This window comes from Lipophrys pholis (assembly GCF_963383615.2).
Source record: "Lipophrys pholis genome assembly, chromosome: 15".
Lineage (NCBI taxonomy): Eukaryota > Metazoa > Chordata > Actinopteri > Blenniiformes > Blenniidae > Lipophrys > Lipophrys pholis.
In genome coordinates, this window is record NC_137642.1 from 5,018,539 (window position 1) to 5,080,027 (window position 61,489).

Below are 61,489 nucleotides of genomic sequence, written 5' to 3' on the forward strand. Positions count from 1 at the left end.
TCCTTCAACCATGACTTAAACTTTAAATACCAAGCCACAGCTCTCTTGAGCCTCCACCAGTCTGAGAAGAATGAGATCAGCTGGTCTGTGGGTGCAGGAGTGTCCACTTTGATAGAATTAGTAACTACCTCTCTCCTGATCTCTTTATCTTCCACATCCAGTGAAATGTCCAATGTAGTGTTGGGCCACTTTTCCTCCTCCAACCACAAATATTCTGGTCCTTCCAACCATCTTTTGTTTTTCAACAATTCTGAGACCTTCAGCCCTCTGGACACATGATCAGCTGGGTTTTCCTTTGTCCTGACATGTCTCCATTGCACAGGCTCAGACAAATCTCTTATAGTGGCAACTCGATTTGCTACGAATGTGTGAAAACGCCGGTCTTCATTGTTCACGTATTTCAACACAGACGTGCTATCAGTCCAAAATACCGATTTCTGGAGGGCCATTCTCAGCTCTGCTTTAATCATAGCATCCATTTTTACAGCAAGGACAGCTGCAGATAACTCAAGTCTGGGAATGGTCACAGCCTTTAAAGGTGTTACTCTGCCTTTGCCAAGAAGAAATGCAACGTGTATTTCATTCTCCTCATTCATCAACCGAATGTACGAGACTGTTCCATAGCCAATTTCGCTGGCATCTGAGAAATGGTGTAGTTGGGCTTGCTTTATTGCTCCAAAGTCACATGGCTTAATACACCGATCCACACCGAATGCAGCCAACTGGTTCAGTTCTTCCAACCACCTTTTCCATTGCTGTAAAATGTCCTGTGGCAAGGGGTCATCCCAATTACAGCCTCTTTTGCACAGCTCCTGCTGCATTATTTTGCCCTGAAGTGTAACAGGCGCCAAGAATCCCAGCGGGTCGTACACAGAACTGTTGACTGACAGCATTCCACGCCTGGTCAGAGCCCGATGTTTCATTTCCAATCCAAATTTGAAAACATCGGTCTCCACACACCACTGAAGACCAAGCGCTCTTTCCACAGGAAGCTTATCAATATCCAAATCCAACGGTTTCAAATCTTTGGCTCTCATCTCTTCAGGGATGGCTTGCAACACAACACGACTGTTGCTTATCCATTTTTCCAAGGCAAAGCCTCCCTTTCCACACAGAGTAATGAGCCCATTTATCAGTTGGATAGCTTCCTTATCTGTGGCTGAGCTCTTCAAGCAGTCATCAACATAGAAGTTCTGTTGGATTGTTTCTACAACACTGGCTGGAAACTCTGGCTGATTGTCTTGGGCAGTTCTTTTTAGAGCGTAGGCTGCACAGCTTGGTGACGAGACAGCTCCAAATAGATGTACCATCATCCTATAAGGCACTGGTTTTTGTGTCGTGTCTCCACCGGGCCACCACAAAAAGCGTAGGAAGTCCCGATCCTCTTCCGGCACACACACTTGATGGAACATAGCCCGAATGTCTCCCATGAAGGCAATTGGCTGTTGTCTGAACCTCATCAGGACACCCAGCAATGTGCTTGTGAGATTGGGACCTTGTAGTAACTCTGTGTTGAGGGACACACCTTTGAATGTGGCACCACAGTCGTACACAACCCGTAGTGTTCCCTTTCTTGGATGCCGCACTCCATGATGGGGAATATACCAAATTCTTCCATTGTCAAAGTCTCTTTGAACTTCAGGCACTTGTTCAGCATAACTGCAAGCAGTTATGTTGTTCATATATTTAACATACTCCTGATGGAAGTGCTGGTTCAATTGGAATCTTTTCTTCAGACCTTGTAACCTCTGTTGGGCCACAGCAAAATTATTCGGCAAGTGAACATCTCTGTTCCTAAATGGTAGGTTTACCGAATACTTTCCACCTTGTAATTTTGTAGAGGTTTCCATGATTTTGAGAAACTTTTTGTCTTCCATAGACATTTCCTGTTTGTCACCTTTCTCACAGAAATCATGGTTGTACTGATTCGTCAGCAATTCTTCCAAGTTGCTTATTGAAATTCTATTCACTGTGATATTTGGAGCTTCTAGCTCACTATTACCATCCAGCGGCCCGTTAACCACCCAGCCAAGCACGGTTCTGACTGCATATGGGCCATTTCCTTGGCTATTGATGACTTCCCACGGTTCCAGCAGCCTGGGTGCATTGGTACCAATCAACAGGTCAACATTGGCATGAATAGATGGCATGTGAACCTTTGACAGATAAGGCCATTTCAACAGATCTTGAGCTCTTACCATGTCGTCTGTAGTGACTGGCATTTCCTTTTGAGTATAAACTTCAGGGAGAGAATAGAACTGCGAGCTCTCCAAACCGGCCACTTCAAGACTGAACAAGGAATATGCTGAGCTCATCTTTGTTTGACCCATTGTTCGCAGCAGGACTTGGGTTCTTTTTCCAGGGAGGCTTAGGCGATGCATCAGCTGTTCAGAGCAAAATGTTCCTGTGCTGCCCGGATCCAAAAATGCATATGTTTGAATAACAGCATCACCCTTGGCAGCTTTGATCTTAACAGGAAGCACTGACAGCAATGTGCGACCTTCGCCGGCCCCTGTATGTCCACAAGTGGTGTGAGAGATAGAAATGGGTTTTGGTGTTTCTAATACACGTTCTGGAGAAGTCTTCTTTCCATTTATATACAACACAGTTGGATGGCTTTGTTTACAAATGTTGCATTTCAATCTTGCTTCGCAGTCACGGCTGATATGACCTCGACGTAGGCAACCAAAACACACTCCTCTCTTCTTCAATAAAAACACTTTGTCCATGTGTCTCTTTTCCTGGAATTGCTTGCAATTGTCCAGTGAGTGTTCCAATGAACAGCAAACACAGTTATCATTTGTTTTCTCCTTTGGTGAGAGTGACTGCTTATCTTCTTTGTGTGCACTTATAGCAGTAACTGTGCTAGCCACCACATTTCCTCTTGTTTTGTTACTGGACTGTAACTTAGGGCGACTTAATGATGTTGTGTTAGAACTGTAGTCTTGCAGATCTCCAAAGAAAGGGTCCGAAAGGATCCTTACATGACGCTCCAAAAACTCCACCATGTCATTGAATCCAGCTCTATACCCAGTAGACTCCATTATGTCATGAGCCTTGCTGCGCCAGCGCTCTCTCAGCTTATATGGCAGCTTCGCCAAGATTGCCCGTATGTTAACTGGCATGTCCAGCTCCTGTACATACTCCAGCTCATCCATGATGTTACAGCAACCTCGTAGGAATAGAGCGAAGCTCTGAAGTGCCTTGGTATCATCTGCTCTAATTGTTTGCCATGACAGAGCCTTGCTGATGTATGCAGTTGCAATTGTGTAAGGATTTCCAAAATGATTTTGCATTAGAGTTTTTGCAACAGCATAGCCACAATCTGCAGTCATATGTTGACAACTTCGCACCAGTTCACGAGGTTGGCCTCGGGTGAATTGCTCCAAGTAATACAAATTGTCCCCTGCAGTTGCTTTGCTTTCCACTCCTTGCTCAAATGCCTTTATGAAAGTCCTGTAGTGCAGAGGATCACCATCGAAGATGGGAATGTCTCTTGGTGGGAGTGTCATTGACCGCTGCTGATTCATGAGAGCTGCTGTGATTTCAGTTTGTGTTCTCATGATCGTCAAAATTTCTTCAGGCATCCGTTGGCTCGTCAGTGACTGAGACTTCATTTCATCTTCTGCAGCTTGTTCTTTTGTTTCCATCCTTTTACCATTGTGTTCCAAGCGTTGTTTTGTTTTACATTTGTTTCCATCTTGTTCCACCAGAGGGTGCTGTTCACTTGTGTTCCAATTGTTTCCACTGTTTTCCACTCGATGTTGTCTTTTACTTGCTGCATTCCATTGCTTTGGTCTCACATCCACAGGTTTATTTTCCAACTGTAACATTTTTATAACAAGTTCCTCCTCTTGTTGTGCTGTTTGTTTGTCATTGCAATGAGGAAGTATGAACTCTTGGGCAGTGGGGTTTAAAGCTTGTCCATCCTTTGCTCCAATTTTATTGCAGGTACTCTTTGTTTTTGAGTTTGCTTGTGACTGGCACTCTTCATTTGCATCATAAATTTTCATTATTGCTTCTGATGCAGCCAGCTCTGCTTCCAAGTCAAGCATTTCTCTTCTTCTTCTTAGTTTTGCTTCCTCTTGTTCAATAGCATGTCGCTTTTTTAGGACCTTGACACGAGCCAAAACTGCAGCTCTTTCTGCTGCTTGCCTTTAGTTTAGCAGATGAAGCACTGGACCTGTTGCTTTTCCGGCTGCTTCTACTGCTTACATTTGACACACTGTCTTCTGCAGAGAGTTCAGTTTCACCATTTTCATTTCGCTGTGTGTTTGAATTCATTTGTGTTTCTTTTTCAGTTTGAGAAAGCCATTCATTGACACATGAAAAACACTCATTGTTTGGGATCATTTTTGCTCTAAACCATATTTCATGTTTTTCACCATCTTCAACAGACAATAAACCCTTCAAAGAATCATGAACCCTTTTAGAATCATCACACATCATTTTCAGTTCATCAAGAGCATCCATCACCTTTGTTTTATCACCATTTGACATAAACTCATTCAATTCCCTTCTAATGTTACAGGCTTTATTTAGTTTAGATTTTCTAGTATTTTGTAATTTATCAAGTTTTTCAGAAAAAGCCTTTTCTGTTAATTTAACAGTACGTTTTTCAGTTACCACATTATTAGTATTTTGTTCATTTTCAATGTCCGTGTCCGTCGTCAACGCGCACGCTCCCTCCATTGTAGCGACGTGGCGAAAAGTTCAGTTCAGGTGAGCGCACCGAAAGTAGGTCAACGAGTCACGTGACTCAACGCGATGACGTAATGCTCCGTTTTGATTTTACCGCGCGGGATATAATCACCAATGCATTGGGTTTTTGTGTGCACACACTTTGGCCATCGATGGTGTAGCGCTACACATACCTCTCGTTGGGCGCCTTTTATTCATAAATCCAAGCGATCGTCTACGCAGCTCCGTGATCCAACAGCTCCCGGCACTAGCCCCGTCGTTAGCAACCACACGGCTAACTACGGTGCGATCCGTTATCCCGGGCTGCTCGTCCACACATCAGCTCCCACGATCGTTCCACGACGTCTCCCCAAGGTAGGTCTTGCTTCTGGCTCTTCAATCGGGCAGGTTTTTGACAATAAACCAGCCACCCAATACTGGGCTGGTGAGCTGTTGCCTCGGTAGGTGGGTCTGACGCGCTAGGCGGCTATTGTTTACCTTTTTTGCTTTGTGTCCATCAATTGAGTCCAACGCTCCGGTAAGATATAAACAATCTCTTTATTTCAGTTAAGTTCTTAAGTTCAATTGTCCAGAGCACAAACCACAAGCATTTTCCGTTAAACTCCGCCAGAGCGGTCAAAAACCTGTGTGCCCTTCCGGGGTCAACACCTGTCTCCTCCTTCATTGCCCCAATCTAAATGCGCATGACGTCAGTGACACACCCACACAGGTCAAACATTTGTACACAATCCTAAATCACATTTGGCTCCTACAATTTCTGTTAATACATTTCAAATTGATTTTTGAGCCATATTCGCCTCCATATGTTGATACCTGCTGATGGACGTTTTTCTTTGTTTCAGGTAACGAGACCAGTTTTTCTTCACGAAGGAGACTTGGATTTCTTCCTTCACACCCGGGATTCAGAAGGTCACAGAATAACGGTTCCTGTCAGATTATCTCACCATGGCCACCACAACATGCATCACAATGAAAACCACCAACAGGAAGTACAACCTCCATCCTCCTCACTGGTATGATCATTTTGGAAGACTGTAGTCTTATTTCCTTATTAGAAGCTTTTGCAGGTCCCATCATATAGAGGCCGCATGTTGAGACGTGTTTTTCCTAAACAGGATCAACTCTCTGCATGTATGTGCAAAAACCACTGGCTCCATTTCAATAATCTCTCATACCCATGTTATCTTAAAAATAATCTAACTTGAAGATTTATAACAAGTCTCACTTGAAAGCATTACTATGATTTTCTTAAATTGTCCTTTTATACAGCATCTTACCGATGGTTTTCCTATTTACTAACCCACAGGAAGCCACGGTGCCTGTTCTGCTTTTCCCCAAGTCTGGCGAGGGTCTGAAGAGGAGGAAGAGGGACTGGGTGATTCCAGAACTCACTGTTGTTGAAAATGACAGAGGACCTTATCCCCTGAAAGTTTCTCAGGTACGTTCCTCATGACTACGTGTAGGTTTTCATCAGTGCAGCCTTTCTCCTGCACACAGAAATGAGCTGTTTATTTTAGACTGATTTAAACATTTGGGGATTTTTAGGTCAGAAAAAAGTTCAACTGACTATCTGCCATTAATACTGGATAAACACTTGACCAAAATCCCACATATGTAATGTCAAATATCTTAAACTGTCTGTAAATGGGAACGAAATTCTCCCTGAAAGGTTTTACATCCTTTTCCCACATTTGATGCACTACTCAGTCCTCGTGTCTGATAAAGTGGTTTTTCCAAAAGATTAGCCTTTCTTTTGGGAACATTGAACCCATTTTTGAAAAATACTAACATCCTGTAACTTGCATTAGTTTCACTGGCAAAATGTATTTCATCAAATGTGTAAATGGGAAAATCACAAGGAAAGTCCTCTCCACTTTAAAATGTCCATTATGGAAATGCTCCACAAACAACACACATCTCATTGTCTAAACTTAAAATAGACTGTCAATGATAGTTTTGAAATTACAGGTAAAACTGTGGGATTTAGATAAAATCGCTGATTAAAAGGTTTTAAACTCTCAGACAAAATCTAAATAATTCCACACATACATATACTGATACATATATCCTGCAGGCTTTCTTCACCATGTTACAGCTTCATATTAAAAGTGCCTTCAGTATCGAAAAGCATTCTGATCACCATTGTTTCTTTTTAGCTTTAGTTTTCTGAGTAGAAGGCGCTAAGCTTTTTTTAATTCTACCTAGAGATGCACCAATACCACTTTTTAAGGCCGAGTATGAGTACTGACCTTTACAATGAGCATACAATGACAAGTGAACAAAGGATGAGGCACATAGATACTTCAGATACGTGAAGAAGTTGCAGACACAGTTGAGCTACACCTGCTGAGAGTCAATAACTAACGAAACATCAACACTGAAATGACGCCTCTTTCCCATCGGTGTGAGGTAGGCAAACGTTTTATCAGAAGTAGTTGTCTTTTCTGCAGAAACATCGTTCTCTAGCTGTGCGACCAGAGAGCAGGGACCGTCTGCAAATTACACACTGCATCAAAAGCAAATAGTATCTGGACAGCGCTTTTAAACTGCATAAGCAGCCCCAAAGTGCTTTATACTGTTAATCACTAGGGCTCTGCAGTCAGACGTCACAGTTTTAAAATGTCAGCTCACCGAGGAGAACGGCGCTGACAGCGACATCAAAACAGTGAACAACAGCAGCTCCTCCGCCATAGCAGGTGATTCACCTTCGTGAAACTGCGTCCTACTCCGCGCTAAACTCCCTGAAAATAGTCCCAATCATTTGTGTTGGGTTAGAGCTGCAATCATTTCTGTTTGTGCTGCGTTGCTAAACAATTTCCCTACTACCGGAATAGTATTGATATCAGCAGATAACCAAATTCAGGTATCGGAACGGAAGTGAAAAAATATGGATCGGTACATCCCTATTAATCACATTCACTCACCAAGGCTGCAGCCATGCAAGGCGCTGTCACTCCAATTGGAGCAATGTTGGGTTCAGTGTCTTGCTCGAGGACACTTTGGCCTGAGGACAGGTGGAGATGGGAATCAAACCTACAACATTCCCATTGGGCTACAACCGAGCCATGCCACCCCATAACCAGTGCTGCCGAAGACCGATACCACAAAAATACCAAATAACGTGACTGGTATTCACTGCAGCGTCACCAAAATCACTGCAGCTTCACTGGATCACATGACAACACTTGATTTGATGGTGACATGTAGTATCTGTCTTCACTGTTGTTGTGGTTTTGTCATTTGCAGATGGTCCCTGTACTTTTGTGTTGCTGAGAATGAAATTATTCTTGTAAATACTGTAAATCCACACCTTGATGACTGTATGGAGGTGTATCATACATTGTATATGTATTTTCACTTTATGTCATTTCCTGTCAGTGAGAGAAGGAGTTTGTTTAGAAGCTCACATTTGTATGATGTTGCTCTTTGTTGTATCGCCTAAATGTTTGTGGCTCTTGGTCTCTGACTGGTTGACCACCTCTGAGTGTACCTGCTGGCGACATTGCTGATGCATGGTGTCACATATTACTTGCCAGGTTGTATCGGGTGTCTGTTACAAGTCAGTGCAGTATCAGACCAATACTAGTGTCGGTATCGGTGCATCCCTAATTTTAAGATGAATTTGGCCACCAGGTGGCAGAAGCTGCTTGAAATACAGCAAAGCTGTATGACTTGTTCACTTGCAGTGTTGTAATGGTCATTGTTGCTATGTGATCGGTTCCTCTCACATCCAGATCCGCTCCAATGAAGATAAATTAAAGAAGATCTATTACAGCATCACTGGTCCAGGAGCCGACCAGCCTCCTGTTAATCTATTCAACATGGACAGAGCCACTGGCATTCTGTATCTGACTCAGCCGCTTGACAGAGAAAAGCAGGACAAGTATTTGGTGAGTAGAACTGAACCCAGATTCTGAAGTTTTACTCACTAATGTGGAAACGTGTGTGTCCTTCTTCAGAAGTCTTCCTCCTGCTCTTGTTGAAATGGTACAACTGTGTCTGTGTGCAGTTTAAAGCCCACGCTGTGGCTGAAGGTTCAGGAAATGCTGAGGATCCCATGGACATCGTTGTCAATGTCATCGACCAGAATGACAACAAACCAGTTTTTTCTCAAGAAACCTTTGTGGGAGAAGTCGCAGAGGCCTCAAAAATAGGTACTGTCGATGGATTAAAGGAAATAAGAACCATTTACAAATGACACTGTGCAATGTGTCGTTCTAACGTATCTGAGAACTCTTACCTTGGAAAACAACCAGTGGTTTATTTTAACAAAATAAATGTCTATTTATCTGGACTTCATTCTGACTGTTAATGCATCAGTCATAATTCTTTGTAATTAAGTCTCTGACAAAATATGAATTACAGAATTTGTCAAATTGATGGAATGAAACACTGAGGAGATAATCAGAGGTGTTTATTTATTCAATCTGAGTCCAAGGCTGAACACAAATCTAGACCATCCTTCAGGAAATTATCTTTAATCGTGATACTTTTTCTTTGTGGTCAGGACCAACAGTCTGCTGCCTGTTGCTGGTTAATGTGCAGGATTTTCTCCTCTTTGATTCTCAGCTCGCAGTTTTCACTATGTACTCATGAATGCAGTGTGTGTGGACTTAGTTCACTCTGTATTACTGATTGTACACATTCATTATCATCCTAATGGAAGATGTGCAAGTTTTGACACAGTCTCACCTAAAAAGACCTTTTGTATCCCCAATAATTCTTTTAAAAAAACCTTTCCATGGTTCTAAGCCCATAAGTGATACGTGCTGGTGGAATCGCCATCAACACTGCGGGGAGCTGTATTTAGCAGTTTAACTTTGGGAGTAAATCCTCTTTTTACTGCAGTAGTTCTTTGCTCCTAACTGCCTCCTGAATGTGTTTTCTCCAGGTTTTGAGGTGATTCGGGTCGAGGCTACGGATATTGACCAGATAAATACAGACAACTCAGACATACGATACCGCATCCTGAGCCAAGATCCAGAGGAACCCAGTAAGATCATGTTTGTCATCAACCCAATTAATGGTGTCATCCGAGTCAATGCGGGCGGTCTGGACAGAGAGGTGAGTGATTTCAACAGGGTTTACATCTGACTGCACCTGTTTGGACAGTATCCGTTCTCTGATCACAACTTGCATTGTTAAACACTTGAAGTGAAAACACGAGTTCATTTATCTTAATTGCTTTAGCAAGTAGTTTAATGAATGTTGTCCTTCATCTGAGTCTGACAATCATCCTGCTCGTTTTCACCCGGTGACGCGTCTCCTCCTGCAGAAATACCCGCAGTACACTCTGGTGGTACAAGCAGCAGACATGGTCGGAGAAGGCTTGACCGGACAAGCTAAAGTAATCCTCAAGGTGACGGACAGCAATGACAATGCCCCCGAATTCACTCAGCCCTCCGTAAGTACAACAATGTCTCCCGTCAGTCAGCTCACACCTTCCACTGTCCTTCAGCATCGTGTCAACCTCCTCATAGTTTGCTGCTTTGCATCACAAAGAAAATTTAAACCGTCTGAACACAAATCTGGAGCATCCCTTAGGAAACGATCTTTAATCGTGATGCATGAATAACTTTCACGTGATTATCTAAGGTGACAAACATTGAAATGCATAGAGGAATTAAAATTACACTTCAGTTGCAAGGTTTGGCTTTTTGTGAGCGAGTCCTGTTCAAACCAAGTCTTCATTCATAATACTAAAGTTCATGTGGAAATATGAGAATGAGGAACGATGAGTACTTCTTTTGGTCATTAAAACTACATCAATTGTGAAATAAAGATGAAAAACACTCATGTGAGGAATTGGGGCGTTAAATTGTTAAAAACCAATAATTGTTGTTGATTGTGAAAAGTGATGTCAGAGTGTAGCACACGTGTCACATGTTCAGTCGTGGTTGTTAACATGTCCGTTTGGAAGAAATGTGAAGAAACAAAGAGGTTACCAAATATGGTCACTTGCCCCATGAAGGGTAAAACCAACATCCTTTTTGTCTTTCTTCCTCTTTTTTAAACTCTATACCCATGTCTGGCTTTTCCTCCAGTATACTGCGTCAGTTGCAGAAAATAAAATGGGTGCTCAGGTGGCTACGATGTCGGTAACGGATGGTGACGAGCCACACTCCCCAGCGTGGAACGCCAAGTTTACAATTGTGGATGGTGATCCTGGTGGACTTTTCACTGTGAAAACAGCCAGCAACAAACAAGAGGGCATCATTTCAACTGCCAAGGTAAGAGGACCAACCTCCAAACAAACATGTGCAGAACAAATCATTTCTGAACATTCGAGCATCAAAACTTAGAAATCTTGTGTTCGCTTCCCTTCCAACCAAACAGGGTCTGGACTTCGAGAGGGTCAGCAAGCACACTCTGTTGGTTGCAGTGGAGAATGAAGTTCCTTTTGCAACGCCGCTGGCCACCGCTACAGCCACGGTGGTCGTCACTGTGCTGGACGTCAATGAACCTCCAATCTTTGATCCGGTGAAGAAGGTCCTGTCCAAACGGGAGGACCTCGCTGTCGACAGTGAGGTGGTGCAGTACACCGCCTCCGACCCAGACACTGAGCGCAAGCAGAAAGTCATGTAAGACCAGACTGAACCAACACTTGATCACCTGAAACACTCCCTTTGTATCTTCATCAGCACAAACTGCTCCTACTCAACTGTAAAAGAGAGAATGTTGAGTTAAGTTACTGTAGTGAGCCACATTGACACTCCTGACGTCTCGGTACAATAGTGCTGCCACTAACACTCAATCATCTAAAACACTGACTTAAAGAAAAGAGAAATCAAGTGGTTGCTATTTCATTTGTGTTTCTTTTGAATACAACTCAAGGGTCAAAACATTCAATCTCAGCTGTACCACGACAAATGTAAACAATGAAATGAATTCAATATGACCGAATAACATGGAGTGAAAAAAATACAAAGTTTACAAAATATAGATGCTGTTTATCAATAAAAACAAGATGTATATCAATACATTTCTTAAAACATCACAGCTGAACAGTCTACGTAGCCTGCTCATCATCCTAAAGGCTCCTCCACGCTTTCCGCATGTGCCCAGTCCTCGTGACGTCACAATCGTCATCCACCCTGTGCGCTAGGCTCCAACCCTCTGCGGTCGACAGCACAACCTGTGTGCGCAGACTGCCCATGCACCAGAGCTACTGGACGCTTGTGTGAGGAGATCCTCCATCTGAACAATCACAATTTAAAGCAAATAAGAGCCAGAGGCTCAAAACTCCTGAAGTGAAACATAAACTACTTCAGGAAAGGTGGGAAACGCCGGGCAGCAGAAGTGGAGATACTTTCAGGATCGTTATGTTACGTTGTGGAACGTTAAGGAAGTGAACCCAGAGTGTAGTATGGATGTAATCATGTAGCACCCGCGGTCTAGTATCGTCTGCGGACACGGAGTGTGGAGGGGCCCTAGGACAGCCATTCTTCTGAAGACTGAATAAAAAGTACAGACTATCTTGCCGTCTCCTCAACAATCAGTCGGAAACCTGGTGAACCGTTTGAGACAGGAGGACAAAAATAAATGATAGAGTAAATAAATATTGGTGGCAGCTCTGCAGTGCAGTACAACCTGAGCTCAGTGTGAACTTGTAGTTACTCTCCACTGTAAGTTTATCTTTCTACTCGGCATGTGCTGTAATGGTGCTGTGAGGAATTAAAATGTGTTTTTACATTTAAAGAAGAAACTCTGGAGAGAATAACTAGACCATGATAAAGCTGTTGAATAAAGTTCTATCACGTCTCAGTTCCTTGATAAGGCGCACAGCCTTTCAGCACCAAACCAGCAACAGCAATGTACTGAACTGTTTCCTGAAAATTACGTAAAAACTCTAAAGACATTACAGCTCATTTGTGTTCAGGGCTTGATACTGAAGTAATCTGCTGTAACTTGTCCTACGTTTAAACTCCTGAGTCCATAATTTCCATCTGTCTTTTGGTTGCTCAGGTACAAGGTAATCAGTGACCCTGCAGGCTGGCTGAACGTGGCCAAGGACACGGGCCTGATCACAGTGAAGAACAACATGGACAGAGAGTCTCACTTTGTCAAGGACAACAAATACTCTGCACTCATTGGTGCATATGACAACGGTAGGTGGATGGTTGGCAATGTTTTATTAGTATGTGGGATGTTAAAGGTTTTAAACCTATTTTGATGAGCCTGTCGGGTATATTAAAGACAAAGATCTCTCAAATGGAAAAATCCACTGATTTCCTGTCTCTATTTTTGGATGGTGATTTCTGGGACCTCAAGAAAAATTAGATGATTTATCTTAAATAGGCTATGATGAATATCTACTCTTTCTTTATGTTTAAAGCTTAATTTTACTTGTTCGAAGCTCAGTTTTATGCTCTGGATCCCTTTGTTAGGTTCACACTCACGTTTCTGTTGAATAAGAATATCAGACCAGAGATCATTCAGCTCCACCAGCTGAGGTCCAGTGTTGCAGTGACTGACTTTTATTTTTGTCTGAATGTCTTTCTCCTCACCAGACGAAGTCCCAGCCACAGGAACAGGCACACTGGTTATTCAGCTGGAGGATGTCAATGACAATGCCCCCACCATCGAGGAGCGCTCTGTCAAGGTTTGCCTTTATTCCGCATCAGCTACACTGCTGACATGTTCAGAGCACTGCGAATGATGCACGTCGAAAGACAATATACCGTATTTTCACGACCAAAAGGCGCACCGTACTAAAAGGCGCAGTCTCAGTTATGTGTGCCATTACTGCATTTAACACACACATAAGGCGCACCTGCTCATAGGGCGCGGGTTCCATGCCCACACTTCCCCCTTTAACGTTCTCATGGTGTCCGCATTACAACAACACACACACACAAGCATACAAGTGTGCGTATTTAAAAATAGAGCGGGAGCAAAACTGAGTTTGGTTGTGCTTTATTTAAGTATTGATTACAAAGTACTAACATTTTTTTTACCTGTAATCGTCATCAATCAAACCCATCGAACTCCTCATCCTCTGTTTCTGAATTGAACAGCTGCGCTAAATCTCCATCAAACATACCAGGTTCATTTTCTTCACTGTCAGAGTCACTTTCCGTGCCGTGCGGCTCCTTGGAAATGATGCCGGCTTTTGCGAAAGCTCGAACAACAGTGCCAGCAGACACGCTAGCCTAAGCATCTACAATCCATTTGCAAATTGTGGCGTAACTCGCCCGGCGCTGCCTTCCACTCTTAGTGAAACTGTGGTCTCCATCGGTCATCCATCGCTCCCACGCCGCTCGCAGCCTTACTTTGAACGGCCGGTTCACACCGATGTCCAGCGGTTGGAGTTCCTTTGTCAGGCCTCCCGGAATGACCGCAAGCTCAGAGTTCATTTGCTTCACTTGTTTTTTCACATCGGCTGTGAGATGGGCACGTATAGAGTCACAGATCAACAGCGATGGTGATGCGTGGAAAAAACCACCTGTTCTCCTTACATACACCTCCCTCAGCCACTCTTTCATCATTTCCTCATCCATCCAGCCCTTTTGATTTGCCTTAATGATGACTCCTGATGGAAACTTCTCTTTAGGCAAAGTCTTTCTCTTAAAAATCACCATAGGCGGCAGTTTCTGTCCATTAGCATGGCAGCTAAGCACAACAGTAAAAGAAGACATTTCGTGCCCCGTTGTGCGTATCACTACCGTGCTGGTCCCCTTCTTCTCCACAGTGTGACTCACCGGGATGTCGAAAGTTAGCGGCACCTCGTCCATGTTAGTGATGTGGCTGGGCTGGATGTGTTTGTCGGCGATGTGTTTGCTGCAGTAGGAGTGGAAGATGGCCAGCTTTTCATTATAATCCGCTGGAAGTTGCTGCGCTACCGTAGTTCTGGCCCGGATGGAAAAATGGCACCGTTTCATGAAACGAAAGCACCAAGACGGACCTCCTTGGAAATGTTCAATTTTCATTTCTTCTGCTAGCGTTACTGCTTTTAGTCGAATGGTGACCGTCGAAACGCTTCTCCCACTCGTTCTTTGTGCGATGATCCACTGCTCGAGTCTTTCCTCCAACTCGGGCCACCTCGCCTTATGTCCACGGAAACTCAGCTGCGTCTTCTTCACCTGTCGGAGCTCGTTTTCCAGCTTCCTCCACTTGCGAACCATCGATTCATTAATCTTAAATTCTCTCGCGGCTGCTCGATTTCCATGTTCCTCCGCGTAGCTGATGGCCTTCAGTTTAAACTGTGCTTCATAAGCGTGTCTCTTCGCCATTTTCAGGGTTGTTAAAACAACGATGTTCTGCATAACGCTCATACCCGTTCATTTGTATACAATCCACGCCCACACTTCCCCCTTTAACGTTCTCATGGTGTTCTCTACTACGTCCGCTTTACAACAACAACACACACATAGGGCGCACTGCACCATAGGGCGCGCCGCACATTTTGAAGAAAATCTAAGACTTTTATGTGCGCCTTATAGTCGTGAAAATACGGTAGACACGAACAAAGATTTGACAAACTCATTGTAAAACATTTGCACTTTCAGCATGAGATCAAACAAAAAGTGAAATGATGTCAAACTACAATGGGGCAAAGCTTTAGTTGGACCTTGTGTTTTCTCAGGTGTGTAACAAAGAGTCGGCCCCTCGCCTGCTGTCAGTGACCGATAAAGACGGGCCCGGCTTTGCAGCGCCATACAGAGTCTCTTTACAGGGCTCGTCGAAGAGCAACTGGACCGCGAGGATGAATGACACAAGTACGTACATGGATATAATCCAGCAATAAAAATAAAGTGCTGCTGTTTAGAAAAATTAGTTTAAGCAGGTATCGAGTGAAGCTACTCAATAAAACGATGCTCAAGAGAAACTCATACAGCGGTGCGATGCAGTGAGATTGAAACACTTTGGTGCTGCAGGTTTCCCAGATAGCTCAGCCCTCATTGTCTGTGGTGTTGCAGGGATTAGCACTCAGCTCACATGGAAACAGCCCAGCTCCATCCTGGCTCAGAATATTCTGTTTCTTTCTCTGCGTCCATGGGTTTTCTCTTGACACTGCAGTTTACTGCCACAGACCAAATACTTTGAGCGACTTGTGTGCAAGGAAGAGATGCTGCAGTTGATGAAGAGTCGTGGATCTGTTTCCTTTTGTACAACAATATGAAGGCATTCGATTGGTCGAGGAGTGAGAATGTCAAGCTGTAGCTGTGAAAAAGTTCTGAGGTATATTTCTCTCTTTTTGTCTTGACAGAAACGGGCATCATTCTGAATTTGGCCACGGAGCTGGAGAGTGGAGAGTACACTGTGGTCCTCAGAGTTGCAGACAACCAGGGTCTGGAGCAGGACAGCACCGTCCAGGCCACAGTGTGTGACTGCTCGGGGGGGGTTTGCATACCCAAAAAAAGAGATTCTAAACCTCCGTCCGTAATCCTGGGAACACTTGGAGGCATCCTGTTACTGCTCAGTAAGTTAGATATTTGGCTTCAGCTGTTCAAAAGAGCCTGGAATATGAAGAAGGTCTTTACTTTGTGTACCTCCCTCGGTGTGATGATTGATGACAGCACTATTGTCCTTTATGTTACTGCTCAGGGTTTAATGAACTCCCAAAACTCCAAACCCCAAAACGTGAGAACTGTTACACAACAAATGCATGAACAATTAAACACAAATGACTAAACAACATACAAATTGCACCTAAATACAAGTCTCTTACTAATAATGCCGATGAAATATCATTTTAACCCTAAATTATGCTATTCTAACACTGATATACAATAAAATGGCTCGTAAACTGTGATAAACTGTTATTTACAGAATGAGTTGGCTGTCGAACTACATCCGCTACAAGCCCTTTAACTTTAACTGTAACTAAAATTAAATCCCTTAATTTATATACACATGAAATGAAGCCTTTTACAATTGTATTTATGTCAGATATATTTAAATTTATGCCTTTACAAGCACTTGTAGCCACATTAGCACCGTTAGCATGAGCGACGTCTGTATGTCAGGCTTAACTATAACTTCAATAAAAACAAACAACAAGAACAGCAAAATACTATCCCCATTGGCTGCATTACACAAACACAGGAGGCAAGTCTTATCTTAGGTTGGTGTTAAGCTTCCATAAAACTCTTATAAATGAAAAAAAAAACTTATCAACACTTCAGTCCACCTTTTAAATGTGGCCCCCCGGAAATGACTGCTGACATTTACTTTCGCCTGGGATAGTACTGTCTTTGGAACCAAAGTTTAATGGTGTGAAAAAATTAATAATGCACTATGAACTTGATGCAACAGTATGGTATAGAGCCCCGAAGTGGCTATAGAGAAAAAAAATAATGTGTGGGAACAAGATAAATCGTTCTCTCAAGTTAATCATGCGAGGGAACTGGATAATTTAATCCATGGCCACGAGATAGTAATTTGTGGCCACCAGATAGAGACTCATTCCCTCAAGTTCTTAATATTTGTCTCTCTGTGGCCACTCAGGGGCTCCGTGTGATGCAGTTACACTTTGAACTCCATAATGCTTCAGTTGCTGGGTTGAAGTCATGTGACAGCTTCTGGTTAAAGGGAGGATCAGGACACAGAACAGAACAGTGTGAGAGCTTCAGTCATAATAAACTATGATGAAGCAGTGCAGCTCCTGTTCTCACTACCATGATCCAAAGTGTCAACGTTCAGTGAGGTGACCAGTCTCTCTGTAACACCTCTCCCGGGTTGTGTTGACTTTGTCCTCTTTGTTCAGTGCTGGTGTTGCTGCTGCTGCTGTTTGCACGGCGGCGGGGAGGAGAGAAGAAGGAGCTCCTTCTACCAGGAGAGGAAACCAGAGACAACATCTACTACTACGATGAAGAGGGAGGCGGAGAGGACGATCAGGTACACACACACACACACACACACACACACACACACACACACACACACACACACACACACACACACACACACACACACACACACACACACACAGACAGAGTACGACGCGTGTGTTCATGTCTGTCCTAATATATAATGTGTATTAATCCTAGCTGAGTTTTAAAATACTAATGTAACCTCGCATCTGAAGCCCAGTAACATAACTGAATTGTCAAGTCAGTCATTTACATTTGCAGCTGGTCCAGCGAGTGTTTGGTGATTAAAAACATTTTCTTTGACCCTCCTTCAGGACTACGACCTCGGTGTTCTCCACCGTGGTCTGGACAACCGGCCCGAGGTGTTCAGGAACGACATGCCTCCAAACTTCACTCCAGGTCCACAGTACCGTCCCCGCCCCGCCAACCCCGAGGAGATCGGCAACTTTATTGACGATGTGAGTGCAATTGTCCAGAGTTCATCCAGACAGGATGTGACAGGACTGTGATGGTGATTCATCACTGACAGGCGATTTGACAGGATGAAGAAACAAAGGAACTTTAACTCGCGTCTTTTTTTTTTTTTTATGATTTAAATTTTTTTATTTTTCCACAAACAAAACACAATTATATATACATATCAATGCTTGTATAAAACTCTTCAAACACCCCCCCCCCCCCCCCCCCTCCCACCCAACAGAACAAACAGAGGGAGACCATTGACTCATTCTGTATGGCTTTGGTACTAAGAGAAAAACTAAACAAAACCGGAGAAAAAACAAAAAAAAAGAAGAAACTGAGGTTCTGTTTTATAGGTGTGGACATACCTTCGTCCCTTCCTCATGCAGTCATCATTGCAATGTATCTGCCCCATTTCTGTTTATATTTGTGCACCTTATTTGTGATCCTGTAAGACATGTTTTCATATGCAGCAACCTTTGACAGTTCAGCAGTCCATTCATCAAATGGGGGAGTTCCTGGGGATTTCCAGTGTCTGAGCAGAATTTGTTTTCCAATCATGATCACAGTCTGTGTCCAGTCCTTCAGTGCATTAGGCAAGTTCAGCAAAACCTTTGAGTGTCCAAGAACATACAATGGTGAACAGAAATCCAAGTGTACACCTGATACATTTTGTATAAAATTATGTATTCTCATCCAGAACAGTTGAATTTGTGGACAAGACCACAGCACTTGTATCAAAGAACCATCACAGTGTTTACATTTCCAACATAATGTTGAATCTAGCAACCCCATTCTAAATAATCTACTTGGTGTCCAATAAAAGCGGTGTAATATTTTAAACTGCATTAGTCTCACTCTTAGGTCTCTGGATAAAGTACGACCATTGGCACATATTTTTGCCCACTCCTGGTCATCAAAAGAAATCCCTAAATCTTTTTCCCATACCCATTTCAGAGAGGCCATGTTTTTATTCTCACCGAGGCTGAACAACAACTTGTAATATTTTGAAGCCTCCCGCCCCCCACCAAATATCTTAAAAATTGCCTTTACTGGATCTGCAGTCTGTGGGGCCTGATAGTGTGAACTAAACACTCCTTTCAGAGCATGACGAATCTGAAAGTACTTCCACATGTGGTTCCTGCCCAGCCCATATTGTTGTGATAGATCCTCGAATGATTTAATTATATTCCCACTGTACAGGTCCCCCATAGTGCCAATCCCTTTATCCAACCATTCGGTCCATAAGAAGGAAACTTTATTAATACAAACTTTTGGATTCAGCCAAATACTCAATGTGCAATTTAAGTAAGGGTCAACATCTATAATCTTTAGAATTTTTTTCCACATCTCCTGAAGATGTGATATAATAGGGTGGAATTTGTCACCCTTCCTAATTTTGCTTGACAGACAGTTTATTAGTGGTAAAGGTGCTGCTGCAGATTGCTCATGGAGTGCCAGGGTGGGGCCCTTTCTGGAGGCAATGCCCAATGTGCAAGGTGTCTCAAGCTGTATGCATAGTAATAAAAGAGTAGTCTTGGAAGTCCCAGGCCCCCTCTTTCTACAGGCTGTTGAAGTTTCCCAAGATGCATTCGTGGGCGCTTACCATTCCAGAGAAAATCTTTACAAATAATATCAAATTTTTTGAAATAACTTAGAGGGATCTGTAGGGGGAGAGAATGTAGCAGATAGTTGAGTTTTGGAATTGAATTCATTTTAAGTGCATTAACCTTACCCCAGAGAGACAAGGACAATGATGACCAACGTTTCACATCGACAGAGATTTTTTGCATCAGTGGGTCAAAGTTCACTTTAATAAGGTCATCCAGATGAGGGGGAAACAGAATGCCAAGATATTGTAAACCCCGCCTAGGCCAGGAGAAATTACCCTCCTGAGACAATGCTGTGGGACAAAACTTTGTCAGTGGCAGGGCCTCTGATTTTGCCCAGTTAACTTTATACCCTGAAAATTTGGAGAATGAGTTAATTATATTAAGCACTGAAGGAATAGATACCCGATGATCCGATACAAAGAGCAAAATATGGTCCGCGTATAACATCAATTTATGAATAGATCCCTCGATGTCAATTCCGCAAAAGTTCTCATCCTGTCGGATCGCTGCTGCTAGTGGTTCTAATACTAAGCAAAACAAACCCGGACTGAGTGGTGAGCCTTGTCGGGTTCCCCTGCTCAGTCTAAAGTAAGGAGAAATATATCCATTTGTTTGAACTGCGGCCTCTGGTAGATAGTATAATAATTGTATCCACCTGATAAATATCTTGCCAAATCCCAAAATTTCCAGTAATTTAAACATATATCCCCACTCGACCCGATCAAAAGCTTTTTCAGCATCAAGCGAAATAGCAGCCATTGGAGAGTCCAAGTCTGAAACTGCCCACATAACATCAATAAACTTTCTTATATTGTCTGATGAGTTTCGTTTATTAATGAACCCCACCTGGTCTCTATGTATTAGAGAGGTGATAACTTTGTCTAATCGATTGGCTAAAATTTTTGACAATATCTTGGCGTCCAGAGATATCAGAGAAATAGGCCGATAATTTTTGCACTCATTTGGGTCTTTTTTTTTTTCACAATAAGTGTAATCAGAGCTTGAGATAGCGTTTGAGGTAGTTCCCCTCTCTCAAATGATTCCATGTACATATCATATAATAGAGGAGTCAACTCGGTCACATAACATTTAAAAAATTCTGCCGTATACCCATCAGGGCCTGGAGCTTTATCATTTGGTAAGCCTTTAATAACCAGCACAATTTCCTCCTGAGTTATTGCTGTATCAAGATCTTTCTTTTGTTCTTCGGATAATTTTGGTAGGTCTAATTTCTCAAAAAATTCTTTCATGTTCTCATCCTCATTACTACAGTCCGACGTATACAGCTCCCTATAGAAATCGTTAAACGTATTATTGATATCAATAGATTTAGTGAGGAGGTCTCCTCCTGGGTCTTGGATTGCAGGGATCAGTGAAGATAGTTCCCTCTGTTTTAAGCCATGAGCTAACAATTTCCCCATTTTGTCCCCAGATTCAAAGTTTTTTTGTCTCATCCTAAAAAGAGAAAACTCTACTTTCTGAGACAGGATACAGTTGTATTCATATTTTAGTTTAGTTAATTCTCTGAGACCATTAGTATTGAAGCACCTTTTCAAATCAGTTTCCAATTTCTTAATTTTGCTCTCAAGTTCCGTCTGCTTTATAATATTTTTCTTTTTCTTATGTGACGCATATTGTATGACAAACCCTCTTACCACTGCCTTGAGAGCCTCCCAAGCTACTCCAGTGGAGGGCGCAGTGGTAACATTTTCGGCAATGTAATAGTTAATATGACCCCTCAACGCCTCCCTGAATTCAACTTCTTGCGGTAAAGAAGAATTGAACCTCCATCTTGGCATTCGAATCTTCTCAATAACAGGAAGCAACTCGAGCACCACTGGGACACGATCTGATATCAAGATACTCCCAACTGAGCATGTAATGACCGACTTCAAAAGAGATTTGGAAATCAGATAGAAATCTATACGAGAGAAGGTCTTATGAGGAGCAGAGAAGAATGTGTAATCTCTGTTGGTTGGGTTTAAAGTTCTCCACACATCAATTAATCCCAAATTCTCACACATACCTTTGACTCTCTGTGCAGCTTTCTTGCTCCTACACCTCACTAAGCTACTTCGGTCCAGAATTGGATCCATCACTAAGTTAAAATCTCCTCCAATTACAATTTGATAATTTCCCATTTGTTGAATTTTAGCCTCCAACTCTCCAAAGAAATCTGTCTCATCCCCATTTGGAGCATAAATATTAACTAATGTAACCAGTTGAGACTGTATTTCCACCAAAATTATAATTGCCCTACCTTCTGTATCCTTAAATACCTTAATACATTTAAACTGCAGTTTTTTATTAATTAGTTAATTTATTAATTATAACTCCCCTACTCTGACCCGAGCCCCCACTACTATACACATGACCAACCCAATCTCTGCATAATTTATCTGTCTCTGACCCGGATAAATGTGTTTCCTGCATAAATACTATATCATACTGTTTGGACTTCAGTACCGACCTAATTTTCTTCCGCTTATTTAAATGCCCGAGTCCCTTCACATTCCAGGAGGTGAAATGCACGTTATTTATTCTAGATGACATATAGACAGATTACAAAAGAAAAGAACCAGGTACACATACACAAAGCCATATTTCCTATCCTATTTCAAAACTGTAACATTGGTCTCCCCCTCTAACCCCCTCCCCCCAACTAAAAAAACAAGGCGCATTAACCTGAACTCTGCGCCAAGTACGAACACCACAGCACACCTGTCGGACCGTGATCCGTCGATTGAGTGACTCACCCATCACCCCCACCAGCATATACTTTGGAACAGTCCACAACCAACCAAATTTAGCAATTATTATCTATGAAACTCTGGCTGTAACGGCCAGCGCTATTAACCATGTAATTTCTGCACAGTTAGACTCACGTGAAGTTCAAATGTCACTGAGCTTCCATTTTTTCAATGAAGCCCATCGCTCGTTTTGGGTCTTTAAAGCTTTTGTGGCCCCCGCTGCACTCGATCCGCAGGGTGGCGGGGAACAGCAACGCAAACTTTACGTTTCGAGTGTGAAGGATCGTCTTGCACTCCCTAAATTGCTCCCGTTTCGCCTAAGTGGCTCTCGCAAAATCAGGAAAAATCCTGATCCGCTTGCCTTCCCACCGCAGCTCTCCTTTACTCCGTGCCGCTCGGAGAACCAGCTCCCTGTCCCCCGACCTCAAGAACCGGACCAGGATTGTGCGCGGTCTCTCCCCGGGGCTTGGTCGCGGTGCGGGGGCTCGATGGGCCCATTCAATCTCCGGTGGCTTCACGGTGTTTTCCCAGCCGAGAACCGATTGTAAAAGCCTGCCAGCAAACTCCGTCAGGTCTCCACCTTTGCTGCCTTCTGGTATTCCCACAAACCGGAAGATTATTACGCCTGCTGCGGTTTTCTAAATCCTCGAGTTTGTCGCGAAGATCGTCCAACTCAGCCCTGGTAGCCACTGGGTTAGCTTCCAAGGATGCTTTCATCGTCTTGTCCACGTCCTCCAGCCACTCCACCCTCTTCTCGACGTCGGTCACTCGGGTAATAAGTGAAGACAACTTCCCTTCCACCGACATCGTGGTGCGTCGGATGTCATCCAGGCTGGCCAGGTCAGTTGAGATCTTCTGCAGCGCAGTGAAAATATTTGCGATGTCTTGAGCAAATTGCTGCGGCTCGGGACACGTGGCCCCGACATCGTCGCCATCTTGGGATGTTGTTTGAGCCCGCAAATGCTTTTTAATATCGCCACTGGTCGCGCTCTTCTTTGATTTCGACATCCTCGTGCAGTTATGCAGTCTTCTGGCCCGCTACATCCGTTGGTTCGTGGTCGTGGACAAAATTTTCAGGATAAATTAAACAATGCTTGACGGAGCGTTTTACCTAGGCAGCCATCTTGCCAACTGCGTCACGTGACTCCTAACTCGCATCTTTTAAAAACAGGCTCGTCGCATCACGTTGTTTTCCTAAATAATTTGATTGTTTCAAAACCCAAAAATAGTATTTCAATAAATCCAGAAGCAGAATAAGTCTATCAACTGACACCATGTGTCATTTGCTCTTCTTTCAGAACCTGAAAGCAGCGGACAACGACCCGACAGCGCCCCCTTATGACTCCCTGCTGGTGTTTGACTTCGAGGGCGGCGGCTCCGACGCAGGAAGCCTCTCGTCTCTGAACTCGTGGAACAGCGGAGACCAGGACTACAACTGCCTCGGTGAGTGGGGACCACGGTTCAAGAAGCTGGCCGACATGTACGGAGGAGGAGAAGACGACGATGACATGCTGTAAACCGAGCAGAGAGAAAACGCCTGCTGACACATGCTGTGAGCGGATGAACGGACAGTGTGATCTATGAAAGCGACGCAGGAAAACTCCTCACATGCTTGTTTTTCCTCTGTGGATGGTGGTATGGCTTACCTGTGCTCGAAGCCAAAGGATCATTTTGGTTTTCTTTTTTTTCTTTTTTTGATACATGATGTTTCATTGTTGACTTTTACATGTTTGACCTGTTGTCTAATGAGTTTAAATGCTTTCTATTGAGCTCAGAGCTTCTGAGCTGCACTGCACAAACCTAAGCCTGTGTTGGAACACACACACTGGTAACATTTGTGTTAAATTGACCAAGTGTGTTTCTTTTCCTGTTGTTTTTTGTTTTTTTAAGGTTCTAATACTGTGTTGAGTAGAGTTATAAAATATCAGGATTGGATCCAGCCAGTCACATCACCTCCAGAGCAGGTTGTCCATGTTGTCAATTCTCTTTCTTTCTTATAACACAAAATACAATTCATATGTTTTTATGCACTGTGCTGTCAAATCTGTGTGCTGATACCTTCAAAGGAACTTTATTCTCAATGATTTGTCCGATTTTTTTATACATATAAATAGTTATCTTAATACAAGGATTAAATTGTCAGTGGTCTTTTTTTCTCCAATGCAAAGTACATACGGTCACTGATGGCTAGAAAAACTTCTACAAGCTGCAAAGAAACTCATTAAAATGGTTTCCCTGCTCGTCCTGCCATTTTAAAACTGTATTATGGACTCAAAATACAGATGACACCAGGTTACATCACTGACGTGTCGCAGTGCATCTACAAGATGTCGCTTTCATTATTTCTACTGTCAAAATCTGAGTTTGATCTTTTAAGTCGTAGTCAGACGCATCACTCACTCATAGTGACCGATCTCAACATCCATCTCTCGTCACACAGTTCAACACAAACCCTGCCTGAACCAGACAATAACGATGGGGGAACAATAAAGGGACGATAACAGGATGATGAACAGAATTACAGAACTATTAGTAGAACTACACCAAATGAAGTTCCTGGAAGTAAAGTGCATAATGCTCTGCGCCGTCCTCCGACAGCGGTAACACAGTCGCCGCCACAATTTATTTGTCAGGTCGGGCGAGTTGGAGCAAACGAGGGCAAGTAAACAAAGGCTCCGGTTCAGATCCGCCATACGGAGCAGGTCTGTGAAGAAGTTGGAGTTAATTTGTGGATTGGACCCAGATAGACCTGCTGAGAGCAGCTCAGTAAAGTTCCAGCATCAATGACTCTTTAAGGAAACGTCACCAACTCACAAACGACGCCTCTTTCCCATCGGTGGGAGGGAGGCGATATGCCACAAGCTCATTTTGTCAATATTGGTTCTTTTTTCTGCAGAAACGTTCTTCTCCATGAGCAGCCTGCTCTGTGACCAGTCTGCAGAGACCGTCTGCAAACTACAAACTATTTTTCATTTGGTTTCCGTTCTATTTGTTGTTTTCATCATACTGCCAAATCAAACCTCTTTTTATAAGAGCTCCACCAATCACAGGAATTAGTGACGCTGCGTCCATCATTAATATCAAATACATTAAGTGGTAAAAATAACCAGCATGGAGAGAAAAGATAATAATCAAGTCAATATGATAATGGACATGTGAACGAGGTAAGTTCAATAATTTAAGTGTGTCCAAATTATATAAACTTTTCTGACTTTCATCTACATGACATAAAAGATATTTGATGGGTTAATTGTACTCTCCCTTCATTACGAGGAGCACAGAGGCGTTTTTCTTTCTTGCTTTCTCTTAACAACCAATCAGCTTTCAGCAGACTGCCTCATGAAGCAACGGGGTCGACCACACCTCCTCACTAAGATAAAAGTTGCTGTCAACTTCTTGATCAGAGTTGCTCTTAGAAAGTACCTGAATCACTTTTAAGCTGAGAGTCCTTGCTGGGAATGTTTAGGCTACGTTAGGAGCTCTGAGGGACTCTGAGACGCTTCCTGAATACGAGCACTGGAGGCCTGGAGGAGGAGAGGCAAGCTGACTTTCGGGGGGAAGCCAGTGGTTGGATGTGAAGGCTCCTGTCCCGAGGTGATTGAACAGCACTTGGCGTACAGAGAGGTTATGGCTGGACTGTACCAGAAAGGATTGAAACCTAGGAATTTAAAAGCATCAGTACACAACATTTCTCTTATTTACAGTTTATTATTTATTTACAAATATGATTTACAACCCATTGGGGGAGAAAATGAAACCAAACACACTTTCTTTCAGCGAATATTAGTAAAAGTCACCAAGTGTATGTAACTTTTAGGAGTTAGTATTAAAACATTCTGTGCCATTTTACAGGCCAAGAGCCATGATGTAGACTACGTTTGGATAAAGACAATGTCCCACCTGGATCTCCGCTATCTCCCCTCTCAACCTCACTCACCGATCCGCGGGTCAAACTCTCCTACAGTATTAACTGTTTATAACGGCCCTTCTTCGTCATGTCTCTTGCTATCCTGTCTCTCTCTAAACCACTATCTCTCGCTAATGCTAAATCCCGCCGCTCCGCTACCTGCTCACACCACGTTCTCCAAACACTCCACACACTTCCGCCTGTCGGCAGACTTTTGACCCCACCGATCGCGCAATACTGCATTCTAGTGGCATCGATTAATCATTACAGGTAATGTCTCAGTATAAAGGCTCATTCCTAAGGTGCGCCAGACATTTCTACAGCCCGCTGTGTAAAAAAATTAAAAACTCGTCAAACTCATCAATGGCAGCCAATGAGTTAATGGACTAACATGTTTTTGTGTCAAATATACTTGATAATTCTTCCAACTGTGTCAAGCATACTTTGAAAGCCTCCAAATCAATAATGCTGAAAATATAAGTCATGGACGAGTTGTCCGTACACCCTTATGATGCTAATTCATGTTAGCTGGCTCGGCTTCACGGGAGCTTCTGTCCAGAAGAGACATGCCCCCCTTCGTCGGCTCTCAGCTTGACTCCGCTCAGCTCGGATCCAGTCCACAAGTCACCGCTCTCCGACTCTACTTCTCTTGGAGGATCACCTGGAGGGAAGACTCAAGACTTGTTGTTATTTCAGTTTTAAATAAAATCCTTTGTTTGTACGTTCAATCTGTTTCCTGGTTGCTTCTTGTACTTGAGCCTCAGTCCACCCCCAACAATCACAACTTCTTCACCACCCTCTCAACCCACTCTGACAAAACACTTATAGTGGGAGGAGACCTCAACAAGGTCCTCATTCCACAAGTAGACAGTTAGTAAAGCAGAAAATAGCCGTCAGCGGGACTCAATAGATGTAGTCCAGCAGTACATGAGTGACGATGGTCTTTGCGACACTTGGCACACCTCTGAGCCCACTCTTAAAGAGTACACCTTCTACTCAGCAGTGCACCAATCCTATTCACACTTAGATTATTTTCTGGTGAGTAACTCAGTGATGAAGGACACCTCGGACACACAGATTCACCCCATTACTGTCAGTGGCCATGCACCTGTCACTATGACAGTCACTAATAGAACAATCACCTCTCCTATCAGACAATGGAGATTTAACACATCACTGCTCAAGGATCCACACTTCCTCACATTCTTTAAAAAACAATGGACAATCTTTTTAGAAACAAATGACCAGCCTGGTGTCTCTCCCTGTGTCCTCTGGGAGACGGCTAAAGTCGTCATGAGAGGCAAAATAATTCCTTAGTCCTCATACAAGACCCAAAAGGAAAAAATAAAGGAAAACGAATTGGAAGATAAAATCAAAACCATGAAACGGCTTATGACACTTCCCAGGATGACCACTTATTGATTGAGCTCCGAAAATTAAAAACTGACTTAAATAAAATAATTGAACATAAAATACAATTTCAACTGCAGAGACTACGTTTGGATAAAGACAATGTAGGGATTTCAAATGAAGATTGTTTTTCATTAGAAATGAACCAACTTTCTGTGGTCTTGTCAGAAAGCATGACCCAGACATGATAAATAAGTCCAATTGAAATTTCTTAGTTTGAAGTTCGTTCTGTGTAACACATACAAAAAAGGTAGCAAAATACTGAACACAAATCAATAGATTAAGTTTTGTGACCATCTGACAATGTGCAGTGAGACAGGGTTGTGTTCAAAGGTGAAAACAGATCAAACAGTCTGATTGACAGGACAGATGATCAGCGGTGCAGCGTTAATTCCATCATAATATAGACCGGTATTGAAGAATGGGAGTACTTTGTCAGTGAAGCAGCAGCCAGTGAAGGAGTAGATCAGAGCTGCATTATCTACGTCATAAAAAGAGACTAGACCCTCCTCATAATCCACAAACACCCCCACCTTCTCAACAACAAACCTCAGAGAGAGAGGCACTCGATGGTAATTAAGAGCTATGTACTGATTTCTATATCTCGAGTGAATTGCCCAGAAACCTTTATCAGGCCTCGCTGTGAGCTTTCCCTTCCTGTTGATGGACTCTTTGCTCACGCCTAAAGTCCATTCAATCTTTCCTTTAACCTGAACCTCAAAGTAAAATTTACCAGACGAGAAACTCTGTCGGCCTAAAACACTCACACAAACAGAAAATCTCTTTGGGGTATCTGGAAGGTTCTTCCTCACGTCACCAAGTCTCACTCTTTTTCCATCTTTAGACAGGATGAGATAAGGATGTGCTGTATCAGGATCAAAAGTCACATCCACTGCAAACTGCTGCTTCTTCGCCAGCTCAGCCTCATACAGCTTCTTCATCTCTTTGCCGAGAGTCTCCTCCAGCTCAGCCACAGCTCTCGCCACAGTCTCCTCATATGATGATGGACGGACGCTGACCTCCGTCCAGTCCTTGGTGGGTGGAGCAACTTTCAGGGAGGGGAAGCTTTCGAGGAAGTTGAGGTTTTCTTCAGAGTGAAGGAGCTGCTGCACCTCTGAGCACCTCTTCGTCAGCTCACAGGTCTCCTCTTCCAGATCTTTGAGGAAACCTTCAGCCTGTTTCTCTCTGGCTTCCTCTTCCTCTTCAATCCTCTCCTTCAGCTGGGTCAGAGCTGTCTCAACGCTCTCCATCGGAGCAGTGAACACCTCAACACCGTCTGCTTTCTCTCTGTCTGCAGCAGCGTTACTCTTCTCCAGACACTTTCTGATCTCCTCCATCTTCACTCGTCTCTTCTGGATTTCAGCCTCTGTCTTCGTCAGCTCCATCTTCTGTTCTTCATATTCACTCAGAAGAACAACCTTGTGAGTGCTGTGCTCTAAAACAGCACACATCATGCAGACAGACGTCTGCTCGCTAACACAGAACATCTCCAGAGGTTGCTGGTGCTTCGGACACATCCTGGCTTCCAGGTCCTCCACAGGCTCAATCAGCAGATGTTTCTTTAGGGCTGATAATGTCAGATGAGGCTCCAGGTGAGTCTGACAGTAGGAGACCATGCACACCCTGCAGGACTTGACGGCCTTCACTTTGGTTCCAGTGCAGATGTCACAGGGAACTTCTCCTGGTTTGATAGCAGGTCTGAACTCAGCAATAAGCTCAGAGAGCAAAACATTGACCATCGCCAGAGGTCTCCTTTTGAAAACCTTTCCACACAGGGGACAGTCACATCTAATCTGGGTGCTCCAGTGCTGAGAGATGCACTTCTTGCAGAAGTTGTGTCCACATGGTGTGCTGACTGGATCAGTGAGCACGTCCTGACAGATGGAGCACTGAAACTTCACACTCTGAGGATAAAAAACAGAGAGTGAACAAAACAGAAACAACAGAACAGACAGTGATCTTACTCATAATAACAATGTTGACAAATGTCCACAGAAATAGAAGAGTTGCACTGAGAGAGACATTAATCACATTGACAACATTGTAAACAACACCAGCTAAAAGCAGAAGAGAAGGATAAAAAAGAAAAGAAAAAACTACAACAGGCAGAGAAATTAATAACTCCAGTTCCAGAAATTAGGACTCCATCCTAAAATGTTGACATTTGTATAAAATCTATGATGAACAAGCTGAAATGGTCTGACAGGAAAACAAAGTTCAATGTGTATTGTGAGCTGGAACAACGCTTCTCTTCAGACTCAGCTGTCAATTGTCAGAACTCAGGACTGCAGCCTTCAGTGTGTTTTCACAAACTCTCCCTCATGGTTTGTCTTTAATGCTGATGCTTTTCTGCATCAATAAAGAAACTCACTTTCACTGCATCGTCACTGGTCTGGCTCAGTGCTGTGCTATTATTTCTAGTTGGACTTAAACAGTGCGCACCTAGTGGACACATGGAGAAAAGCAACTCCCTTTTTTTAATTTTTCTTAAGTTCACACAGCTGTTTGGGACATATCAAATAGACAGACTCACATCAGGGACATCCTGCGAAAGGTCCTCTGGTCGACTCTTGTGAAATTTCTTTCTGGCTCTTCTGAACAAACCACGGAAAAACTTGTTCATTCTGCTCGAGTTGACTGGTGCTTGCTGACAGTGAGATGCCCCGTTCAATATGGCGGTGATGCTGGTTTACTCTGTAGCACGGATCGAGGCGTCTACCTATAATATGTCTGCCGCAGGGAAGAGAAGAAACACACATGTTGTGGATGTTTGCTGCGACTTCATTCTGCCGGTTGGTGATAATAAAGAAAGTTAATACGGAGAAAGCTTCTCTCCATCATTCTACAATATTGACTGTGGCTGACACACTCTAGTTGTTTTAAAATTTAAGCTGCAACTCTTTTACTTTCGATTTAATTCAAGCTGCGCAACACAAACACATTTAATCATTAATAGCAGGACTTTGTGTCATGGGATGAGCTCAGACTTATTCCTGCTTTCCTCAGACTTTAAGCTATTCTGATTTTCTCTGTTGATAGATAAACTGAAGAAATCATAACAAAGTCTGGCAGTTGTGTTCATTTTCTACCTGAGCTACGTCACAGAGTCAGTACTTTTCTACTCAGTGTAAATGGGGATAGTACTATGACTCTGTATATTCTCTTATCTAGGCAACTTCAGGATAAACGTTGGGGTTTCATTACTGCGAAGCTGGTAGACTTCTTACTGCGGTAAGTCACTCCGGAAACTGCCTCTCAACTCCAGAGCAGACTGTGTTATGGACCAGAGATCAAAGTCAGAGATGCAAGGATGACATCAACCTTTCATGTCCTTTGACCTCCTTCAAGAGGTGCCTCTCCCATTCGCTTTGAATGGGACATTTTTTTGTAGTTTGGACCACGGTTCAAGAAGCTGGCCGACATGTACAGAGGAGGAGAAGATGACGACGACATGCTGTAAACCGAGCAGAGAGAAAACGCCTGCTGACACATGCTGTGTGTGTGTTTTTAGTAGTGTTGAGTAGAGTTAGTAAATATCAGGGTGGGATCTAGACATCCAGCCAATCACATCACCTCCAGAGCAGGTTGTCCATGATGTCAATTCAGTTTTGTTTTTCTTTCTTACAACACAAAATACTATTCATATGTTTTTATGCACTGCACTGTCAAATCTGTGTGATTCTACCTTCAAAGGTACTTTATTTTGATTGATTTGGTTGATTTTTTTTATACATATAAATATAGTTATCTTAATACAAGATTAATACAAGATAATACAAGATTGTCAGTGGTCTTTCTTTCTCTAATGCAAAGTACACACTGTAGAAGATACGAAAGTAAATATTCCTGTTGTAATGCGTTACATTACTTTTGTACTACTTTTGAGTTACTTTCACCAAAATAACCACAGAAATACGACTAGACATCCTGAATAGTTGGAATGGGGGGACTTCTGGGTCACAGGTGGAGACGACCTGCTTCCCTTAGCTCCCGCTACGTTTTGTGTTAAACTTTACTCTGATGCCTATTTCTCACTACTCGTTACGTTGAGCCGACAAGTTATCTTCACAAAAGCTCTTTCTGCATGAAATCTTGAAACGGCAGCGAAACAAACTAAAAAAAAGAGCGAGTCACCGGCTCTGCACGCCACCGACGACAAGATGGCGGCGCTCACGAAGCTACTCGAGGAGCATAGAGAGGCTGCCACATCCCAGACCACCATAGCATCGCTGAAGTGAAGCTGGACTAAGTCCAGGTCAACCGTTCCAGACCATGGACACCGCCTGACCTCACTTGAAGCAAATCCAAACCAACTGAGTGACAAAATGGAGGCTAAATATGCGGCTTTGTCATTGGTCAAGATTCGATCTGGACACCAGAAGATAACAGAGGAGCAACTCTAAACCCATTTTGATACCGTGCAAAGAAACCCGTAGATTCAAGGAAATAGACTAACCTATTAGTCACCATTCTTTCCATCACTTTACATAAAACAGCGGTTAAAGCTATCAGCCGATACGATGAAGGACAAGAGGGATCTTTGTCTTGGTTTCAGGACAGGAACCACAACAGCATGTTTCCACACCTTAGATAATGCTCCCGTCTCCCTGACACAATTAAACAAAGCCAGTATTTCTTCCAATGTTACATCTTCTAAATGTTTGAGCAATTCATAACTCATCCTGTCTTGTCCAGGAGTAGAGTTGGCTCCTGCTTGAACTGCCTGCTTGAGCTCCTTCTCTGAAGGAGCTCAAGCAGGCAGTTCAAGCAGGACACATTATAACTAGCAGTTTGTGAAGAAATGACATTTAACGTCCATCCTTCAGCCTTCAAGATCTCTTCCCTTCTCATAAGACCATAATCCCCAGTGACTTTGAATGTCCACCTTCCGTGGCTTCAAACCTCTTCACATCCATTACTTTCCCCCTCTAATGTTTTCCTTGACTTCCTCCTCTGAGCTATCAGCACACACTCCATAGATGACACCTTTTAATTCATTTTTCTTTGCAGGAACGACCACTTCCACCTTTTTCCCCAATAGTTTTCCAACTTTCATTGCTCTCGTAACTTGATCCATATTTTTGCACAACAGAAGCAAAGCTCCACCAGGCAAGATCCGAGCCTCCAACTCTTCCCCAACCCCCTTTAGGGACTCAGCAATTTTGAGCGGGTTCATGACTCTAAACCCTTCTCCCACCTGGTCTTTCAACCTGAAGAGGACATGAAATTCCTCTTCAGCCCTCACCATTTTCACCTCCCGCATTCTCCTTAGAATGTCCACATTTCTCTCTTTCCACTTGTTTTCCACCCTAACCCACTCCCCCCGCTCTCCTCCGTATCATCAGCCACGACCCAAACAAACTCTCAGCACCACACAACTACCACATAACCAGCTAATCCTTGACATTCCATCCAGGAAGAAGCAGAAAAAAGCACCACCTACCGGACCTGTACAGGTCGTCGGCCGGGACTTCCACTACCTCTCCCACAAACCTAGTGTCCGGACCACTTTCTCTCTCTTTGTATCACCGATCAACTTCCAGTCTGTCGTACTGCATCAATGAACACGCTGCAATGTGACTTTTGAAAATAAGAGTCCAAACACATTTTGAATAAACTAAAATAGCATGACTTACATGTTTTAAACCATTTTACATGTTTTTAAACCAAAGTGAAATCTTATTTAATGAATTATAGTATTTCTTTGATTTCTAATGATTTATTTATTGTTTAGCATTTTTAATGTATTTCTCTATGGCTGTGTTTAATTAACAGGGTTTTATTTTTTTTAGTGACAGCTTTGTAAACCTGGGTTACACATGTCTTTTGAAGAAATGCACAAGTAATGGATTACAGTCAGATTATGTATCATGCGAAAACTTCTTCACTGTTGAATCCTGTTGCAGTAGTAATGAAGGTTTTTCTGTGGTACTGTAGCAGCATTTGGCTGCCAGTGACATCTAGTGGCCCAAGAAGGTATGATTTTAATACGTAGATCACGTAACTGACCAAACAACACAAAGTACATTTACTGGAAATCAAATGTGTCTAAAGGTCAAACTAACATTTATTTACATTATGTCACATTTTGAAATGCTTGTAAATACTTTGTTCAATCAGTTTTATATGGTTAAACCTGAGAGTAATAATATATCAATGATTTCCCCTCCGGAATGATTCAAAAATTGTGGTTGAACACAATTTTTTAAAAGAACAATAAACATTTTGATCAGGCATAAAACTATCTGCTTGGAGACCAACCTCAATAAATACTTGATAATACTGCCACAAAACACATTTTGCTTGTATATGTGTATAAAATACATCTAGAAACTCAAAAACACTACATATAAAAATGACAACAGTAAACTAGATGATTCCTAAAATTGAATCTATTTATAGTCTTCATGACTTATCGTTACTGCAGCTTTAAAAAATAATAATAAATTACAAAAGATCTTTACAATAATTTCTCAGGATCATTCAGAACGCCAGTTTTCATGAGGATAATCAGTTTTCTTTTAAAATACAAAATTCTCAAATGTCATAATCTATTAGAAAACAAAACTGCACCGACATTGTTCAGAGCAATGAATTGTTCATTCAGGAAATGTTTTCTGAAAAGGGATTGAAATAAAGGAGAATTCCCATCAGTACATCGCAACCACTTTTCACCACAAACACGTCACACGGACAGTCTCATGAAGGGGCGTGGCCAACGATACTCTTTATTAGTGCATGTCATGTGGCACCACACTTTGAATTACAGACAGAACAAAATCTACACAGATTCTAACACTGACAGTGAATCTGGCTGTCGTCCTGATGGCCGAGGAGACTCCACCACTGGATGTTGAATTACATCTGCAACATGAAATAGTAAAAGTTCATTAGAAGTTTCAACTGTTGAATCATCTGCAGCAACTCAAAACTTGAATGTCTCTGTGAAATGATGAAAACATGAACATTGCCGCTATGGGAGAAGTGTATACATTTCACTGTATTTTGAAACAGAAGTTTCATTAAAATTGGCTTCATGTTGAGATTGTCATCATTTTCCATCATAATTGTTTGGTTTTGTGTAAATATAGACGGTTTCATCATGTTTACTCTGCACCACTACAAAGAAAAACATCTAAAGGTTTTTATGGCACTATTCTACTGGTCCGGCCCACTCAAGATGAAATTCAGCTGCATGTGGCCCCTGAACTAAAAGGTCTTTGACAGCCCTGCTCTAATGCATTCAGCTACGATCCAGATTATAATTTTATAAAACTGAGACTCAACAATCATGTCTTACATATTTGTCTTTGTGGTGAGCTCTGATCCTCGTTCTTTTCTTCCCCTGTCAATAAAAAAACATGACACATTCAATGTTCCATGAGTTGATCAACAGCGATTGTTTGAGTTTCGGCAGCAAGAGGTTGTAGAAACAGAGCTCACTTACATCGTTATGACCGCTGGACCACTCTAGGAATCTCTGAGCGTGCAGCCGGGCTTCTCTTCTGGCCTGATCAAAATATTTGGCCCGCCGCTCTTCTGACAACGACTTCCACTGTTCAACAAGGGCAACACACTGTCAGCACACACACACACACACACTGATGCTCAACTACAAGCCAGTTTGTTCATCTAGTAATCATCAGATTATGATTGTGACTGAGCGGTGACACAGGAGACAAGACACTCACTCTCTCTCCCAGGTCTTTGTTAACGGCCGCACAGTCCCTGGTGTTGAGTTGAGCCTTTACGTTTGACCTCTGCTCCTTCCAAAACCACATGAAGGCATTTGGTGGCTTCTTGATGTGCGGCTGCTCTTCCACTCGCTCGTCCTCGTGCTTTCTCTTCCTATCGGAACACAAGAGAAAATCAAAGTGTGGGAGCCTTCTGGAGCCGTGGAGACGGGAGAAAAACACTTTAAACATGAAGGAATATGTGACGGGATGAAAATATGAAAAACAAAGATGTAAATGAACGCCTCATTAACGATGCTGATCGTGACCACATTCAGGTGCATTAATAACAGAAACCTGATCCACTTCATTTCAGATCCACGGCCTTTTATCAAGGAGAAACACATTCAGGACAAAAGCTGCAGAAGCAAACTTACTTTGACTTGTCGGCGTCAGTCTGAGGAGCAGCAGAGGGAACCAGACACACATTGTCTCCATTCCTACACAGGCAAAAATACATTCCACAGTGAGAAAGTGAAGACACAGGAACTCAAGAGCAGCGTTTAAAAGGGCTTGATTTACTCACAGTGACCCAACAGGCTGCTGGTTGTTGGTGACGTGTTCTGGGAGCCTGATCACCGGTGCATTGTTCCACTGGACACAAACACAACATGGCCTGAGACCAGATGAAATGGTTTTGTCAGGATGAACCTGTTTGTACAATCTGAGTGGTGAGGATCTTACTGGGTTTGCAGCAGGGAGAGTCACACAACAACACTTTTTGGTTTGTTGCAGTGACTCATCTTGTCTTTGTATCCGAGCCGCTTCTCGTAGTGACTCGAGAAGTTGCTCAGTTTCCGCTGCTGAGCCCTGCGGAAGACGAATCCGCATGGTTTCCCTCTTGTCTTTCTGTCGCTGATCACTGCTCTTTCATCTGGCGTGAAGCAATTTGTGAAACTTGTCCAAGCTGCTTGGCGTCCACTTGTCTTCTGTTATGAAAGTAAATCATCTGAGTCAGTATTAGTCATTTCCTGGGAAATCGCTGACACAGCACAAACATTGCACAATGATAATAATAAACATTTCCTCAAGTGCAGAAATCGCATGATAAAATAAATTACAATTATAATTAATCTATATTCACCATACCCTCAAATGTCGACTCAGACTTGAGGTCTGGCTCCTTCGCTGCAGCTTTGTTTGGTCGTAACACGATGACTGTGTGCAGAAGAAAGATGTCTGGACTCCTGTCACACAGAGAAACAACAAGCTGAGCCTAATACAGTGCGCAACATCTGATCTTCTAAGTCATGTGAAACTGAAGACATATTTAATATATGAGCCAACGTGAAGCTCACTTCGTGTCGGCCCATACTTCAATAACTTTACAGCTGCAGCTATATGTTAAATTGCTGGAGAAGATGTTTAATTACAAGTACAGATCAAACATGTTTCATACATTTGTTTATGTGGCACAGTCTGCAGTTATATTCATGATATCACATAAAAATCAGTCAATAATGATCAAATATTGGTAAAAAGGAGGCGTCGTGCGTTATTTGGATGTTAAGTTAAATCCTGCTCAGACTAAACGACTTCTAGAAGTACTTACTGAATGTGTTCAGTGGGGTTTAACTCTCTGAACTCGTTGGTTTTGCTGGAGTAGCTCTCATAAACGTGTTGACAGTCTGAAGTCTGGAGAAGTGAACAACTGCATAGGACATCTGGCTTTGTGAGGTCAGATGGACCGTTGTTGCCATGACAACGTCATTTAAATAGTGCATTCTAATATAATTGTCCTCCATCCAAGACTCTTTCTTTCTTTCTTTCTTTCTTTCTTTCTATCTTTCTATCTTTCTTTCCGAGTGGCGGAAATAGTATAGGCTAGTTAGAACCAGCAGGTGGCGGTAGTGCAACTTCACCAATAACAACTGCCGTCAGTGTTGCCAGATCAGATTGACAGTTTCCAGCCCCGCCCATTCCATTAAAAACCAGCCCAAACCTCGAAGTTGCCAGACACCCGTGCAAACCCGCAAAATCACAACACATGCAAAAGAAAACCCACCCAGAGCTTCATATCTGCATCATATAAACATATAAATGATAGATAAATAGGTTTTTGCAAATTGCAACCAACAAGAGCGCAGTAACTCAACCATAGGCTCCACAAACTGCAAAATGAAGCTCTGGCATCCTAGCGCCAGGCCCTGATTAGTAATAATGCCAACTGCAAGTCAAAACGTGCACTTTGAAGCCGTGTAGGCCTCATATATTTCATTATTTACATCACAAATGACCTGTATGAGGACTACATGCAAAACAATTTAAAACAAAACTTAATTACGCACATACAGGGCGCATCTCCCTCCCTCCCTCCCTCCCCCCCTCTCTCCCTTCTCTCTTTTTTTTCTCCTCACCACTTTCCACACCTGTGGTGCTGAAAGACGCACAACGACCTGGCCACACAGCAGCTGATTGAGTTTTTAATTCAACCAGCAAATGCCATAGAATCAGTGGGCTGCAGTTACCAGAATCAGTCCCAGTGCAAATAAGCTGATGTGACATAAATATCATCTTACCTTTACGCAGAATCAGCATCTTTCCATCAACTTCTACAATGTTGAGAACTTGAACTGTTTACAGTCACTGGAAGCCAGGTCAGCTGGTTAATACATGGATGAATCAAATCATTTAAGATATATTCAATTATTTATTTATTTATTAAAGAGAGAGAGAGAGAGAGAGAGAGAGAGAGAGAGAGAGAGAGAGAGAGAGAGAGAGAGAGAGAGAGAGAGCGAGAGCGAGAGCTGTTTTCACAATATTAAAAACTCGCCAAATGTGGACAAAAGCAGCTGAAATTTTAATCACCAGCCCAATATATTTTTTCCCACCTGACATAAACAAAAATAGCCCAACACTGACTGCCGTCAAACCTAAATGAAGAAGAAGAAGAATGGGCTGCCCTCATGTAAGCAGGGAAGACTGTTCTCTGCGTTCATCATTGAGTGATTAAGCTACAAAATGACATGTGATACGAGTGAATTGGATGTTTTAGTGGAATAAAGATGCCACACAAATCAGCGGACTCTAGTAAATCAATCTGAATTAAAGAATAATAAATTTTAAAAAAACACAACATGACAGATAATGTCACAAAGTCAAACAGAAGCATTTCTGCCAAAGACTGAGCCAATGAGGAGCTCTTTCTCAAACACAAGGGACACAATGGCATTTGAATAATATATTTTAGTGCCGTGTAATAAATGAAACTTAATGAGAGAACTCAGAAGTGTGACTTTATTTCCTTCGCCAACGAAAGTTAGGTGACCAACGGTTTGTATGTATGTATGTATGTATAATGAAAGGAACCAAACTGTTCTTGCAGTTGTGAAATAGCCGAGTCAGCAATGCAAGCTGGCATCTCAGTTTGTCAGTCAAGCTCATGTGCGACCAAGTCATTGTGACAAAAGTGTATTTGTGTCCTCGGGGCTCCAGAAATGCTGCTGGCCGCCCCCTATACCAACACCATTGACACCTGGGATTTGGGCTGCATCACAGTTGAGATGCTCATCGGAAAAGTTCTGATACCGGGTGACAATGAGGCTGAAATAGTGAGTGTTACATTTAATACTGATACAAAATGATCATTTCATCCACTTTGACTCAACTAATATTGAAATCGCAACTGCTATGGTTTTGTTTAAACTTATAACACATCATCGTGTTTTGCCCACAGTTGAGAATCATCGTTTCACTTCTTGGAAAGATCCTCAACATTGTGATGAACTTTGGATATCACACCTCAAAATGTGGCATTTTCACCTGACGACCAGGCCTTTACTTGTTATCCGAAGGTACCGTTCATGGCCGTCAATCATGTAGTGCTGGATTATATCTATTGAGTCCCACTGATGGCTATTTGCTGCTTTACTAACTCTGTCTACTGTTGGATTGAGGACCTTATGTCAGGGTCTGAGGACAACCCATAAGCAGACTCGCACACAAAACTGCCTTTTGCAGGTTTTATTAAATAATCAGGGCAAACAGGTTAACGATCGGCGTTCACGGAGGCAGTCCAGGTCCAGGCAGGGGCAGGTACACGGCTAAATCCAAAACACGAAGAAGTCCACACGGGAAAACACAAGGAAAGGCCTGGAGTCATGAAGACGAAGCAACAATGACGAGTGACGAGATGTGAAGGACCCCCTCCTTCACGTCTCGTCACTCGTCATTGTTGCTTTAAATATATGAGGAGAGGGAAGTCACAGGTGAGACAAACTAGGCTTATTACACACACACACGCACACACACACACACACACACACACACACGCACACACACACACACACACACACACACACACACACACACACACACACACGCACACACAAAGGAGGCGTACACAGGAAGGGCATGTGACACAATAAAGCAGGACGTGAACACAGAGTACGAGATGCGGATTTGATGAAAACACACAAAGGCACAGACACGGACCCTGACACCTTGTTGAGGTCTCCTCCCACTGTAAGTGTTTTGTCAGAGTGTGTTGAGAGAGTGGTGAAGAAGTTGTGATAGAAGGAGGGGTCATCAACGTTTGGGCCATAGATGTTTGTGATACACATCTTTATGTTCTGAAGAGAGATGTGAATAATTATAAATCTTCCAACTGAGTCTGTGATTGTATCTTTGCAAGAGAATTATATTTTGTTGTTGATTGATAAAGCTACGCCGCTCTGCATGGAGTTAGAGCAAGCTGAGTATGTGTGAGGGAAATTGTGGTGAGATCAATCTGTGATGTCCTGTGGTGGATGTGTGATTCTCTTGAAATAAGACAATGTCTGCTTCAGTGGCGGCTGGTCACAAGAGGACGCCGGGGCTCTACTCAAATTAAATATGTGGACCTGACTTAGGAACTCCCTGAAAAACAAATAACACACCAGCAGACAGAATATGGTGTTCCCAGAGAATCTAAGTAACGCAGGAGCATCTGAACCTCATGGAGCATGTCCAATAGGCATAATAAGTGAATAGACAACTTAACCTGAGCAAATAGCTGGGATGACAGGTATAAAACCAAAATAGCATGCACAGGTAAGTATAATACTACATCCAATGTAAATAGTCCAAATGTAGATCACAGGTAACACAAGTATTCTCGTTAACAAGCAAGTGCACCTTTCAACAACCTAAACAAATCGCTGTCAACGAACTTCAGAAGTTTACAATGACCTGTAAGGTCAAGGAGCTGTCTGTGAGCTTGCCTGTTGCTGGCTTCAGTGTCACATCTTGGCAGAGAGTCTGAAAGATGTTGACCAGAATGGTGTTGGCCTGTGCACCAGTGTCTACTTTAAATCTCACTTTTTTCCTGGGGAGAGCCCAGCTCTACATCTGCATATGCTTGCTCATTGCTTTCACCTTCATTCTCATTTGTGATGCTGTCGATGTAAAAACCGCTCTGTTCATCGTCTGTGTCCTTTTCAACAGACTCTGTGTTCTCTCTGGCTGCGTGCACTGTCTGCCGATGGAAACCTGACTCTGAAGGGAGCCTTGATTTACAGACTCTGGCGAAATGGTTCATCTTTTTGCATTTCAGGCATTCTTTTCCTTTGGCTGGGCAGACATCTTTAGCACTGTGTTGTCCTCCACAGTAGCTGCATGACTTGTGTGCTGTAGCAGCATGCTCCTTGGGTTTAGTGCCTCTCTGTGGTTATCCAGCCTGTGCGGCCTTCTGCTGATGGCATGAATAGTGTCATGGCCCATAGTTTTCAACTGCTGCTTTGCTAGCTCATGGGACCTGGCTACATCTATAGCTTTGTCTAACTTGAGCTCTGCACCCTGGCTGAGAAGTTTCCCACGAACATGAGGTGACTTAGTGGCGAATGCAATCCGGTCTCTGACCAGTTCGTCACTGTTTGGGTCGCCACAGTCCTTAACAAGCAGTTTTAGCTCGGTCACGAGCTGTTCAAATGATTCATGCTCACCCTTCATCTTCTCCTGAAACTTATATCTGCCATAGATGGGGTTTGCTTTGGGTGTGATGTAATTTGTGTACTTATCATAGTACGTCTGTAGCTTCTTGGCGTCGGCTGCCGTGAGCGCCAAGGTGTTATGCAAATCATGTCCCTACTCCCCAATCCACAAAAGAAGGTAGCATCCATTTCTTTCGACGACGGGATGGCTTAATATCCACTACTGTGACACAATATATTGTTTCTATCTGTGAAGATTTATTTCATCTCATAATAACGACGACGATGTCTGCCTTAGAGCTTCACTTTATTCTCCATCTTGGATCCTGTGACGTTTCAACTCCTGTCATACACTCTCACAGGATTTTACTAACATTATAACATGTACACAGTGCACCATCTAGTGGGCAATGCCAACTTAACACAGTATGTTGTGTGTGTGTGTGTGTGTGTGTGTGTGTGTGTGTGTGTGTGTGTGTGTGTGTGTGTGTGTGTGTGTGTGTGTGTGTGTGTGTGTGTGTGTGTGTGTGTGTGAGAGAGAGAGAGAGAGAGAGAGAGAAGCAATAGAGTTAATAGACAGATTCTCCTCAATCACGGAAACTTTATTAACTCTATTTTTCAGCACACACCAAATACCCTGCTAAAACTTCCCAAGATGAAAAAAATAAAGAACAACTTCTCTCCAATAACTATTTTGTTCCATTTAATGACCTAATAGAAACATATGGTATCAGTCAAAACAGCTATCTGGAATATCTTCAGCTCAAGTCAGTAATACAAACTAAGTTTAATCTAGAGCAGATTGACCTGAACTCACCTCAGACAGTCACAAACCTCCTGAAGATCTCAGCACCAAACCACAACCACAACACACTTCAACCAGCTTCCTGAATGAAACTTTCCCCGACTCAGTTCTATTAAAGATCACTGTCATTTAGAGTGGAGGTGAAAACTAAGAGAAGCCTCAGTTGCTCCCACACGACGTCTACTGAGCTGATCCTGCTTTCCTCCTCTCGTCACTTTGTCTCTCCTCTGATTTCACCCTGATTCTGCTGATTCATGTTTCCCATCCTGAAGCAGCAGAACTTTGGATGGACATTAAAGAGGCAGTGACAAAGAGCTTACTGGTCGGATATATAAATAAATACAAAATATGAAGTGATGTTCTGAATAACTGTTGTTTTAGAAAATGCAACCTTAACCGAATATCCCTTAATGTCTTCTTTAATATAATAATGTTAACGACGAAACTACTGCCGCAAAAAGACACAGGTTCATTAAAAAATAGATATCTATACAGTCATTGGTTAATGGGTAATGTTATCTGTTGTCCCTCTGAAAAAAGGTCATTTATGAGAAACAACGCTGCCCGACGTCTTCTATGCTGCAAACAAGGCAGCTGCAACATGGGAATTTGAAAGACTTGCTTCATAGTCCAAGGAAAAACAAGGAAAACTGGACTAGTGTTATGTTCTAAAAAACCTCCTTTCAATTAGGCTCATTAGTGAAAATTGAGACGAGAAGCCAAAATTTGACATATATGTGAACTATGATCCAGCATCGTCAAAGTACAATTTGGAAGATAAAAATGAAACCGTGAACACTTAAATCTCTGAGCTTGTTTCCTTCAGACTAAAAATCACAGTTCAGTGCCGCATTGTAGCCTCTCGATTGTTTCTGAAACGCCAATGACAAAACATCCTCTCTCTCTGTCTCTCTCTCACTCACACACACATGCACACACGCACACACACACACACACACACACACACACACACACACACACACACACACACACACACACACACACACACACACACACACACACACACACACACACACACACACACAACAATTCAATTCAAGAATGCACAATTCAAATAATGACAAAAGACATCCTTCTGCATTTTGGTCCTTGCAAAATATTCCAAAAGAGAAGATATGATCCATGTTCATGCTTCAAGATTCAAAATGCTTTATTGGTATTGTCATAAAACAATGAAATTCTGTTAGCAATACAACCCAACATATCATGTTGTAGGAAAAGAAAGAAAGAAAGAAAAAAGAAAGAAAGACAGAAAGAGCATTAATGGTGTAGAATCCTATGAATACTCTTTATAATACTAGAGTCCAGGGAGGGATGCTGCCTGTCAGATGCTCCTTTAAAGGGGCTTCAAAGAGCTCACTTAACCCTTTGAGGCCCGGCCGAGACATGAAGCCTAAAACTTATAATAAAAATAAACAGCTTTTTTTGTTGTTGAAATAATAGGCTTTACCCTCTAACTCAGGGATGACAGTAGAATGCTTTGCTCATTCAAGTGATCCTGGGGGGATTATTCTGCCCCGGATGGTTTGGGACAGTTGCTTAACTGTAAAATCAAAATGTAATAAGTTACTTACTTACCTCGCTTACTTAAATGAATCAAGGAAACCTGTGGAGGTAAGTAAATGTCACCATTAGTCTTAAGTTCAGTTTACTTCACATCTACTTGCTAAGTTTACTTAGAATCTAGCTGCGTTTACTTTTCTTCAACTTAAAAATAGCGAGTATGCTAAACTTGGACTTAGCAACTTAAATAAGCCAGGTTAACTGATCAGTTGCACTCAGTAAACCTATTGAATTAAATAAAGTAAGCACAAAAAATGTGTTTTCAGAGATTTTTTTCATCCATCCATCTTCCGTCCTGCTTATCCACTTCAGGGATAAGCTCCTTGAAAAAAAGAGACTACATACTTACACTTCATGTGTTAAATGAACATTAGAAATCAAAGTAACGTCATGTGATTTAAGCAAACACAGGTAAGACCTATAGACTCAAGGGGGTCGCCGCTTTCTTGTAGGGTGCCTGAACTCTGTACAAGTGAGACGATTGCTGGGAAAGCTGATGTCAGCCACATTTCTCCAGCTGAACTTGATCCAGTCAGCTATAACAATAAAACATTAACAGATGAAAATAAGCTCTCTCTTATTAAGCAGCACTATTGCCGTTCTAACCATGATTACCCCAAATCAAAGTTTGGTGAAAAACATTCACACTCTAACATGAAGTGGGAGGAGAAACATTCTTGACTTAGATATTCAGCTTCAGAAGATTCTGCCTGTGCCGGTGAATTAAAAAAATATAAAAATCTTCTATGTTTTCAATGTGTTTGTGCAGTGTGTAAAATCAACAATCATGAAAACTAATTCATGTCATTTCAGTGAGTCTTCATGGTTGAACCCTGCAGAGTCTCTCATTGCTGCAGATGATGATGTCACTCTTTATGGATTCTCACACACACATACACATGTCTTACACACATTGAATTAACTTGTGTTTTAAATAAATGAATCTGTTTTAAATGAATTTTGGTCTTCATTTTGTTCTCTACTTTGTAACTAATGTCCAGGAGGACAATTAGTGGTGGACCTCAGTATTTCTTAGACTCTGGCTGCTCACCTGTAGAAACTGCCCAGGACTGAGCTCCCAAGTGTGGCGAGCCTCAGCTTCCCAAAGAAGTAATGTGTCTTAAAATTACACACTATTGTCTACATTACAACTTTATTTTGTAGTACATTGTATGTATTAGTCTATTTATTGACACATGAATTCCCTCAAAACACATCTTCTTATACCAATCACTGGGATGAAATGCCATCAATTAGGCACATACAGGATAATAAGACTGTTCACAAATAATTTTTGTATTCATCCCTCGGGCTGGTTCTTGGCCGCGTGCCGCGTGTTGGACATCCTGGAAGAGTGATGCTGCGGCAGAAAAACACAGTGAGAGGCCTCCACACTCTTCCCTGCCTCGGATCGTCTCGTGCCTCCTCTACGCCCGCCTCTGCGTCGCTAGCGTCCAATCACAGCTCGTCTCTGCGGGCTCCGGACCACACCGACCAATCACACGCCGACTTGTCCTCCGCGCGCACCTCCGCACGGAGCCCGGGTGCACAGCAGGCAGACAGGCCGCACCTGAGGACCTTTTGTGGGGTGGATGCTGCGATGGACGTGTCGGAGTGACGCCGCAGGACATGTCCGCTCACCACGGCCCCGCACCCGGCATGTCGACGTTAGAAGGAGCCGGTGATGAGGTGGAGTACGGCCGGGCCGCCAAACGTCAGAAGACGGAGGAGACGGAGGGTGAGGAGAGAGAGGAAGGGGAGGAGGAGCTGGAGGAGGGAGAGGACTCCGACACCGGATCGCTGCCCGGTAACGGAGAGTCATCCACTGGCAGTCGAGCGCGATGGAGCGGCGGGCAAGACGGAGCAGGACCCGGGGTAAGAAGGCAACACTGAGGGGGTCAATGCTGCAAAGCATCACACAGGCCCGTAGTGAGGGTGAGCCTGGGAAAAGTGATCATCATCATCATCATCATCATCATCATCATCATCATCATCATCATCATCATCATCATCATCATCATCATCATATCACAGGATGCGACTGCTACCTATGATTTTATTTAATTTCTGTCTGGCAAAATGTTTATGGGACATTTTCTTTCAACTCAGTTTTTAGTCTTATGGGATCAAAATGACTTGTGTTTATCTTCCTCTTCCTGAACTCCAGTCAGTCCAACCTCCAGCTGCACCTGGGAACACAGGTCTGATGCCACTGACCCATAGGTCCTATAGGATGGTTAGTTAGGTCCTATAGGATGGTTACTTAGGTCCTATAGGATGGTTACTTAGGTCCTATAGGATGGTTAGTTAGGTCCTATAGGATGGTTACTTAGGTCCTATAGGATGGTTAGTTAGGTCCTATAGGATGGTTAGTTAGGTCCTATAGGATGGTTACTTAGGTCCTATAGGATGGTTAGTTAGGTCCTATAGGATGGTTACTTAGGTCCTATAGGATGGTTAGTTAGGGCCTATAGGATGGTTACTTAGGTCCTATAGGATGGTTAGTTAGGTCCTATAGGATGGTTACTTAGGTCCTATAGGATGGTTAGTTAGGTCCTATAGGATGGTTACTTAGGTCCTATAGGATGGTTAGTTAGGGCCTATAGGATGGTTAGTTAGGTCCTATAGGATGGTTAATTAGGTCCTATAGGATGGTTACTATAGGATGGTTAGTTAGGTCCTATAGGTTGACGAGATAGGTCCAATAGGATGGTTAATTAGATCCTATAAAATGGTTAGTTCGGTCCAATATAATGGTTACTTAGGTCCTATAGGATGGTTATTATGGTCCTATAGGATGGTTAGTTAGGTCCTATAGGATGGTTAGTTAGGTCCCACAGGATGGTTAGTTAGGTCCTATAGGATGGTTAGTTAGGTCCTATAGGATGACTAGTTTGGTCCAATAGGATGGTTAGATAGATTTCATTAGTGCAGTGGTTAGCGCTCTCACCTCACAGTGAGAAGGTACGACTCGGGGGCTTTCTGTGTGGCTGCGTGTTCTCCCCATGTGTGCATACATGTGAAGTTAACTGGTGATGCTAAATTGCAACTAGGTGTGGTTGTTTGTCTCTATGTGTCTGCCCTGTCCAGGTGTATTCTGCCCTCGCCCACAGTGCGCTGGGATTGGCTCCAGCCCCTGTTACCCTGATAAGTGGAAAAGAAGATGGATGGATAGACATTATATTGTTATTGGGATATTACAGGGATTTTTTTTTCTTCCCTCCATTTCGCACCCCCCCAATCCCGTGTATTTGAATTACAAAATTCTACATTGTGTTTTTTAGGAGCACAAAACTGTAGTTTAATCAGAGTTGAGGTGAAAGGTGAAACACAAATTAATTGATAAAACATCACAGGACCTTGTAGACCTACAGGATGCAGACCCTGAAATATCCTCCAGTTTGTTTACACTGATTAATGTGGAGGTGATCACCTCTTGGTTTTGTATAAAAAAAAAATGTGTGTGTGTGTGTGTTGCAGGAGAATGGTGAGGGCACTCATCATATCTCGCCCAGTCCTGTGGTCCATGTCCGGGGTTTGTGCGAAGCTGTAGTTGAAGCTGACCTGATCGATGCCTTGGAGAAGTTTGGATCTATATGGTGAGAAAACCACTGCCTGTGGACCGAAATCGTTAAAGCCAAATTAAATGAAGTAGGTCATAGGAAAAAAACAACAACATCTGAATGAACGATCGTGAAAAATTTTCATTCTCGTCACTTTTCAGAATGATTTAATTCACTCAGCAAAGAATCAATAGTTGCAAGTGCGTTGTTGGTTTTTCTTTTTGTTTGTTTACAGTAGTTCATCTATATTCCTTTCAACAACAATTCCCAAACTGACTCATTGTCCCACAGAAATCCTCTCACACGTTACATACTAATTCTTCTTTTATACATCCAATTACTATTAATAAAGAAAGAAATTAAGCAAATTAGCCTGGCTTGAGACAATGACAGTTGAAAATACCTTCATGACAAACGGTCAGTCTCAGTCTCTAGGAGCTCAATTAACCAAGAAGCAAAAGACAATTAGGTTAGGTTGACTTTCACACTGCACCTTTGAGTGCGGATCAATCGACCTGGACAATGTCGTGCCATTACAACCGCTGCTTGTTTGGGGTCGCGATCAGTTTAAAGTAAGAGTGACCAGAGAGAAAACAAAGCATTACAATGAAGAAACACTGCTCATTGATTGGTGACCTAAAGCAGCCTCCCTGACTGAAACGGACAATAAATGAAGCTGGTTCCTGAGCATTGATGGCAGAAGATTGTATACGTCTTCATGTTGTCACAAGGTTTTCAAGGATAATAGCACAGAAGCAAAACCTCTATATCCAGGTTTGAAATGTATTTTAGCAGTATTGTTGAAGGAACTAATGAAGCCAGGAAAAAAAGAACTCCAATGCTGTTGAAGCTCATCGTGAACAGTTTTGAAGATGATATTGTATATTTGTCATTTCAGTTATGTGATGATGATGCCATTCAAGCGTCAAGCGTTGGTGGAGTTCTCTGCTTTGGAGAGTGCAGACCGTTGCGTATCTAGTGGAGCCAAGGAGCCCGTTTACATAGCAGGTTTGACTCACGGTCTTCACACTATGAAGACGGATGAGCTACTTTTAAGTAAAACATGCTTTTGCTCATAATACTGTATCAGGCCAACAGGCGTACTTCAATTACTCCACATCCAAGAGAATCACCCGGCCAACCAACGCTGACAACCCCAACAGTGGCAACAAGGTCCTCCTGTTGTCCATCCAGAACCCCCTCTACCCTATCACCACGGTAAATATATGCTCTCCCCTGTCATACATTAAATATACCTTCTACTCCATCACATGGTAAATATACCTTCTACCCCTTCACCACGGTAAATATACCCTGTACCCCTTCACCATGGTAAGTATACCTTCTACCCCTTCACCATGGTAAGTATACCTTCTACCCCTTCACCACGGTAAATATACCCTGTACCCCTTCACCATGGTAAAAATACCCTGTACCCCTTCACCATGGTAAATATACCTTCTACCCCTTCACCACGGTAAATATACCCTGTACCCCTTCACCATGGTAAATATACCTTCTACCCCTTCACCATGGTAAAAATACCTTCTACCCCTTCACCATGGTAAATACACTCTCAACCCCAAGGGTACCCAATATGTCAACCGTGATCTACAGGTCGATGGCAAAGGTTGTGTGGATAAAGCATATGGCGTTAAAGAAACGGACGTCAGTCTATCATCCATCCTCACTGTGACATTCATCTCTTAATTAACATGCAGGGCAGTCAGTCTGACGTCTTTCCTTTTCTGACGCCTGGATTGCCACGCAGACCCCTACAACCGCACCAAATGCTGACAAACTCTAGCAAACTACTAAGAAGATTTTTCGAGAGCTCTGTCTGGAGATTAAGGACTTTTTCTGTGTAGCTAAACATGCAGAATACAACCAAGTAAATATCGATCAGTGGTTGCTAGTCATTTGCCAGACTAGTATTTTTAATTGATCCGACCAACATGTTGAATGACCTTAATGGAGTGAGCGAAATGATCAGCTCCTTTAATGTTTTACTTTACTGGAGCCAATCACTACATTCATGTGCGACCCGTTTTGGGAAGATGCTGAAGTTGATTCACTCCTTTCAAAAATTGCAATATTGTTTAACCTAAACTCATCTGGACTGGAGGAGGAGATTTTGACACTACAAGCTGACATTCAGCTTGAACCAGGGCTCAAGGACAGTTCCCACATGAAGATTATTGAGTCCAAATACCGTTCCACTATGGCTGGTGATCAATTGGAAATGTGCTTGAGGCTGACTATTCTATCAGCAGCTTCTGTCTTTGACTATGCATCCCTGGCTGATTCCATTCAGTGCAAGTCATCGGAGTAAGGTCATGACAAAACATGTGCAGAGTTGTGTTGTGCAATATAGGTTCATGCAGTAATGCAAGGTACACCAACATATAAAGAATACTCAATGTACTTTTAAGAGTCGGTGGATAATTTTGACTTGGTCATTTTATTAGCAGCTCGAATGCTGAAAATGTGTGTGAACCCCTGCTTTAACCCATCAACACTGTTAATATACTCTCTTCTACATCAGGTAAATATACTGTCTACCCCGTCAGGCATATATATATAACTCAGCATACAAAAGCAGACAAACTGAGCATGTAGTGGTGGCCAAAAATGGTGGATTGTGTCTGTCTTCACAGTAAAGGTCATTAAAAACACAGTTACCTCAGGACTGTATTTGCTCCTATTGAAATTATGTCATTTCCAGCACTGCCGATGACCTCAAAGAACTTGTAGAATGTTTAATTATTTTGTTTTTTCTTCTGTTTGGTGCAGGATGTTCTGTACACGGTGTGTAATCCCATCGGTAGTGTGCTGAGGATTGTCATCTTCAAACGAAATGGGATCCAGGCCATGGTGGAGTATCCTTTATGAATGAGAGGGGAAGCCGAGTGCAGCCAGCTCAGCCGCTATCAAAACGAATTTAAAAAAGTACAAATACTGTATAGAAAAAACTACTCAATTACAGTAACGCGAGTAAATGTTATTCGTTACTTTCCACCGCTGTACATACGTATGAACATGCACACAAACCGGCAGTCTGTTTGCTCAAGCATTCAATTTGACATGTTTATTAAAGGGTGTTAGTGAATCAGGCTGGAAATGGCCAACACAAATCATTTTCCAGTGTCAGAATCCTCAATCGTCATTCCTCAAGTCAACAAAGTACAGGTCAGAGTTCAATCCACCCGCTGAACTGCATCAGCTTCAACTGTACATTAGACTATTTTAATCAGTCTTTAGGTTTTGTTCCACTTTGCATCTAGTTTGACATACAATATTTTTGTGATTTTTCATTTTTCAGTAATCGTAGGTACTGTCATGTGTTGATTGGCGTATTGCAATGGTCTGTCTTCTTTCCTGAACTACTGTTCCCACAGGTTTGACTCAGTTCAGTGTGCTCAGAAGGCCAAAGCAGCATTGAATGGCGCCGACATCTACGCTGGTTGCTGTACACTCAAGATTGAATATGCAAGGGTAAGAGTGTGCAGTCCGGTCACATTGCAGAAAATGTTTCAGCACATATCAAAACGGCAGGTGGTAACGCGATCTGCTTTTCTTTTAAAGGCTTCCAAACAGTAGGAAACTTTACTTAAGTGTCCTTGGCTGTCACATATCAGCATTTTGCTGCAATGCATGACAGGTGTTTACCGACATCTATGAATTACACCACTTGTACATTTGTGAGGTATTTAAAGACATTTAAACAACTGACATGTTTGATATCAGATGTTAAATTCTGGTTGTCACTTTGCCATTCTGACTCTACATGTGCACACTTTTACTTTTACACAGGTTATGAGGCTTTCGCCTGCAGAAATGTCTACATAACTTAAAAAAATGAATGATGCAGATTGCAGCACTTTTAACAAAACATGGACTGCTAGCCATTTATAACAATAACCATGTTATTATTGGTGTCAGTAAAATAGATAACTTCACCCTGTGTGGTTTGTTGAGCCCATGGAGGAGCATGGGATTGGACATGGGGACAGAGGCTACCACACACCTGTAAGATGGCTCAGATGGAAAGTGGAAATTCAAGACTTCAAGAACTGTATAACCCTGTGCAACTAGAGAGCAACACTCACATGTAAACCCTGAAAGAAGTAAAAACGCCCTTCTGCAGATTTACATCTATTTTTAGGAGAACTGCATGTAGAGTTCTCAGGATGATTTGAAGACTTCAATATTGTTGAAGGGTGATATGCAAATGATTTCCTCTCCCTTTACCTCCGGTGTGGATGGTGCGCCAGGAGATGTTCAGCTAGAACTCATTGCCCTGCAGTCTGATATGACGCTGGCAGAGCACTTCATGTCAGTATCACTGCTGGATTCTTACTCTTTGAACTTTGAACACATGGACACACGATTCTGGTTCTTTTCGAATCTACCTACGTTATTTGACCAACCATTCTTACTGATGAAGTTTAACAAATCCAGGTACAGGTGGACTGTGATCTCACTGGTGATCATCTGTCAGTTCTCCTTTTCATGTCCACCTCGTCATATTTACTCTCAACAGTCACATCTTGACAGAACTGAGGCGGCTGTGGCTCGGTTGGTAGAGCGGTCGTCTTACAATCCAAAGGTTGCAGATTCAATTCCCATCTCTCCCTGTACACATGTCAAAGTGACCTTGAGCAAGACACTGAACCCCAACCTGCTCCCAATGAATGGATTAGGTGCCTTGCATGGCGACTGCCTCTATTGGAGTGTGAATGTGAGGATGTAAAGAGCTATATAAGTGCAATCCGTTAACCAAAACAATGCATTTTCTTCTGCAATAATTTCTGGTTCTCATGCAGCCATTTTGGACACATAATGGTCCATACGTGCTATAGTGGTGATAAGAATACGTTATGGAGTGTCTTTAAGAATTAGGAGGACTCATTGACTGCCACCAGGTTAGTTTTCAAAATGCACAAAGATCACCTTCAGTGTCACTGATCGTGGTGAACCCAAACGCAGACTCAGACTCAGATCAGGTATTCGGAGAGTTTATTAAGAAAAAGGCGTACAAAACCAGAGGGGTGATCCAAAGGCAAGTAGTCAAAGTCCAGGCAGAGGTCAAGAAACACAGAGAAGATCACAAGAGCACAGGGAAAAGGCTGGGGTCACAAGAAGAACCACAATGACAATCGAGCACTGAGACAAGAGGAAGAGGGGTTTAAATACACAAGGGAAGGAAGGGCAGACAGGTGATACAAATCAGACACACACAGAGGGAACAGGAAGGGTTAAGTGAACAAACACAGATCCATTTGTACTTAAGCTTTAACTTCGTGGCTGATGTCTTGAGATGAAGCTTCAATATTTCACCCCACAACATGATGCTGCCACCTCCATGCAACACTAAAGAAGGAAGACATACTGTATAATGAAACCTTTCGCTGTTTGTTATACATTTAGAGTTTTGCATTCTCAGTTGATGTAATCAGACATTTAAAGAAATGTGATCAAATCAGTTGGTTTTAAGCTATATTCTGTTTTCAAGGACTGAAAGCTAAAAGCTTTGTCGTGTACCTTTGTGTGTAGACCAGAGAGAGAAAGGTTTTAGCACATTTATTTGCCCAAGATTCGTATATGTTATCCTCCTCTTTGTCCCACGACAAAACCTTTTTCAACATTTAACATCTCGTTGATTTTGCAACATTAGACCATCTCACACCACTTGATTTATAAGCGTTTATTTATTTATTTTTTCCTAAAATTCTGTGAAATTCGGAATTTGTTCACCTTATAATTCTTTTCACTTGGCTTTATACTACGTGTAGTGGAGGAATATTATTTTATGAATGGAAGTTCTATTCTTCCCTTTAGCTGTATATTGTTCAAATCTAATTCTGTTTCTTTCCCTGAAAGGAATTTGTTATGCTGAAATATTTTAATGAGTTAGCTTTGCAGTGACGCTTGTGTTTTTAAGCTTAAAGGCTGATAATTCCACACCTGCCAGCTGTTTCATCCTGCAAATGATTTCTCAGGCTCCTCCAGAAATACCATGACATCGTCGGCAAACAGTGTGACCTTCTGTTCAATCCCTGTTATAATAGTTCCTTTAATCAATCTAATCAATGCTCTATCTTATTAACTGGCTGTTCTTTTTTATCTCAATGCAGCCTACACGTCTGAATGTGATAAAGAATGACAACGACAGCTGGGACTACACTAAACCTTACCTGGTCAGACGAGGTAAGACAAAAACGGTTTCTTTTCAATGTTCATTTTGGTCAAAGTCTCTGGGAAAATCTATGTTCGGGTTGCCACAATTATTTTTTCATGTGTGAAGGTGCACATTTCCTTCTACTGTAGCTCATTTTAGCTACATTTAAGAAAGGAGTGCAGTGTTGACGGTGTGTCAACATCTTCTGTCATTTTGGGTGAGTTTCCACCTGTTGAATAGGAGTAAAGTCACTGACACTTTGGACATCCATCACATGGAGACACACCGCTTCCTGTTGCGCCAAAACTCATTCTGAGCACTCTCACACCAGCCAATCACCAGCATCTCACAAACTTGCACTTTGGACTCCTGGGAGAGAGAACAAAGGAAAAGGAGTGGACATCAGGCTGACTATGCAGAGCAACTTTCTTCCATCTAAACCTTCACTGACCAGCAAAATGAAAAAGAGCGTTGTTGGGGGGGATCTCACTCCTGCTGACCGTCATGCAGCTGCTGCTTCAACATGCCTGCGAGGCCTCAGACTCAACTCCTTCTGCAGAACTCCACTAGTAGTTTCTTCTATTTATACTTGAACATGATCTGCCGGATGTGTGGTCCACATTGTCCATTAAACTCTTTCAGGCTTCTGGATTCTAAATTTCACTCAGTGTTTCTTAATTGATAAGCATCTTCTATCTAACAACGACTTCATTCACTGGATACCTTAAATATATTGTTTGATTTGTGTCTGATGCAAATAGTTATGTGTAAAAAATACGCTTTGCATGCACTGTGGCGATATGAATTTTACTACATTGATTTCAAAACTTGTTTCTTGGAATCCACATGAATTAGGGTTGTCACAATATCTCAATTTTGTAAAATGTGGATCTGATCCAGATTTCACCATGCTAGGTCAGGTTAGTTTCTGGTTTTTGAAAGAAGAAGTAAAAGAAAGTCCCAAGAGCTGCAGAATCGATCCCCACATCCGACAGGCCACCACCGTTTGTCCCTTGATCCCCACCAGCTCCACAGAGCGCCACACAGTGGCCACCGATGGGTCACGTCGGTAAAAGAAATATCCCCAATGGGAAATTTTTTATATAATCATAATAATAATAATAATAATAATAATAATAATAATAATAATAATAATAATAATAGTATTGTTGTTGTTGTTGTTATAATTATTATTATTATTATTTTCTGTGTTTTGATTTTTATTCTTATTGATATTGTTGTTTCGGTCTGAACAGGCGCAAACAACATGTCACTGCACATTATGCCGTGTATAATTGTGTTTGTGACAAATGAAGGTCTTGATTCTTGACCTCTGGTTCACTGAGCTTGACTCAGATCTGCACTGTGACTGCCCACTGCTCCAAGCATAGTATGTCGTTCAGGTTACCTGTAATGGGTTAAATGCAGAGAACTAATTTCTCTAAGTGAATATAAAATCTAATATTTAAAAATATAATATCTAAAACTGAGGCTTTCTTGTTTAACCTCTCAGAATTTAGGAGGAAAGGGTTCAGTCCACCTGGAGGTTAATTTCCTTGTTCATGAGCTGGTGATTTTTGGTTTGTCCAGTGTTTTAGTTTGTGTCAGTGTTTGAACCTAAATACTTCAAATTTCAAAAACTCAGGTGATGACGCTAGATTACACAGTTCCTTCGATGAAATTTAAGGTAAACGGGGAAAATTAGATTATTAAACATTTGGGAATTCATCCGTCTGAGGACCTCTCAGGGCTCTTCAAGGCAAACCGTGAGCCGATATCCTCAAGAATAAAAGCAGATCTACACAGACGGAATCTGGTCCCACAGAAGTATCTGAAAAGCAAACTTCTAAATCGTTTTTTGTTTTGTTTTATTGTACCAGAAAAATAAATACTTAAAAACTTGCTAAATATCATGATTAAAGTCAACTTGGTATATTGTGACACCCCTGTCGTGAGGTCCCTGGTGACAGGAACTGTTCTCACACATGCATGGTTGCACCAGAATTTTTACAATATTTTCATTAAACTTGTAAACAGCAAAGTCATAATTTCATCTCTGCATGGTCCTGTGTGTACAGAAAGCATCGTTTTTGCAAACTTTGTACTGCGATGTAGCTGACTTATGCTTTGGGAAAAAAAAAACAAAACAATCAACTACATAATGATGTTGGCTCTGTATGCCGATCAGTTCAGAAACTAAAATACATTTTCACACCGTTTAAATTAAAGATAAACTATTTGGTCCCTATTTAAAACCATCTGAACTGGTGTTCCTGTCACAGCTGGCAGTGAGGCCAAAAATACTGATTCTGAAATTCATATCGATCATAAAATGTATGAAACTTCAAGTGATTTATAGAATACATTCAGTTTTGTGAAGACATTTCTGAAGATGTCCTTATTCAGGTTTTATTTCTCTATTGTGCACGATCAGTGATTGTGTGTGATCATGAGATTCTTTTCCAAATGTTTTTGTGGTAAACACAATGTGTCCTACAAGTCATGTTAAGAAGTGTTTCAGGAAAATAATTAACTCAAAGGTGAGACTTTCTCCAGCTGTGTTTGCTGATATAAAACCGTTCAATCCTGATCAAAGTGTTTGTAATGGAGGTGCATTGCAATGAAATGTGGGACTTCATTGACTCTGAGCCTCAAGCTCGTTAACGTGAGCTTTTCTCCTTCAGACAAACAATGTTGAGTTCTCCACCTGTAAAACTGAAACCCAATTGTTTTTAATGAGGATTGCAAACACAGTTATTTTGTGCTTCTGATTATATGCTGAGTTGTGTTTTGCTGCTGAGGCGTTTGTATCTTGAGGCTCTGCTATAGACGATTACAAATTAGCACAGACCAGCCATGCAGTATGTAAAGCTTTGTTTCAGAATGTTGATTAAATGGTTTTAACAGAGTGATGGTGGTGATGTTTTTATTATGATGACAATGTAATGCAGGTTGATGTTCTTTCGTGCTGGGAGAAAAAGGGGAAGCTTGAGGCCTCACAGGTACTGTTTCCTTTATATCTGTTCTCTTGTACTTGTTTGTAGTTCTGCCTGCTTTATCCAATGAAGTCAAATCTATTGTTGTTATTAAGTGCCGGGCAACACTCAAAAGGTTTAATCCCTATTAATCAGATGGTTGTCTGCATTTAATTGCATTGTCAAGCATAAAAAAAAACAACAATTCGTCAAAATGCGCAGTTTTACTGTTAATATACTATAAATAGAAGATCAACACCAAAAGCAGTGTTTTTTTTACACAGTAGGTGTTAAAGTAGTTCTCAGAAACTAAAATAAGTTAATTTCTGCTGTTATTGTGGTCTTAACAAGATTGTTATAGCAGACAAGTTACCTCAGAGTCCAGAGCCACCACCATGTTACTGTAACGGGCCATCTCTGGGAAAAGGTCTTATATTAAATGTGGTGGTCTCATACTTTAATGCCACATTTAGACTGAAAATCCGCCACAAACCTGATTTAGTGAAAGTGTTTCACACAGACAGCCCAGAATTAAATCACAAGATCTCTGCCATCGCCCGTCAACAAATCATAAGGACACAATAACGGCTGTGCGCACATTACAAATTTATTTCCACGTGACTGACGCAGGTCAACATTTTCCTGTGTTCACCTCTTCACTCACACACTACATGGAGTTTTAGATTAGTGCGTTTCCAGGTCAGTGTAAAATCGGCTTTATAATCACTTCCCGGTGTTACGCCGGTTCCTGTGCCACACAATAGCACAGGAGCGAGAGTAACAACCTGACTCAGCCCATCAAACTGCAGGCGCGTGCTGTGAATGAAACCAGGGGAGGTGGAGTCAGGTTGTGCAGACTTTTATTTTACAAACTACTTGCAGACTTTAAAATGCTGCGTCTGAACTCTGCCCACAAAGAGCCTTGAAAAAGTCTCAATGTGATATAAATTGATTATTGGCATTATTCCATGATTGTATTAACATGATAATAATGTGTTCACTTCCAGAGCTCTAGTTTTTTTTTTTATTATAATTCAATGTACTCCATCAATTGACATTTATTTTGTGGGATGAAAAGAATGTATTTGAATTTTAAAACCATTTGCAAACTCTTCCACCTGACTTACACTTCAGTTAAGCATAATGTTGGAGCCATTTCAGTTCCTTTTGTGTAGTTTTAACCTTCCGTTGTAAGATGACGGTACTAGAACATCTTTTCCTCCATAATGTGTCTGTGAGGAGTTTTCTGGTTACCTGGTGTTGCCATTTTTGTTTCGGGGGACAGTACAAGAAGAAAATATGCAAGTGCTGATGTGTGTGTGTGTGTGTGTGTGTGTGTGTGTGTGTGTGTGTGTGTGTGTGTGTGTGTGTGTGTGTGTGTGTGTGTGTGTGTGTGTGTGTGTGTGTGTGTGTGTGTGTGTGTGTGTGTCTTTCAGATCGTGGAAAGGGAAGACAGAGACAAGCAATTTTAGGAGAACACCCGTCGTCCTACAGTGATAACGGCTACGGTAAGACTCTATTAAAACCGAACTAACACCAGTCTGGTACCTTTTCTAATGTTGATAGCTCCCAGACCACAGAGGGGAAACTTCACACTCCCATTATGTACACATACATACACATAATGTTTGGAATTACTTAATGAGACATTTTTGATTGACGTTTCTGACATTACTATTCAAGGGAACAGAATCACTTGCGCAGTAGGCCGGTGGGTCTATGATTGGGACAAGGGTGGCTGCCAACCCCTCAGACTGTTTGACCTAAGACCGATTATTAAGCCACAAACTAATATGGCATCATGTTTCCACACCCGAGATGACCAAAACTATGCCGTGTACAAAGCCTGAAGGCCAGAATATGCTCAGCACTAAATCCTAACATAGGCCTCTTTCACACTGCAGGGAAATGCGACCCAGTTCAGATTGTTTTACTCGTCAGTGACCCGCTACGACCTGTTTTGTAGCTGTGTGAAAGCTCCAATTCCCATTTTTCCACACCAGACTTCCACAAGAGTTCCAATTTGGATATATTCCTACATGTGACTGACTCGTCACTGACGTGTTACTGACATCATGGGTAAGGACTTCCTGTTGGGTTTAGAGTGTGAGGGTCAACGACTGAAACGTCCTGGCCGTAGTAGACATTCGGAGATAGCAATTTTCTGCGCCTGAAACGATTCCTCGAGACGTTTGAGTAATTTGATTACTAAGATGCCTTAAGGCTTTGTTTAATTCACTACTATGTGGACACATTGCACTCACTTCTGCTTTCGATGTGGTGGAGCGAAGGAGGCAGCGTAGCTCAAGGCGTTATCCAACAGTGCAGTCCGGCTCGTGCAGGCGGGGGGCCCAGACTAGCACCAGGGCGACGGGGAGGTTGGACACCAGCAAGGGGATGGGGGACGCCGGGAAAGAGGGACAGGACCCTGCCAGACATCGCAGCCGGTTGAGTCCCCTGGACTGCGTCTTCCAGCTGCCTCGGCAAAATTTAGGCATTCTGATCAGCGAGACACTCGCAGCGCAAAGCAGCGAGCCTGGGGAAAGAATTTCGTCTTCCCTGCAACAATGTCATCAACTATGGTTCCTGGGGCTGCGTAGCATTATTAGAAAAGACATCAGAAAACATTGCACTTTGTCGGAGTAATTTTTCCATACAAATATTAGAAAGACTAAGTTTTTGTTCATTAACTATGTAAGATTTATTCCAGGCCTTCTTATTACTTTGTTCGTTACAAAACATTGCTAAAAATGGCTTTAAAATTGGTAGAATTTGCTTTAAAACCTTCTGCATCAAGACCCCCAGAACAGTCAGCTGAAACCATTTTTTCCTGTTGCCTTTCCTGGACTGTACAAATGTGCAAAAATTGTAGGGGGCGCTATGGAGCCATTTTGACAGACAATTCCCATAAAATATTACATTTTTCATCACTTCTGACGTGTGTGCAAATTTCCATGCAAGTTTGAGCATGTTTATGCCGTCAGAAATGCCGCTTTTCTGGCGGGAAAAGAAGTGTAATAATTCCTTGCATTCCAATTGGGTCTTCGCAACACCCGGTGCTCAGACCTTAAATAGGCTGTCTCTGTCATATACAGGGCTTTCTTGTTTATGGTTGTGCTGATTACTTGAAATAATAATAATGGCACAATTTAGTGCCTTGACATTCAAACTAGATGCACAATGCTCCGCAGGTTTTAATCATAGTGCTGCATTAATGGGAAATGCTTAAATGTTTGAGACTCCTGCTTGCTGTGCCTCAACAGGTCTCCCCTTCCCCCTGCTGCCGCTGCCAAGCAACAACAGGTACAAGCTCACCTCAGTGGACGTTCCCGACATGGTGTCCTACCCTCTCCCACAGTCCTCTTCCTCGTACTCCAGCCATGCCCCGAGCTCTGTGGCCATGGTGAGCGGTCTTCATCCCTGCAAGATGAACTGCACCCGCATCTTCAACCTCTTCTGCCTCTATGGAAACATTGAAAAAGTAAGTTTGCATATTTTTGAAGTTCGACAGAGATATCCGCCTCATGTGTGATAGAAACAAAGTAAACCAATGTCATTTCTACAATTTAAAGCGAGAACCTGTGACCCTGTGGGTGTGGTGCTTGTTGTTAGTATTGTGGTAAAAAAACACATTTTCTTACTGTTTGAAGTAAGATTCCGCTAAACTTCTCCTGTTTTACGTCAGCGAGGATCCTCAAATTATTTGTATTTGCTAAACGCCACAATATTAGAAGGTATTTTTTTATTACTTTCTTTGAAGTCAAAGGTTTACATGGATTGCCTTAGAATTTGGTAGCATGGCCAATAAGCTATAAGACATGGGTCAAACGTTTTGGGTATCCTTCAACTAGCTTCTTATAAAAGTTTGTTGCCCTTTCCTCCTGATAGAACTGAGGCCCGTACCGTGATCAACATATCCAGCATCTCTCTCTGTTTCCTGGGTTGACTTATCCAGACACGTGTGATCCTGTTTAGCGGTAATATGAAGCAGGCTATCAAGTCGCTAGTTCAACTCAGACCTAGTTGTTCGTGTTCACATGAAAGGGGCGGAGTTTGCAGCGTCTGACCTATCACACACACAGAGATACTCTGCAGAGCAGTTTGCAGATTACTGAAGGATCAATTATTCTCAGAAAATATGAAGAATTAACACACATCCACCAGGCTTAAAGCAACTCTGCTGCTGCAGCCAAATCCAGACTCGACTTGTTAATGCGTGACTTAGTGAGATTATACGATAAACATTCATTGGACAATATAAACGGACAGCACAGCATGCTGATCAATCAATTTCACTTTATTACAGCAGAAACGTTTCAGGCTGAACTTCCTCACTGCTCCTCTTTAAGATTATATTTCCATCCAGTTGTTTTGAGGCTGAGTATCTCTTGTGTTTGTTTTGTGTTGGAATATTAATTCATCACAGTGACGACACAAGTAGTTCTGCACTCAATAAATTCATGTTTCTGCAGTTCTGTCAGGTGTGATCTTATCCAGAACATAACCTGGTCAGGAGCAGGTTAGACATTCAGTGTAAGATGCCGGGGTGATTTATCCCTGTGAGAAATGAACAAGCATCGTAGCATGGAAAACTCAGGGTTAATCCTTGAAGTTATCTCGACAAGAGAATATCCAGCGTCGTAGTACAGGCCTCAGTTCCTCTCGAAGCAAAAGAGACCCTCAACATGATGCTGCCACCCCCATGCCTCACAGTTTGCTTCACAAGCTTCCCCCTTTTTCCTCCAACTGTAATGATGGTCATCAAGGCCAAACAGTTCCACTTTAGTTCCACCAGAATACAGGACATGTCTCTAAAAAACAAGGGCTGTTTTTCTGTGTGAATTTGCAAACTTGTAATGTTTTTTATGTTTCTTTTGGAGTCATGGCTTCTTCCTCGCTAAGTAGCCTTTCAGCCCACACAAGTCGGCACAAGACTCGTTTCACTGTGGATAATGACACTCTGACCAACTTCAGCCAGCATCTTCACAAGGTCTTTAGCTTTTGTTCTGGTGTCGATTCACACCTTTTGGACCAAAACACAGTCATCTCTAGGACCCCGGACCCCTCTCCTTGCTGGCTTGTAT

General features: G+C 42.4%; 4 protein-coding genes across 8 annotated transcripts in view; 2 read left to right on the forward strand and 2 right to left on the reverse strand.

Moving 5' to 3' along the window:
* The first annotated feature begins 5,549 nt into the window (after positions 1-5,549).
* On the forward strand, positions 5,550-24,468 carry LOC308120732 (B-cadherin-like). Its single transcript, XM_080481515.1, has 15 exons — positions 5,550-5,714; positions 6,008-6,139; positions 8,436-8,591; positions 8,711-8,855; positions 9,593-9,765; positions 9,977-10,105; positions 10,746-10,931; positions 11,038-11,282; positions 12,667-12,809; positions 13,212-13,303; positions 15,287-15,419; positions 15,911-16,123; positions 17,411-17,541; positions 17,831-17,974; positions 23,637-24,468. Exons 1-15 carry the CDS (start codon positions 5,661-5,663, stop codon positions 23,853-23,855), a joined length of 2,295 nt encoding a protein of 764 aa, XP_080337641.1. The 5' UTR covers positions 5,550-5,660; the 3' UTR covers positions 23,856-24,468.
* Positions 24,469-27,999: 3,531 nt separating this feature from the next.
* LOC308120376 (E3 ubiquitin-protein ligase TRIM39-like) lies at positions 28,000-32,918 on the reverse strand (the record flags this gene model as incomplete). The annotated part of the gene is made up of 2 exons (XM_080480974.1): positions 28,000-29,559; positions 32,853-32,918. The coding sequence occupies 2 exons, from the start codon at positions 32,916-32,918 to the stop codon at positions 28,000-28,002; spliced, it is 1,626 nt and encodes a 541-aa protein (XP_080337100.1).
* A 1,383-nt stretch (positions 32,919-34,301) lies between these two features.
* On the reverse strand, positions 34,302-37,227 carry LOC308120745 (lymphoid enhancer-binding factor 1-like). Of its 5 annotated transcripts, none has more exons than XM_080481541.1 (9): positions 36,941-37,209; positions 36,478-36,575; positions 36,073-36,317; positions 35,915-35,982; positions 35,766-35,828; positions 35,347-35,503; positions 35,103-35,210; positions 34,956-35,000; positions 34,302-34,519 (listed from the first exon to the last, which is right to left on the reverse strand). In XM_080481541.1, the coding sequence occupies exons 3-9, from the start codon at positions 36,217-36,219 to the stop codon at positions 34,514-34,516; spliced, it is 594 nt and encodes a 197-aa protein (XP_080337667.1). In that variant the 5' UTR covers positions 36,220-36,317; positions 36,478-36,575; positions 36,941-37,209; the 3' UTR covers positions 34,302-34,513. The 5 variants fall into 5 exon arrangements, with proteins under 5 accessions (XP_080337667.1, XP_080337668.1, XP_080337666.1 ...); XM_080481542.1 differs by having other exon boundaries at positions 34,312-34,519; positions 36,073-36,314; positions 36,941-37,195; XM_080481540.1 differs by having other exon boundaries at positions 34,352-34,519; positions 35,103-35,231; positions 36,941-37,227.
* A 7,998-nt stretch (positions 37,228-45,225) lies between these two features.
* Positions 45,226-61,489, forward strand: part of hnrnpll (heterogeneous nuclear ribonucleoprotein L like) — a 27,880-nt gene continuing 11,616 nt past the window's right edge. Inside the window, exons 1-9 of the mRNA XM_080481521.1 lie at positions 45,226-45,561; positions 47,167-47,285; positions 48,148-48,257; positions 48,340-48,467; positions 50,043-50,128; positions 50,648-50,744; positions 53,387-53,459; positions 57,842-57,913; positions 59,669-59,886. Of these exons, the coding sequence (XP_080337647.1) occupies positions 45,316-45,561; positions 47,167-47,285; positions 48,148-48,257; positions 48,340-48,467; positions 50,043-50,128; positions 50,648-50,744; positions 53,387-53,459; positions 57,842-57,913; positions 59,669-59,886 (1,149 nt within the window). The 5' untranslated portion in view covers positions 45,226-45,315. The remainder of the gene's footprint in view (positions 45,562-47,166; positions 47,286-48,147; positions 48,258-48,339; positions 48,468-50,042; positions 50,129-50,647; positions 50,745-53,386; positions 53,460-57,841; positions 57,914-59,668; positions 59,887-61,489) is intronic.

Coding starts and splice junctions, on each gene's coding strand:
- LOC308120732 (XM_080481515.1), top strand. CDS start 5,661: ATGCATCACAATGAAAACCACCAACAGGAAGTACAACCTCCATCCTCC. Junction 10,106..10,745: donor CCGAATTCACTCAGCCCTCC/GTAAGTACAACA, acceptor CTTTTCCTCCAG/TATACTGCGTCAGTTGCAGA. Junction 17,975..23,636: donor TCGGCAACTTTATTGACGAT/GTGAGTGCAATT, acceptor CTCTTCTTTCAG/AACCTGAAAGCAGCGGACAA.
- LOC308120745 (XM_080481538.1), bottom strand. CDS start 36,219: ATGCGGATTCGTCTTCCGCAGGGCTCAGCAGCGGAAACTGAGCAACTT. Junction 35,232..35,346: donor ACAAAGACCTGGGAGAGAGA/GTGAGTGTCTTG, acceptor GTGTGCTGACAG/TGTGTTGCCCTTGTTGAACA. Junction 35,001..35,102: donor GGTCCAGCGGTCATAACGAT/GTAAGTGAGCTC, acceptor TTTTATTGACAG/GGGAAGAAAAGAACGAGGAT.